The sequence below is a fragment of the Centrocercus urophasianus genome, unplaced genomic scaffold (assembly GCF_019232065.1).
Source record: "Centrocercus urophasianus isolate 14NV4802_14NV808 unplaced genomic scaffold, USGS_Curo_1.0 seq_13, whole genome shotgun sequence".
NCBI classification, from domain to species: domain Eukaryota; kingdom Metazoa; phylum Chordata; class Aves; order Galliformes; family Phasianidae; genus Centrocercus; species Centrocercus urophasianus.
The window spans coordinates 40,779,167-40,851,255 of record NW_024884475.1 but is presented as its reverse complement, the minus strand read 5'-3'; the positions used below and the strand labels follow the sequence as shown (position 1 = coordinate 40,851,255).

Below are 72,089 nucleotides of genomic sequence, written 5' to 3'. Positions count from 1 at the left end.
TTTCAATTCCTATTGAAGTCTCCTTGAAAAATGAGAACTCGGAAAAGATTTCTCATTTTGGTGCCGTATAGTGGTTTGGATTGAATGTGAACTGTTGTTTTGTTTGTTTGTTTGCTTGTTTTCCATTCTTTTAACCAGCAAAGGGAAAGCAGTTTGCTCCAAAACCTTTAGGGAATGCATGGTGAGTGATTCTAATCAACCACTGAATTGGAGAAGTGATGCAACATAGGCTCAGTTTTCCTGTGAAACTTCTCATGAATTTGAACTGAAATTCAGTGGATTAACTAGATCACACAGACACATACTGGTAGGAATAGTTAGGTTATAGGGAACAGATAGGAATCACGAAGTCATGACATATCCTGAGTCAGAGGGGGACCCATAAGGATCATCAAATCCAACTCCTAAAATTGGTGGATTGCTCAGTAGTATTTTTTGCTGAGGGAGTCATGCAATGGTCTTTGACTGCTTTTCGCCCATCTCTCATGCACACAGATTATAAAGAATAAGTTACCATACAGTATGATGGCTGTAGGCCAAAGTTCCTCAAAGTCTGTAGGAACCTGCTTGTCTGAAAGAGGGCCAAGGTTCCTGAAATGCCAGTTTCACAAGCGGGTCTGTTACCTGCCTTTGAGGCAGAGTAGGATTGCCTGAAGTGTGAGATGCTTGCAGAGTGCCAAGATCATGGCACTTGGGTGCAGGCAAGTGAGATGGAGATGGCATTAACATGAGAGATGGGGCCCTAGAGACAGAGAGGTGCAGGGCATATTGTAGGCAGCAACATCTCTGTTTCTTTGGTTCAACATGACTTCTAATTATGAGACCTGTTAGAGTCTAACTCAAAGAACTGTGGTGTTCGGGTTGTGATCTGGCGTCATCCATGACTGACTGTGAGGATAATGACCAAGCCCCTTTAAGAAAAAAAAGGGAAGGGGCAGTCTGGCTTGGAAAGTCACAGTCTAAAGTAATAATTGCATGAAGAAGGACAAAATAATGTTTTCCAAAGTTGTTATCAACAAAAGTTAATAGAGTTCTAATGAATATTAATTTATATCTAGATAGATTACTAACTTCAGTACTTTTGCTGATGTGGAGAGCAATTGGTATTTAAATGTCTAGCTTTTCCTTTGATTTGCCACAATTAATGTTCCATGGCATGTATGTAAGTTTATAGATTAAAAAAAAATTAATTAGAAGTTGTTGCTTTTGGTTTTTTGTTTGACTGAATGGTAAACGGAGCCATTAAGCCATGTCACGCTCAGAATCTTGATGCTCATGTAAATATGGGTAGATGATGCTAAAGACTCTGAGTTATTTCTTTTTAATCTTCTCATATTTTGGATGGAAACGTGGTTTTAAATGAAAATGCTCATTATACAAATTAGATGGATGTTATTACTAAGCACATTAATCATTTTTTCTCCAAATGTTCACTTTGCAAATGTAATTATTTTTAATCATACTGGTTCCACTAAATTAGAGATTTAGTTTTCTTTTTATACTCAAATTCAAGGCTTTTGTATTTAAAAGCACGTTATTTTTATAGATTATTTCCTGCCATTTCACTTCAAAAGCACCTAATAAAATTTCAGTAAATGTGGTTAAATAGCACAGAAAAGTTGCCATGGTATTTTTCTTCCTTTTAGCATCAAAAAAATAGTTGGTTTCTCTATTACAGGCTTGCAGTTTTGCAAAGGTGTGGGTGGATAATTAATCTGGTTCCTTATTTTGTGTATCAAAAACATACACGTATTTTCTTGCAGTTCAGTGATCGATCCTGAACTATTGAGTGCTTAGCCCTGGCAGAAGAGCAGGACAAGGCCCATGTGGCATTCAGATAACATCTGCAGCTTATCTGGAAGTCTTACAAGGTACTTGTTAGACCAAGCTGTCACCTCAAAAGCACATACGAATTGTATCCCTTGCTGAAAAAAAAAATTCCAAAACCTCACTCCCATGAGAGGCTTTGCGCTGCTTTTCCCCTGACAGTTTGCAGCAGAAAAAGCAGCACAACATGTTGTGTTACCATCTGGCAAAATTTCTTTGTCTCAGCTTTTCACCTGCTTTATGAGGAACAACTATTAACCTCCACACTGAGGGCGGTTCAGCCTCGCTACTAGATCCGGTTGTTTTCAGTACTGCCCCTCTGCTAGTGTGCATAATCAATACGGACTTTGAGACATTACGCAACAAATTCTGTAATTGAAAGATATGTCATGTGCACATTAGGAAGCAACCATCTGCTACATTCTTTGTTCACTACTGTGTTTTGTTTTAGAAAGAGAAGAAAAAACCCTAGCACGTTTGCTGTTCTGCAAAGACCAAATGTACTCCCAAGAGAGCCCAGCTTTGCCTTTGCTGGAAAGATATTGCAATTACCAAGTGTCGATTCACATTCTCATTGCACATTTTCTTCAGCAGTTTTGCAAATGTGTTAAGGAATATGTCATCTGTGAGATTCTACTTAACCAAAAGTTTAGAAGGAAAAAAATAAATCTGTGTATTGAAGGAAACACACCAATGAGATTTTAGAATCATAGAATCATAAAGGTTGGAAGGACCACTAAGATCATCCAGTCCAACCACCAACCCATCCCCACCATGACCGTGTCCCTCAGTGCCACATCTTTACAGTTCTTGAACACCTCCAGGGATTACACCACCTCCCTGGGCATCCTGTGCCAGTTTTGTAACACTGAATGAAGCAGATGTGCTGTGAATATTTGTGATAGCTAAAGAGAGTACAGCATATAAGAAAACATCCCCTCAAAACTATTCATTGAGAAAACATTGCTCATTTTATTGCATTAGCAATTTAATGCAACTTGAAATTAGTATGGAAGATTGTTCTCTTTTCATTTGCTGTAGAGAAAGCTGCTGTTTTACAGGGCATGGTATTACAGCCTTAGTGATTAGGAGACAGGAGAGTGCTCTGATTGCATCCTCTGCCTTGTTATTCTGCAGGGTCCAGTACCAGGGACAAGACAGTAATTATTTTACTGGCGTTACTGCAACTCATCAGCACACTGAAGGGCTCCATGGGCACTGGGACAAATTTCACTTGGTTTCCTATGATTTCTTACGTCAGTGCTGGTTTCTTGGAGACTTATCCCTACCTGCTCCTTTAGTGGGGGGACTGCTAGCATGCATACCTTCCAGATTTCTCAGGGTTGTAAAAATTTTTAGAAATCTACTGGCTTTTAGATGGTTTTGTTGTTGTTGTTGTTGTTGTTGTTGTTGTTGTTTGTCATATTCAACAGAAATCTTCAAATCTTCGAATTTACTGGGAAGGATGACGGCACAGATGTACTCATACATACAGCACAACTGCTTAGGCTTGGTTTCTTTAAAGGAGCTAGGTAAAAATGTCCGGAGCATCCTCAGTCCCCATCAATCTGTAGAATAGTGAAGTTGTGTGTCTTAAAAGGCATTTAATCATGACACAATTTCAAAAGGAAATGAGTGAAGAATGAGTTCTACTTAGCTTGTGGTGAATTGGCTGGGATCTTTTTCACCCCTCAGAATCCTTGACATCTAACCTTTTGCTTATATAAAACACTTCATCTGTTCATTCGTAGGTTTAACTATGCTGAAGACCATCCAGTGGAAAGAAATCTTATTATCTTCAGCTTAATGTTTCATTATCTGGCACAATACAAGGATATTAGACTTTGATTGCTGGTTTTCTTTTGAGATTGCTTCATTTAAGTACTTATTTCTATCTTCATTCTAAATTCTATCCTTTTTTAATCTTTTTTTTTTTTTTTAACTGGTTTCATTTACGTTACGTTTAAATCTTGTCTTTCAAGGTTTTGGGGTAAAAAGTTTAGGCAAGAAATGAAATATTCTATTTAAGTTTGCCTTATATTTCCCAGATGATTCTGACATTCATTGATCCATTTTATATCCCAACAGTATGTACACAAAACAGCAGGCATCGAGCAATTGTAGTGGCCATTCACAACTTACCAACATCAGGCATCTGACAGAAAAATCCCTTCAAGAACAGTGTGGTGACCTGGTGCACCTATGGATTTTATGAAACCATCAATCTGTGACAATGTCACCCAAAGTTACAGTAAATAAGTTATCAAAGTAGTTTTATGGGTGACAGTAATGTATTTGTTTGGAGTCTGCTGTGCTCCGAAAGGCATATACATTTGCTATAAATGGATCTTTAATCTCTCTGAATCATTTCATTCTTTTTTTACACACTATAAAATTGCCATTTTTATGGCCAAGCTTGATGTACGATATGGCTGACAAAATGCATGAGTTAATTAAAGAATAAAGGGCTGTCCCTCCTGCTGTATATTTTTGTTTGTGACATTAGCATCTTACAACCACTGGTTTATACTCTGCAGAGATTTGGCTGTGAATGAATCATGTGGGCCGTGGGAGCTTACCACCAGTGCAGCAGGAATTCTCACATTTTGTGGGATCCTAAGTCCAGGGGCTTTGTATCTCCTAGGCAGCATCTGCACTCCCAGGACACCTTTACATTCTTCCGAAATTGTGAGCAAGATCCCGGACCACAAAACAGGGTTGTTTCTGTAAAAGATAATCCTACCAAGAAAACTAACACAGAAAAATAGGGCAGGAAAGGATCACTTAAATTCTGTCTGCTGCTATCAAAGATGGCCATGCAGTCTCATCCCATCCAGGCATGTATCAGCCTGCATTTTAAATCTCCTTGATATTTGCCTTTTGTTGCTTTTTCATTTTTGTTTTTCTACCCCTGATCAGTAGACTGTTCCAGGAATTCATTCTCAAATAGCTAGAAATCACCCTCAGCCTTCCAGCCAAAATTTATTCATGCCAATTAATGCTCATTTGTTCTTGTGCCAACATTGTTCTTTAGCTTAAATTGCTCTTCTGGCTCCCTGATGCTTACTCTGCTGTTTTTATAGAGCCCCATCAAATCTCTCTTGGCCTCTGCTGAGCTGAATAAGACAAACACCCACCCTTAGTTCACAAATTCCTCATTCCTTTGATCATCTTGTACCCATGCTCTGCTGGATTTATATTTTTGCACAGAGCTGGCAAGAAGTATCTCCTGAACTGCAATTGAGGATTTCCTCATATTGTCCTGTGCTGGAATTAATGCTCTCCTCTCACCAAGGCGACCTTTGTTTTTTGCATAAACCTTAAGAAGCGAACGTGCATAACTGAAACACCTGCCTCTGAGCTTGGTACAAGCCATGTATTTTCAAGCCAGCATCTCTTGTTTCATATGAGAGATGAGCAAAAATGGTATAAACAGAGATCATTTTCAATTTCTTTTATTTTCCCTTCGAATACTGGCTGTTGTACATTCGATAAGATAATATATTCCTCTGTCTCATAAGCTTTTCATTACTTTTCATTAAGAGAATATTATTTAGGCAAAACAAAGGCAATTATAGCATAGGATGATCAGTGGAAAGGAAATAAACACCTCTGAATTTTAAGAAAATCTGAAATTCTATTTAGCTTGCTTATCATTATTCAGTATGATAAGATTAGATAGCAGGAAAATGTCAGGCAGGAACTGTAATTTTTTGCTTTTCCACCTTACTTAGTCATGTACAGTAATTTCAAATCCTGCATCCAATAATGTGAGCTCCCTTTAAACAGTATAGTTAATGAATCATCCTCACTCTACACAGCTTTTATTATTATCGAATACTTTCTGTCTTTACTCTTCATGTAAATGCTATTATAGACCCACATTTTTTAATATCCTGTGAGTATTTATTTTTTTCTTAATAGTATTTTGTTCTAAGGAAAGATATGTTTGTTACAGATGCAATAATGTTTCATTCTTGCTGGGCAAAAGTAGATCCTCATGTGGTCACCTCCTGATCTTACTCTTTTGTCACACACAGGCTAGAAAAACTAGAAGTGCAGTTAGAGAAATGGAGAGCAGAACAGAAAAACAATATAAGAAAGATTTCTAAAGCTGTGAAGGTTACAAGTTTAAAAACTATAAAGCTCTATCTTATTCCTTCCTTGAGCCCATCTTTGTCTTCACAAATGTGCCACCATTCTTTTCACATACTAGGCTTATCTTCTCCCTGCCCTTTACAGCCTTCCTCGTGTCTTCTCTCTTCTGTCTTCCTCGTGTCTTAGCTCTAATAAATGTTAATCCATAAGTAAAGACTCAAATGACCAAAAGCTGACCAAGCACAATTAGCTCTTCGATTTCCATCAACAAAGCTAGACCTTCAGCTGGAAGGAGTAGCACTTGAAGTGGCAGCATAGAGACCACTCAACATGCATTTCAGCACAACTTATATTGGAGTCTTTCATAACTTAAAACATTCATCCTTGTTACCATAATACCTTTTATTACTTTACCCTGAGTGCAAGCCAGCTGGCAGGACACTCTGTGTATCTCATCACACATGGACTTCAGTAAATGAGGAATGCCAGTGTTGTCTACTTGACCTGAGTGCTAAGCCTTTGGGAAGGAAGACTGTAGTTCCTAATCATTTATTTCAGCCTTGTCATTGTGTTCCTCTACTGCCATCCTTTTCGATGCTTTTGAAGGTGAGGTGCTGGAGTAGATGGGCCTTCACTGCAGTGTGGTCATGTGCATTGCTCCCCATCAACATGCCCACAGCCATGCTTGTTAGCCTTTCCCTGACACCAGCATCTTTCCATTTTAAAAAGTTTTTAAGTCATGATTTAAATTAAGCTATTTGTATCTGTGGCATAGTATGCAATTGATGGGGTTTCCTGTATCTGCTTCGATGCTGAGACATCTGTAAGTTCAAGATACTGTATAGGTATTAGGAGATCAATAGACAGAGGAATAATTTTTTAGCAGTTCTGCAAATAACTCAGATCAGTTCTCAGAAGTTTCATTCTGCAATCAAATGTTCAAAAAATGCTCTCACAATAAATGTTTGCCTATCTGTGATACTCAGTAGTGTGATGCAGGAGACAGTCCTGTAATTTCAGCATGTATGTTCTCAGTAATGTCGATGTCAGTAATCAATATTGTCACAAATTTTTCCGTGGCAGAATTCAGTTCATATTTCCTTTTGGGATCACAGAAGTTAAGTTTTATACATCCCGGTAAAAAGACTGGTCTTTCTATTCTGAATATTTTTATATTTATACTTTTACATTTATATTATTTTTATATTTATATAAAAATATATTTATATTATTTTTATATTTATATTTCAAAGCCTACATGCAAAAGCAAATGCATACACTTCTACAGTTCTTTATAATTCTTTTCAGAATCTATTTCTCCCTTTTGCTCCCTTTCCCAAGCAAAGGAAGATCTGAGACATCCTCAAAGTTTAACAAGATGCTGAAGTGTTAGAAAGAGCCTTTGAATGAGTGCTTTCTAGTCAATATATTGAGAGTGTGTTAATTCTGAGATTTTCAATGATCCTAAACATTTTTATTGAAAATACTTCATTTTTTCTTAATAACACTTGTTTTGATGTTGCAGTAAATGGTATCAACTATGCCCTAATGATACAGCATTAGAAGATGAAATAAACCTTCTGTGGTTACTTGTATTTTAAATTCAGCATTTCCATTTGATCCTATGTGCTTTTGACAACCCTGGATTGAATTAAAGCAGGATCTCAGGTACATTAGTGAGAGCAGCTAGATTCTAGGCAAGACCTGAGTCTTTTCTAACTGAGTGATAGTCAGGCAGTTTGCGGTGCCAGCAACTATGGTTAAATCAAATTGACTTTTAGTGTTTGGCCCTTGGTGCTAATAGGCTGGGCTGACTGTTTATGAATGGATATGGAAAGACAAATACATTAAAAGCAGAGGTCATTCTTATCTTTTGTTTTCGGCAGCACACATTTAACCGTGTGAAGTTTGTTTCCCCTCCAAGAAATTATTGTTTCTCCAGTTTATCTCAAATGAGTTTGGTAATGAAAATCTAGAAGGGCTTTTTTTCCACATCATCCTCCATAACTCAAGACTTATCGCCCTCATACCTCACGGTATTTGCTGCATCCCCGTGTGATCAAGTGGGGGTAGGGATTGTTTTTGTTTTTGCATACAGCATCTAATACAAGGATGTCTTGCCCTTTGCCTTTGGTGCTAGAGCAACAACTAATAAGGAGTGAGGGGTCCCAGCATAGAAAATGTGGGGAGGCCATGAACTGGCTGGGGAAAATATCTGGTTGGAAATGTGGATCGTTGCTTCTTTCAGCAGCTGACAGAAAGAGCGATAGGCACCCCAGTGAACCTTCAACAATACTGCCCTGCTGAGTGCGTGAACTTTTTGCTAGTGCTAGAAGAATGGCCTTTTTGCACAGCCGAGTACAGTGCTGGCGGAACAGTTTTAATGGTGCTTTCAGTGTTGGATGTCAGGTGCTGAGGGCTGCAGAAGTCTCAGTCCATTGATTTGTACAAGGCTTAGTAAGTGTGCCACTGTACTGGCTAGGGTTAATGACCAGAGATCTCTGAGATCTTATGTCAGGAAGATTAACAGCAATTCTGGTGGTAGTTTGCCTGGGTACAGGGTGACTAGTATCAGCATACCGCTGGCAATAACAGCACAGTAAAAATGCCAGTGTGCCAACAGCCAAGGCCAAGAAGCAGGAAAATGATTTTGTCAGTAAATAGCAAGATCCTCTGTCTATCGGTCATAGAATCATAGAACAGAATCACAGAATCATTGAGGTTAGAAAAGATCTCTAAGATCACCACGTCTGACTGCCGACCCATCCCCACCATGCCCACTGATCCTCAGTGCCGCATCTCTGGCTCTTGAACATTTTCAGGGACGATGGCCGCACCACCACACCGGATAGTCAGTGCCAGCTGAGAAGCAAAACTGCAGTGTGCATTCTTTGCTGCTACAGCCATGTCCGGGTGACTGCACTTCAGCCATATCGTACTGTCTTTGAACATGTCTTTGGAAAGCACAGAAATAAGAGGACTGAGAAGAAAAAATGTGAAGGGTCCAATGCTTGAGAGCAGGCAGGGCCAGAGCTTTGTGCTCCTTGTGCCTTCAGTTATTTGATGTGTACTTTGGAGCGGGCCAAAAGCATTTTCTGAAATTATTTTTCTTGGAAATTGCTTGTTTGTTGACATCTGAAAGTTCTGTAGGATGATAGCCAAAAGCTAAACCCAGACAGATCTCTTTGTTTTGAAGAGTTTCATTTCACCCATCAGTAGTACTGACTATTTGTGTTAGTTCAGATGATAACAGACATTTTTAAATGCAACTGCTATGCCCTGTGCTGTGAGTGAAGATGATTTCTACCATATTGCAAGGAAACATTATAACACTGTGAAAATGAAACATTTTGATATCCAGAATTAAAAATTTTTGTATGCTCATTTCATGATTTTAGTATAGATCAGACTTAAAATTCTGTTCCACAGAACTTTCTGATGTGAAATAATTTTTTTCCAATTTGATTTATGGAAGGCAGAATAATAAGCAAACTGTATATTAGGAATCTGGAGCTTTCTTGCAAGTTGAAAATTCCATGTTGTGTTTCCCTCTAATACCAAGAGAGAAGAGGTTAATCTGAAAGTGCACTGAAATTCCCATTTACCAAATCCAGTCTTCGCAAGGCCATTAAATCCTTAGTTTGTTTATTTCTCCCAGAAGAATATCAATCATTGTTGCATCCCCCAAATGTTTGTGAGTTTATCAAAAGGAGCATTTATTCAGCATTCCACTCTGTCATTAAATCCTCTGGATTATATGGCTGTTGCTGTCTTTTAAATTCCTAGTAAATATGTTGCTGACAACCAGCTGTTCTTTTCAGTGCATCATAACTAGGCATCCTAGAGCAGATCATTAGTCTGCTTGGATCCATCTATTTTATTTATGTCAGAGAGGTTACCATGGCCATCTGTGACTGCGGGCAGCTTTTGTTTTGGAAGAACACAGGGCAGCACCATCAAGGAAGGGGGATGTGAGGGAGAGGGCAGAGCATCAAGGATAGTGTATGGTTGCAGTGAAGTGGGGTTCAGTCTCTTCTCCTAGGTAACAGTGATAGGATGAGAGGTGATCGCTTTAAGTTATGTCAGGGGAGGTTCAGGTTGGATATCAGGAAGAATTTCTTCTTTGAAAGAGTGATGATGCAGTGGCACAGGCTGCCCAGGGAGGTGATGCAGTCACCATCCCTGGAGGTGTTCAGGAAACAGAGATGTGGCATTGAGGGAAGTGGCTAGTAGACACGGTGGGGATGGCCTGGCTGTTGGACATAATGTTCTCAGATGTCTTTTCCAACCTCAATGATTCCATAATATTGGCTCACCAAGGCTTGCAGGGAGCCTGGGGAAGGGACACTTTGGTCTCCAGTGACTTTGTCCACTCTTGTGGACAATACTTGCTCTGAGCCAAGCAGGCTGATAATGCTGCGAGGAAGCATTTTGGGGCACACAACCCTTCACACTGTGGTCAGAGGATTTCTGTGCTGAGGAAACCAAATACTTTCCAGTTTAGAAGATTCAGCCTAGTTGATTTCCTCTCTGTCCCTTGCATTTGTAATTTGCAGTAATTGGCAATTAAGTGATGCTTGTTTTGAGGGGAAGAAGTTCTGTGAGTAAGTAGTTCTTAAAAGGTAGATTTGGAAGGAGAGATTCCTAGTGGGAAGCATTAAGTTTTGATTCCTGGTGAAAGTATAAATATTCAACGCTTAGTGTAAAAAAAGTCGGAAAGAAGAAAAAGCAGTCATTTTGGACTGATTGAACTATTTATCTTGCGGCTCATATATGAAATGCAGGCCAGCTGATATTTGGTTATATTAATTAGAAAAAATACTAAACAAACAAACATAAAAAACCTAGCTGAAACACTTCCCTTTCAAAGAACAGATGGCCTTCGCTTTTTGTGGCTGTAGAATTTTTTGCTGCAATATAAAGGAACATACATATAAAGGAAAATACAACATCTCCTGTGGGGATGAAGAAAATTGGAATCATAGAATCATGGAAAACAAATATTGCAGGAAAATTCATTAGCAGTTCTGGGTAAGCAACAGAAATAGCAGGCAAGGTCTTTGACACTATAGACCTCAGTTGGCTTTGTTGCCTGTTGTAGGCTCATAGGGCCTGCAGCACTCTGGTTTGAAGCTGAGTGAGGGTTTGAACCCAGGGCTGCAACAGACTAGTGGCGGCTGCTTCTTCAGCTTGGAGGTTCATCTGCCTTTCCCAGGGTAACCAGCGTTTTGCCCAGCAAGGACGATAGTGGACACAGCCTGCCCAAAAGTGCCAGAAGAGCAGCCCAAAAATGCATACAGCCTGTAAGTAGAACACTGCAAATCACTGCCTGAGATCGAGACACTAGGACACACTACTTGCCCCCAGGTCCCTGTTCTTCTCCCCTGCAGGACATCACCAGCAGAAGCCCCATTTGCAGAAATTTATTGTGGCAGATGATGCTTTTGTCTGTTCTCTCCACCAGTTTGCTTGGATTAACCTTTTGACCATCCTTCAGCCTGCCTCTTAATGTCACCATTTTATCAACAATTGCAGTTGAAATTGAAGTCAGTTTAGATGGTCCTGGTTGCTGCTGCTTAAAATTTTTGAGTCATGACCTTGTTTGTGTCCTTAATTCCTGCTGGAGATGCTAATCTTGCACTGTAACCAATGAATCAATTTTATTTTCTCTGCTTAAAGGGGAGATGGGAGTTTCTCCCTCCACCCTTATCTCCGATAAGAAAACTGCAGTTTTTCTCTCTTCGTAACTGCCTCTTGATTGTGTACATCAGCTGTATGTTTGTGAGTGCTGAAGGATTTAATTTTATTTCTATTTGCTCAATGATATCCAAAAAATGACTGCTCAGAGGACTGCTGAGAAGTTGGGGTCTTGTTAACACATTTTATAGTGCATTATTCACATATAGTTACAACACAACACTGTGATTGCACAAAGAATTTCCTCTTGCTTGTTTGAATATGCCCTTTGGATATGTGCATCTGCGGTCCCGAGGCTACAGAGCAGCTCTGAGGAGCTGAGATGGATTTTGCTCCATCATTAGCAGCACAGGAGCAGAACAGTTGTGGAGAACTGTTTTCTCCTACGTATAAATGACTCATGAACTCCCAATTTCAAGGTCCTGCTCTTCGACACAGATTTGCATGGCTGCCCTCAGGGTTTGATGTTGCAGTTCATAAGGGCAAGAGATTTGGTCACCTTCTGTAGTAGAGAAGATCACTTAATTTCCATAATAAAAAATGTAGAACATAGAATTATTTGAGTTAGAAAGGACTTAGGAAGTTCATCTAGTCCAACTCACATGCAGTGAGCAGGAACACCTACAGTTGTATCAGACTGCTCACATTCCCATCCAGCCTGACTTTGAATGCATCCAGGAACAGGGCATTCACCACCTCTCTGGGCAACCTGTGCCACTGCCTCACCACCTTGATTGCAAAAAACTTCCTCCTTATATCCAATCTAAACCTCCTTTATTTTAGTTTGACAGTTAATTTCCCTTTGTCCTGTTACAATAGACTCTGCTATAGAGTCCATCCCCTTATTTTTATGGACCCTTTTAGATACTGGAAGACCTCTTTCGGGTCTCCCTAGAGCCTTCTTTTCTCTACGATAACAGTCCCAGCTCTCTCAGCCTGCCTCATAGGGGCGGTGTTCCATCCCTGGGATCAAGTCTGTGGCGCTCCTCTGGACGCACACCAATTGATCCATGTATCTCCTGTACTGAGTTCTCCGCATCCAGATGCAGTAGTACTCCAGGTGAAGTCTCACCAGTGCAGAGGAGAGGGCAGGATCCCCTCCCTTGCTCTGCTGGCCACACTTCTTTTAATGCTGCCCAGGATACGGTTGGCTCTCTGGGCTACAAGGGCACATTGCTGGCTTATGTCCTGCTTCCCATCCACTTGTCCCCCCAAGTCTTTTTCAGCATGATTGTGCTCGTTCCTTTTGTCCCTTTGTTTTTCTTGTTTTGGTTTTGTTGATTCGTCTAATGTAACTAGGCTGTAATCACCTACAGGTAGGTATTCTGCCTCCAGTGTCTTGTACTTATTGTACAGAGGCATCTGGGAATGTGGAGTGGGCAAGGAAGAAACGTTTTGCTTGCAGCCCCAAGCATGGACTTGCCTCCGTCCATTCCTTTCCTTTGTGTTCTTGTCTTCACCCTGACAGTTAAAGGATACAGGCTGCCTTGAATCTTTTGCTTTCTCTTGCGGTAGAACCCATCTCTGCAAGGGCAGAATATATTTCTTTTGCTCCTTCTTTTTGGCACTTGCGACACTTTTTAACCCGTGTATTTCATCTTGTAGCCATGCCACTACGCTGAACAGATTAAGATGAACAACTGCAAATAATAATACAGCATGCTTTTGTTTAGTCACCATTAGTAATTCTCTGTGTAACTTGTGGAACTTGGTGAGCTCAGTGTGTGAGAATTACTGGGGAAAAAATGATATTTCCCAATGAAGTGCAAGAAAGTTTGAGAGACAGTTTCCAGCAAATATTTGCATGTGATCAAAATAGATTACCTGTTTAAGTGTTCTTAAGGTACTTACATCTTCAAAAGTAATTTCAGATGTATAAGCAGGATCAGCATTGCCTTTATTAGATTGTAGTAAATTTTTATTGTACCTGCAGTATGATCTATTGGGACAGATGTCCGAAGCACTGAGAGCCTGGTGATACTGCAGCTCATAGGTCACTACAGCCCCATTTGCTTTGTCTTTGTATCCATATTATTGCAGTATCTTCCCCTCCTGCCTCCTGGGGCGCTCTACATAAGAGAACATGTCAAACATGTATGTGAGAGCACATTCCAGCTTCTATGGGAACAGATTTATGGCTTAATAGTAAGACAGTGTTTCAAACCTGCTTGGTTAAACCTGGAAGAATTGTTCTTTTGTTTTGCAGACAGAAATTCCTCAGTAACTGCAAATAAAATGTGTTAGGAGTGTCATTTGAAAGTCAGAGCTCAGGTAGTCCCAAGGATTGGAATCCACTGTTTCATGTTCTGTTCTTTGCAACTGAATTAAGATTTGACAAGCCTATAAACACAGCATGATGCTTCATGTCGCTACAGGGAGGATATCTAAAATGGCAGCAATATAATCACATTCCCACAATCAGTGTGGGACTGAAATAGGTAACAATTTTTTTGTCTTCACTGCTTTGAAATCAACAGTTGGTTTTCCTGTAACATTACTGCATATCCAAAGCTGCAATAAATTAGTAGTAAGAATGAGAACAAAATCTGTACAAGTCCAAATGCAGAGCACGTTCTGCAGAGAGATGATGCAAAACTGAGGGTGGAAGAGTACAGTGTTCATATGTGACAAATATCCTCCGTTCATTTAAGAATAGGTACTTTGTTTTTCATTAGATGCAATATTGGAGATGTGTCATCTTTAATCCATTTCTGTCAAGCTCTGTTGTCAGAAAGAGTGAAATTTCTTTCCAAAAAGACATATCTGCTAATCCATAAAAACACACTCTAGCCACATTCTGGTTCTTCCAGCTCTCTAATCAATGTTTCCCTCTGCAAGTATGCCCTTGAACCTAGGAATGACTTCATATTATGTCCTAGACAAATAAATAAATAAATACATAATTTTTTTCCCTCTTCTTCTCCTGGGGACACTTTTTAAAGAATGTGTTGTGATTCAGTTTCATGGTGTTTCACCAGTCAACTGAAAACGCATCAACTTTTCAGTATAAGAAAGAGCAAAAGAATGCTTGATGTGGTCAGTTTTCATTGGAGCCCATCCTATAGTGCTTTAAGAGTACCCATATAGTAAGAGCTTTAATTTTAAAACAGAAGCCTTCTTTACCGAATATGGCAGAGCATTCAAAACAGCAGTGTGAACCAAAGGGATCACTGGTAGACCTATATTACTTTTTCACTGTTAGGAGAAAGCTGGCTAACAATCAGAATTCTTTGACAAAAGATGTGAAATTTACTTTTTTAAATAAGGAGTTCGCTATTAATACTGAATACTTTTATCATATTTCTTTTAACTACAAATGATTTCCTGTTACTTCGTACCTCAATCTTAAAAGGCTTCAGAAGTTAGATAAAAGCAGATACATGTTAGAAGTCAAGGTATTGAGGAGGTATTAATATATGGTAAATTTTAAAACTCGAATGTGCATTCTTCAGAACCCATTAACTTGTCTTTTCAATTGACAAAGGGCATTTGGGTTTTACTTTTAAATTGCAAGGGAATTCAGTGCAGATTATTTCACTCACATGGTGACTGATGCTCCTCACCAGGGCAACTTCTTGTCTAGATGGGCAAGGAAATGTTTTCTCAGAAACACAGCACAGACAGGATGAGATCCAGTCTCTGATGTGCTTGGCAAATAAATAACCAACCTCCAGCACCTTTATCAAGGCCCAGGGCAGTTTTGCTCTTGGATCAATAAGAGCCAAAAAACTTGCATGTTTGAGACCCACAAGGCTGAACATCACGTGTGCAGAGACCATTACAATAAATCTTCCACGATGCTCAGCCTCTGTGATGTGAGAATTGCCTTTAATTGTACTACACAGCAGCCTTTACACACTCACCCATGATAAACCAGGCTTTTCATAGTAAAATATTATTCATGTTGACACTCATCTCTGTATGATGACAACGCACCACTTCATTTACATTTATCTGCAGAATGCTGAAAGTAGCATACAGTACATTTCTCTAAAAGCTTTCATGAATGCTAATGGCAGGGAATATAGCTTGGAGACAGAACTTGTGCCTGGGAAAATGCAGAGAAGGGAAGCCAATAAAGCATCATGTGGAAAATACTAGCTTGCTGAAAAACACTTTATGGTTTGAGTTAATTTTTAGTTCAGCAGCACTTGTTAAAACTATAAATAGATAAATAATCTCTTGCTTTCCTATAGCATTCTCCCTCTTATAGTGTGCTTTAGAAGTCTTCACATTCAGTGACTTTTATTTTATTATACTTAGCTATCACTGCAGGCTCTCTTTCAGAGAACTACTTTGCAATCAGACTGCTTGATCTCAGTTCCTAGTGTGATAAAAGCCAATTTAAAGTCACTTTATACAAAACAATGGAAAGCACAAGATTTTTTGATGATAATAGCATCTTTATAAAAGGATGACCATCTGCCTATTCACTTCTGCTTTCAGTGTCCTATGGAATGATGAAATCACTGAGATAATTTTCATTCCTGTGAACTGAGAAGATGTGGTAACTGCCTTATAAGACAAGCATATGGCTGGGTCTTAAGAGCTTTTTCAAATGGGGCATCCACATGCAGGCTGCCAGGCTGTGTACAAGAGCATCTGCCACATCACTTCCCCTTCACAGGGTTTCCTTGCACCACCGCAGAGCCTGAGCTGGTGCTGCTCTTTTCCACACTGGTTTTTCATACCAAAAGCGGGCCACAAAAGCATGAAAAAAAGCATGTGAAAATGAAGGCCCAACTTTAGGCTACCTCATTTGTAGTTCTTGGAATTAGACATGGGGAAAGATGAGGTTCACTGCCATGCAGTCCAACAACTTTCCAGGTGCAAAAGCTGAGGATAACGGAATCAGGGACCTACCTCAAAAAGAAAAGATTGGATTTTTGTTGCAACTAGTAAACTTCAGGGCCCCACAGAGAGGCAAGATTGCAAAATTATGATTTTCCAATGTATACCAGTGCATGCAGCGTGCTGAGATGGTGACATCCTAAGCAATGCCTGTAAAGTAACTTCATATAAAGTTGTCAAAGTGAGGGGTAACTGGGTCAATATGACGTGATGGGTCATATTGAATGCCGGCTCCTTCCCTTTGACCTTGAAAGACGATGGTGTTTTGATAGACATGTGGCCTTGCCCATGCCTATCTTTTACTGATGTAGGAGGAAATCTAACTGAGAAAGTTAGGTCTGCACTGAATAGAAAATACTGCCAAAAGTATTTGCAGTTAACCATTTATTTCCTCCCATAGTACAAGAAATATCAGCATATTTAGAGCTCGAGAAGGAATCTTTTTTTCCCCAGGTAATTAGCAGTCTAGACAAATTTTCTCAAGAAAACGTTTGTGTGGGGACAATGGTTTTGGTTCAGAAGGTGAATGATGTTTGTGGCTGAGATTACTGGTGAATGTAGAAAGATAAGTTATCTGTGATCAGAACTTTCCCTGAAAATCCCAGCAGGCAGAGTAACACAGAAAGATCCATGAATGTGCAGAAAGTTGGATTTATTGCTATTCATGAAGCAGCTTGACACAATTTAGAGTAGTTTTAGCAATTCAAGACCACATCCCAAAGTATCAGCCACGCTTTTTTTTTCAGTCTGCTATACTGTATCATCATTTGTTTATACCTAGTCTTTGCTCTTTACCTGATTTTAAAACTTCAGCCATTTGCTACAGGTGCTGACACCCATCTCTCCCATCCTCACATGCTGAATGATCATCAAATAATGCAGGGAGGTAAACAGATCCTGGAGGTGCTTATTTGGGCTAAGCTAACTGTGCTTCTTGTACCTTGAGTCATTCTGGTAGCACCTCACAAACTGTCCCCTCCCTGAGATTATGGGGCTGATCTGCCTGCCTGAAAATGAAAGAGGACCAGACTTCTTTGCAGTGATCATTTGAAACCAATTTGCATTGAACAACTTGCTCTTGGATTCAATTAAAAAAAGAAAGAAGGAAAAGCTTTGTAAAACTAAACTGTTTTAGTAGTATAGCAGTCATTCTTTGTTGTGATGCTTTAGAGGAGTTAAGGCAGAACAGGCTGTTTCTGTGCAATTTAATAGAAATGAGGCAGGGGAACAACTTCTGACGCAAAAATCAGAGAATCTGGTCAACACCTAACACCAAACCTTAAAATCACCGGAGCTGAACACATGCAGATTAAGTGTATGTATTTCATTAATATTAACAGCATCCGTGCCCATTTAAACCAGATAAATACTAGCCTAAAATCGAATATAAAAAAATTCCTCATCCTTTCCCAATTAGCTCCATGTAGAAAATCTAATTAAATATCTTTTAGCAGGAATCAAGAATTGAAGAGCGGTTTGGTTTGTTTTTGTTGGTTTTGTTTTTGTTTTTTTTCCACTTAATTAAAAGCTTTTTGATCTGTTAATTTTCTGAAAAAGATATCCAGTAGTGCTTCCTCAGACCCACTTCAGTTGGTGAATTAAACGGCTCATTTACTCTGAGTTAGCTATTGAACTGTGCACACTTAGGCTTCAGCTTTTACCAAGAGCTCAGAAGACGATAGGAATCATAGCTGCTTTTCTGCGCACTTCTGGATAAAATTTCTTCAGGTACAGCTTGTGTTTCTTTTGGGCCCAGAGAGACATCTGGATGACCATCAGGAAAGCAAAAATGCCGACTAATGAGTTAAAAGAAAAAGAAAAAAGAAAGGATCACGTGTTTTCTTTTAGTGTTTGCTTCAGTGAGTATATGAGGGTTTACAAAACAGTCTGCAGTTTCTTCTGCACTTGGCTGCTTTCTGCCCCTGCAGCCTTGCAGCATCCCTATATTTTCAGATCATTTCCATGCCTGGACCTGCAGCACAAATATTTTTATCTTTTCAAACAAAACTTCATTATATCTTGATTTTGTCAGAGTAGAATTTAATCTGTTTCTGAAATTCCTTTTTTTTTCACTTGTAAGCAAAGTGGGGCTACTTCTGCGAGTAACTTTTATTGGTTTCTATTTTGAAATGGAGAGAGAATTAAATAGTGAATGTTCTGGAAAGCTCAGTCCCAGGGACCATATTTGTATAGGTATTTAGGTCTCTAAGGATGCAGGAAAATACTGAGAAAGATTTGCAGACGCTGCTAATCAGGTTGTTGTTATGAGCTGGTTGTTTGATATGAACAAATGGGGAAATGTTGTAAGCCACTTGTGTGCATCTTTACTCATTGGAACTACTAAGTATTTCTGTTTTCCTGTCCCTATCAGAAGTATCATTTCAGGTTTAAGTGAAAAGTGTGTTCCCTATATTAAAAATGTTTGACTGTAAATGAAATTACAACTTTTTTTTTATTAAATTTCAAGGTTTTTCACTGTGAAAACTGAAGAAATAACAGTACTTCATAAAAAGCAGAGAGCAGGTTTTGATCAAGGGAGGCTGATGGGGGTGTTTCAGTAGTACTCATGCTCCCCACAGCTTTCTGAGGGGAGCACTTTGAAGGTCCATACAGTCATGCCATGAGGGAGATTTGATGGCAATATTTCACATGATGTAAGTTTGGGGCGCATTTTAGATTTACAGAAATCATCTCTGCAAAATAATTTTGAAGCTGTCTTTGTTCTGTTTCAAACCTACCTGGCAGGGTTTGTGTCATTACCGTGAAACTAATCCAAGACCCAACCTGTTGCAGAGGAAAAGGCATTGTTAATTGTATGTTTAAATAAAGCAAAAGTGAAAGCTTTTGGAAGTGACCACTTCCCTAAGAGCTTCCCCTGGAAAAAGAGCCTGACACTTGCACTCCACAGGCAAGAGGAAAAATGGCTGGAAAGGGATGGCCAGTAGGCTTGATGAGGGTAAAGGGGTGGGTGGTTAACTGTTTGATCTGTGGGGAGTCTGGAGTGGAGGTGAATATATACAAAGTCATGATAGTGGCATGAGGAAAGAGGTGTGGTGGAGAAGCCTTTGTGGGAACAAGGAGACTCTGAAACAGAGAACAGAATGGTTGGTGTACATGGAAATGGATGGAGAATGGCAGATGTGCTGAAACATGGTGTTATTCAATATAATAGCTCACCCTTTGCAAATAGGCAGGAGAAAGTTATGTACCTCATAAGTATAGTTGGGACAGGATACCAGCAAGAAGAGCCACGTGAAGGGGTTGTAGGTTGGACTTGGAAAACAGGCTTTGTTTCCTTTACAAAAGAGGGGAAAAAAAAAAAAAAAAAAAAAACATATTTTTATTACAGGGAGGAGAACATGGCCTTCTAATAATTTGCCTGTGTGACAGGCATCACTTTGGCTGGCATTTCCAAAATACAGCTATAGTCAGAAAATGGTGTGAAACATTTGAGACAGAAAAAGCTGCATTTTTCCCAGTGAGAGCACTGCTTAGTGAACCATGTGCTGGTTTTTACAGGAAAGGTTTGGCATGTCCAAAGGATAAAACCTTTATTCAGAGAAAGAGAGAAACAAGTAGTTTAACGTGGAGTACCTGGAAGGAGAGGGCTAAGGGCATTCTTCTGGGATATAAAGGACATGGCTGTGTCTTATTCAGCCTGACTCAGGAACATGAACTTGTCCCCTCTTGCATGCTCATCCTTCATCCTTGAGTAGAACAGGAAAACAACTCCAGGACTAAGAGCAAGGCTCTCTACACCAACAATAATGCTTATACATGGTGTGTTTCACTTTTGAATTCTTGCAACAGCGCTATTTTTAATGCCTTTAGACACTAATGCCTTTAGAATGCTAAAATGAAATAAAAATATTTTGCTTTTGGTTCTTTTAAAATGCTTTAGACTTGATTGCATGAAGTTGACCTATACCATGGTGAGGTATTTTCTTGAAATGAATGCTGTTATGAGTAATTACACTGTTATTATCTGAAAATATATTTTACTTTCCAGTATATGCATTATATATATCCAGTATATATGGTTTTTATTGTCAAGGTACAAAAGATCATGAAAAACCCATGCTTGTAGCAGTGTTTAAGAGCCTGCACATGCACACTTAGATGCCCACATGTGGGTTTCTTTTCATGTATTTGTACATATCTGTATGTGCATGAGATGGTTGTATCTATAGAAAGTCAGCAATATAGTTTTTAAGCTTCTGAAACTGATTTCAAATCAAAGTCTCTGTTGCCAGTTAACAGGATGCTTTAGAGAAATTCCGTGCTTAAATACATATTTAAATTGTAGGTTTTTTAACTAAGACAAATTAGCTACAAGTTTTGGAACAACAACAGTGTTGTTAATGTTTCCTTGTCACCACATTTATTTTGAACACATTGCACTGATGGCAAGGCACCTACTTAATCTTTCTTTATTCTGTGCTTGTAGATACATAAATTACTGGATATCAGTAGAAGATGGATAGGTTAAGCACACTTCAGTCTTTAATAGACAATTATAAAACAGACCTGAATGGTTTTGGTGAGCTAATGCTACGTTGATAAAGTGATTTCCAGCTTCACACATCTGTAAGACATTAAAAACATATTTTCAGTTCAGCCAAAAATGATGGCTGTGTTACAGAGCATAACCAGAATCTCCACTCCACACTTAGTCTTTGCCTCCAGAACTATAGAATCATAGAACTGTAGAATGGCCTGGGTTTGGAGGGACCTTAAAGCCCATCCAGCTCCAACCCTCTATTGTGGGCAGGTTTGCCAACCACAACATCAGGCTGCTCAGGGCTTCTTCCAACAAAGATGTGTCCTCCAGAAGGACTTCTGCACCCACCCCATGGGAAATGCATTCTATGCATTCCAGTGGTGACAGTCCATGGACCAATGCAGTTCCCATGCCCAGCACATGCAACATGCCTCAGTTTTGGGATGTCAGAAGGTCTCCCTGAAACCTAAAGAATTTTGAAGGATACTTTTCTGAAATTAATACCATCTTCAATATTTGGATGTAACCCAGCCTGCAAAGAAGTAGGACCGTTGATTTTGTAAAGACATAATGAACTCACTTTCCTCCCAGGGGTTACTGGCTCTACCCTCTTCCCACTTTTTTTTTTTTTTCATTTTTTCCCTTGCTTTATGAAGAAAATCAAAAGGCTGATTTACATTTCAGTCTTGAACTGGACATTTTTATCTAGTTATGAGTTTGAAGACTGATTTCTCCTCTCAGACTGAAAAAAAAACAGTGTCACAAAGTTGGTTTTTTTATCACTCTAAACTTTTCAAAACTAGCAAAAATCAAGAAATAAGACGAATGCTAAAACCTAGAGATATCATAAGTCTTAAAGACATAAAATTATTTCAGAAAAAAAGAAAAATATGATTGCCATTTTTAAAGCCAATACTGACAACATTAACCATAGCAAACTTCAATTAAGACTAATTAGAAGGAATATGTAATTTCATTTTGTATCGAAAGGTGCCCTTATCGGAAAGAAAATTGTAGATAGCATTGCTTAAGAAAATTCTTCCCCCTTTGGCAGAGACATTTCTGTGTTTTTTGTTTGGAAAGTTTAAACCAGTTCTTCTATTAGCAAAGTTGTTATTCTGCATGAATAAGTAGTCATGGCTCAAATCCTGCAGTCCTTTTCTGTGACATTTTTTTCATTTACAGCTAACTGGCTATCATCTGTCATAAACACCAGGTATAGAATGTTAAACTGGCAGAAAAGGAAATTCTGAGATAAGGTATTGTATCAGGAGTTATAATTCTATCCACAGCATTAGGTACTTCTGATTATGAGCTGGGAACATAATTGCTTTTGTTTGTAATTACTTCAAAGAAAAAGGTTTCAAAGTTTAAAGAATTCACGCTGACATTACAGAATCATAGAATATCCTGAGTTGGAAAGGACACAAAGGGACCATTATGTCCCACCCCTGGCTCCACACAGTACCCAAAATCAGACCCTGTGAGAGCATTGTCCAAATGCTTCTTGAGCTCTGGAAGCTCAGTGCCATGCCCACTGCCCTCTGGAGGAGAATCTTTTCCTTACACCCAACCCAATCCCCTCCCAATGCATCTCTGTGCCATTCCTTTGGGTTCTACCACTGGTTATTATAGAGCAAAACAGATTCATGCTCTACAGTTAACACTTACTAATTACATAGTCAAATAAAAGTTTAAAAAGCAAAGGGCGTTTCTGTAGGGATTCCTTTTTTCTTATCTGACTCTACAGCTGGATTCTGCTCATAAGTAGCTCTTATGTCCTTGTTGAGAAAGGTGGCTGGTAATGCTCTATATCAAGAAGAATTGGTAAATGTCAGCTAGTCCTTAGTGTCTCAGAAATGTTAAATGTGGGGCAATGGAGAACTGCTGAAAGAAGCCTTGCCATCTTTATAATGTTGAACTGTTGAAGTCTACATGCCATTTCCCATCTTTACAACCTTGTGAGATAACCATCCCAGCTTTGAGTAATTTCTCCAAATAGGAGAATCTTTCAGAAGGGCCTGCTGACACTCTTCCAATTACTCTGTACTGTTGTTTACAGCAGCTGCAGTTGTATGCACTTAAATCAGGATATGTACTAAAGACATGTATTAAAGGCCTTAAAAGAGGAAAAATAAATCTTTCAAGCATTTTATTCATAAGTATTAGAATCCTGTGAAAACAGCTTCAAATCGTTTTCTTGTGTATATTGGTGTTTTAAGCTGTTGGGGAATCTGCCAGCACAAGGTCTGAAAGGGAAAGTTTGTGTTTCCATGGCTGTGAATTTCTCAAAACAGCTGTAAGAATTCAGACAACAGACAGTTGCTGGTGCAGATCTGAAGGGAATGGCCCTACTTTATACCAAACACCCTCAACTAGGCTCTTCTCTAGGCTTGAGCATACACTTTTCCATAGAAGTTTCAATAGGAAAGAATGGCTTTTTGTGAGCAGAGATTTTGTTATAAGTTAGTTTTACTGGTAGCACTGAATAGTCAGTTTGGTTGGCTTCAAGTAATCCCTGAGCTTGGGAAGGGCATAGTCTTTAGGGCTTTGGAAACACCGCTGCCCACCACAGCCACCTGGCCCTATGGTGTGGGATTATTGCCTCAGCTGCACAGCACCAGCTGTTTGGGTGTGCAAACTCAGAGCATCTTGCACATCTTTGCTATACCTTATTTGGGCAGGAAAAGCTGAGGACTGCATAGCCAAACCCCAGATAAGTACTGCCAGAACTGTGATCTTTAAGGGTTCTGATTTAGGAAAGCATTCAAATTTTAATAAGGAGTTGTTTGAATGCATTTCTGAACAGTGTTTGCCTGAAGGAAGAAGATGCATTACTGTGTCCTCTAGCTGTTTTATTTCTGTAAATTGATCTGCAGCTGATTTTTAAAGAGGCTGAATGCTTCGGTTACCTATGCTTGCTCAGTAGTTAATACTCAGCCTATTTCCAACTCTGTGCCAGTAGAGGACAGAAGAGAATATACATGTGGGAATTTCTTACTCAGCCTGTCTCAGGACAATAGGTTCATTGAAACATCAGGTTCAGCAGGTGCTGCACTCTGAGTGATCTGTGGGTGAAGCTACGTGCATTTTATTTATATTTTATTTTATTTATATATCTTTACATGAAGAACATACTGAACTCCTCCCCCCCACCATCTAATTTACAGGCATTTAATTCTCTCAGGAGGCAGTTTCTTTCAACTTGCATTGAATGTGAGCACCTTAGAAAAGTTTTCTCATAAATGAACCAGGTGAATTATTTCTTACAAAGACCTCCAAGAAGGACATCAGTCTTCTAAAGCCACCCTGACTGCTCATGGCATCACTCTGTTTTCATGAGACCCAGATGCTCACAGCCAGCATTTTTACCTAAAATGGAAAGCTGCCCAAATACTAGAAAATACCCTCATCTGAAGGACATAGTGGGCACAGTGGTGGTGGGCTGACAGTTGGATTAGATGATGTTAGTGGCCTTATCCAATCCTACTGGTTCTATGATCTCCTTTCGATCTGCTGAAAAAGATAAATGCCACACCTGAAAAGGGGTTTATCTGATCATAGCTAATTATACACAAAGGCAAGCTTAAAACTGCTGAAAAACAAATGCTGCCAAAAAATCCTTCATCTCCTGCACTCTCCTTGGCTTCACCCATTCTGGGAGGGATGAGTAAATTTTTCAGTTATGCATTACTACTTCTAAATCTGCTTAGGATAGCTTCTTCTGTTTTAGAGCCTTCAAGTTCCAATCTGTCTAAATATTAGTGTTTTGCATGATTATGAGCAGTAATAGCACTGACGTATTTCTCATTGCTCTCACATACCGTGCATTACATTAAGGCAAATAATACTAGGAGACTTGCTGGTCCAGAAACCTTAATATCCTTAATACAACTAATTCCAGTCAAATGACACAGGACTGCAGAAGTGGACCTGTATAAATAGACATGCATAGTAGCATTACTTCATTTTGCTAAACCATGAGTTCTTCCTATTGCAGAATAATTTATAAAAGTTTTACTTTGTACTTACCAGAAAAGCAAGGGCAGCAAGAGAAACTTGTCTGTAGCCAAATGCTAGAAAATAGAATGAAATTATAAATTGAATTTTACAGTATGCACATGGTTTGCTATGGGTGAAATTAATCTAGTGCTGAGGAGCAGAAATACGTCTTTCCTGACAGAGTCTGCATAAAGAGTGGATATTATCACACAATATGAAGACAATGCAAATAGTAAAGTCACTCCAGAAATGCCAATCTCTTCACCACTGATCTCAAGGTAATTTTCACCTAACTTTTTCTAATATTTGCCAGCTTCCAACATTCAATTGCTTTGTTAAAGCAGTTGGTAGTGTTATATTCCTTGGAAAGATATGGGGAGGAAAAAAGCGAACGTCAGTGGAAGAAACAGGCTGGGCATCGCAGTTCAGTCCATATGACTTCCCATACCCAGCCTTCTATCTCCATTAGAAGTAAAGCTCAGTAGTAAGTAAGTAGTTGTACAGCTTTACTGTGTATCTGCTATCTGCTTCACAGTCTCACCATACGTATTTAGCCTTTGCAATTTTTACCTGCCCTTCACTTGCCATCTCCTTTTTTTTTTTTTTCTGATGTCCCCAGGCCACTGTAGTACTGTAGGGTGTTCAAGATTACAATTTTCCTACAAACTTTGGTCACGACTGAGGGCCACAAAACATGTGCATGTCCTTCACTCCACTGAACAAGTTTCCTCAAGCCTTTACTTTTGAGGACCCTTTTTCTCTGGCTGGTACACAACTCCTCCATGTTGTCAAGGGCATATGATAAAAATCCTCCCCAGAACAGGTAGCACATAGCAGCAGCTGAGCATGTAGCTGCTGAACAGATGTTCTTCATGGGCCCTTTGTCAGCCTGGATTAATGCACAGCTCTCCTTGCCTTTATTTACCTGTCCCCAGTATGACCATCTGTGGATATGGCTGTAGAGGTCACCATCTCCAGCATCCTAAATAATCCTTTTTTTTTTTTTTTTTTTTTTTTAATACATGCCAAAGAGGTGGTGATCCAGCATTGACCATATTTACCTATGAGTGTTGTTTTAAAGAGGTGGCAAGCAATTAGACATTAAAGATGTAAACCTGGTGTCAGGCTTCAAGCTGCATCTACTGAACTGATGGTACCAGCAGGTAAAAACAAGTCTTGGAAACATTCAGCCTTGTTTGCAGCATTACTGTTAAAACACACCAAACTCAAATATCTTCTAATGAATCACAGCAAATTAAAATTTATAGATATATATATATAATATATATATATATAAATAGAATTTATGTTCTATTTTGAAAGTATCTGGGGGCCAGAACATCTACTGATTTTGTAGGATTTGAGGTTGCCCACCAAAAACTTCTTAAAACCAAGGTCAGTTTTGTGCTCTGCTTATACATACACGGTGGCGTATATCGGGGATGGTTGATGTAATATGCAATCCAAGAAGTGAAACCCCAGTAAAAGACACAGCCCTGGAATGGACAAAAAACATTTTTTTTTTGTTAGAAAGGGTGATAAGCAAGTATGAACTGAAACTATAAATGCTACTAGGTGCAAAGCCCAGATGACTACTGAAAGGCTTTGCAGCTGCTTCTTGAGAATATACAGAATACAGATCTTCTAAGACATAACGCCACTAAAAATAAAAAATAAAAAAAAGGATGCACTGTGCAAATTTTTCAGTGCCTGCTGAATGTTTTTCATCCCTGTTGTAGGAACTGACATTTGTTTTCTTCTCCTTATTTGATTCTTGCACTGAAGGGCGTATTTCTCTGAGTAGAACTATTAAAAGCCTAGGGCTGGTTAAAAGAGTTGAGCTGTGACAATACCATAAACTCAGCGTTTCCAGGCAAGATAGATCTAGCCAAACAGAACACTAAACCAGCTGAGATAATAAAGAGCAAAATCAAATAAGCCAATTTTAACCCTGCTGAAAAAGGGCATGCAGTGCCTTTAAGCTACACGTCATTTACCAGCATGGATTAGGCTCTGCTACATCAACTTGTGAAAAAGCAGCACCCCAACTGTGGCTGGTGACCAAAGGCTTGGGAAGGCCCCAGCAGAGACAATTTGACTGTGCTCTTGTCATTTTTAAGGATCACTGCTCCAACCCTTTCTACAAGGGATTAGTCCAAACTCAGCAGCCCACTGAGACAACCATGGAGACTGAATAAAGCTTTTTCTGTGCGTCCACACTCTGTACCATCTCAGGGAGAGCAGTGAGCTGGGACTGGCTACAGCTCCATCCCAAAGGGATGCAGGACAGGCTTTCTCTTTTTAATTTTTCTATGCCTTTCATAGAAAGTATGTTAATCACAGACACGTGGGAATAAGTTACTGTAAGTCTTCAATTCCCACATGCATGAATCTCTTTAGAAGCAGCACTGGCTCCAAAGCCATGTAGGTGCTCTAGCTTATATTCCTCTTTATGTTGTGGGTTGTTTTTTTTTTTTTTTTGTATTGCACCACAGCATCCATGGTTTGGAATCTTATTAGCATCTTTCTGAGTCAAGTTGCCTTTCCTGGCCATATGTTTATATCCTTCACTGAAATGCTGTATGTGTTGCAGAACTTTTCAAGGAAGGCTCTTTCAGCATGCGGAAGTGGGGTGATGCAAAATGAGTTTTGAATAAGTGAAATAAAAGGAAGGAGAGCCTATGAGATAATGACACATGGCTGCAGTTCAGGAGACAGAAGATTTTAGGCAGCTTGATATCTTCTCTCCTGGAGCTTCCATCTATAGGATAAGGGATATATTTATAATTTATTTGTAACTTCATTTTAACTTCCTAATGCAAAGGCTGTCTCTTACTCTGTATTTATATTGCACCAAGGAAGTGGAGTGAGATACTGTCAGCATTGCTCATTGTTGCAGCACTGTATCTCATAATAAAATAGCATTCAATCTGAAAAATATCCTGACGTGACAACCAGCCCCTTGGGTGGATGAATCAAAGTGGACATTGTCATGCAGTAGCTAAAATGGACATTGATTTCAGTTCATGTTCCTGGGGACATGGCCCTGAGATTTTTTTCTATATTTATATTTTGACTAATCATTATTTATTGAGCTAGAAAATAAATTATTTTTTATTTTCCTATCTTCTTCCAAGGTTGCCTCAATGTGAGGATATTCTCTCTTACACAAAATGAGATTCACAGTCACCTTTATCATATTTTTCAGAGGAGTGTGCCCTCCAGAAAACTTGTGAACAAATAACGTTTCCAGAAGATGTCTGATGTAGTGCAAACAATGGCAGAAGCAAGCCAAGCTAGAAGAAAAAAAAAAAAAAAAGAAATAAAGGAAATGAAGGTAAATGAAAGATTGATTTTTATTATTTCACAGTTTAATGAGACAAAAAGCGTTAAGGACTAATATTCTTAAACAGTGAAATCGTGAGATTTAAGATTTTGTCTTAATTGAAGCATCTGGAATCAGAGATTAATGGAATAATTTTTCAGAGCTATACAAAGTTGCCTTCATTTTGCACGGGAACAGCTTCTTTTTACTAGCCTTGAATTAACAAGAGCTCCTCCAGCTCTCAATGTGATGCATCGCCCTGACAGGACATTAAAGCAGGACAGCTGTGTATACAAGCAGACATCTGCCATGCTTTTCCAAAAGAAGTCTCCCATGTTTTAAGGCTACCTTAATGATCCTGCAGGATGTGTCTGACATTTAAAAACATTCTGAATAGCTTCTGAATGGTTTCCTTGTCCTTTGCCAACTTGAGTAGTTGCATGGCGGTAGTTTGTATTTCATTTCCTTACGGACACAAAATGAGATTTTGTTGCAAAGTTAATCCATTCTGATGACTTTTTTGTTCCCTATTACAAAGAACTGAAGTAATCGTTGTAGAAATCATTATACTGATTCTCTTTTGAGGAAGATTATGAAGCAATATCAGGTGCTGCTGATTTGCTTCAGAGAATGAGTTGAAGCTCTTAGAGATTGAGTTTCAAAAACAAATGTCAAGAGTGATTTCTTGTGGTATTTTATCTTAGTTACATTTACCGTACTACCAGAGTCTGTCTCAGTGCAAACCAATTATAAAACATAAATGAAAAGTGGTTTTCTGCACGTGAAATCCCAAATACTTTTAATATGCATCTTGTATGGTATCCAAAGTCAAAGATTAAACAATTTCAAAGTAATTAAACCAGAGAGATTTGAGCTAAGAAAATTTCAAACGATTATCTACTTAACCAAAGGCCAGAGCAAGCTTTCAGTTTTGTTGGGAATTTTAAAATTAATTTGGCTTAAGATGTGGACCTCAAATGTGCACCCATTGAGGAGCAGTCACTTTAAGGATTCTGAATACCTCCTGCCCACTTAAAAGAAGGTTGAATTATTTATCTGTTCTGAGCTACTGAAAACTCTCTTTTCTAAGTAAATGAGCAAAAGAAGGAAGGCTTTGGTTTGGAATTCAGCTATTCTGCATTCTCATTCCCAGCTCCACTAAGTTCCTTAACTTCTCTCCAAGCCTCTGTTTCTCCATCTCTGAATGGCAGCATCACCCAAGTGTGTTTCTCTGCTGTATATCAGCTCCCTCAATCCTGCAATTACAGTATGGAAAAAGAACACTAGAGGAAAGCTGCACTATTTCTTCAGGCTTCCTGTGTGCCCCTTCTCTTCCAGTGCTCTTGGTTTTCGTTGACCACCTTCCACCCTCCCTTCCACTAATGCTCCCAGAATGAGGAGAATCAAACTCAACTGCACTCCTTAGTGTGAGAGTTCCCACTAGAGCCTTCTTGGCAGCTACCATGCTTTACTGCTTGCCACTTTCTCATCTGTAGCAGTTCTTGATCTCCCTCATCAAGCAGATCTCTTCTAGAGTTCTACAAAATGCTTGGAACTGTCTGAGATCCTCAAAGGTTATATTGGTTGACTGTCATCTCTTCATTTCTTTTCGATTCTAGCAGATTAACCAGGTCACATTTGGTAGAATCATAGAATCATTAAGATTGGAAAGACCACTAGATGATCTAGTCCAACCATCAACCCATTTCCTTGTGGCCAGCAACTACTGTATCATACCTGAGCTGTTTCGTTTCTCTTTAGCATTACAGTGATGGAGAGAAGCAAAGGTGCCAGATTTCTGCTCCTGTATTTATGTTCTTTTTCTTTTTTTTTTTTCTGTACAGCTGGATACAGTATGCAGTTTTCACGCTTCTGTAATACTGGCTGAGCTCTTACTTGTGTTTGTCACTTGAATGTTTTATTTCTTAAAACTCTCAGAACTCACAGACGTACTGTGTGACCGTGAAGAACAACTATGCTTTGAAGAGCTTAGTTACAAAAAACAGATTAATGGTTCTGAATTCCAGTGATGCTTCTCTTTAGTTTCTCAGTTCTTCATGACCTGGCTATTGGCAAGCAAACCTCTTCAAACTCCTTATTCTTACCTGGGTGAGAGCTGTGCTCTACGCTGACACTACCCAGCTTCAAGTAGGAGGGCACTGGGAAAAGACTGAGAGGTGGAACACCTGAAGTCTTGTCTTCTCTTCTCTGTCAAGTGTGGCTTTGGGTCTACTACCCTGTGATTATTATTTAACCTCCTGTTCAGGCTGTGCATCTAGAGTGCAAACACTTAGGGGCAAATACTACATCTCTCATTGCAAGCAGATGCAGTGACCATCGCAACTGTAACCCTATTTTTAGTCAGGCTTGATGAGAACGATCTGCAATTCTGAATACTACTGTGGAACCAGTCTAGCTGAGGAGTGCTGCCTCCCCCCCTGTCCTAGATAGCCAGCCACCACCCATCCCTCCAGCTCTCTGTCCCCAGGACATGATTCACATGAGTGTCACTTACTGCACCACTGGGTGGCGGAAGTTCTTCGTAGTTTCCACTCGATCATAAATAGTTGAGAGACGAATGTAAAAAAGCAGGTATATTAGTAGAGGCCCGGTGTATTCTGTTAGAAAAAACTAGGAATGAAAAATAAAAGAGCTGGATCAGAGTGGGAAATTTCACCAATAAAGACATGAGAAAAAGAAAGACCCTGTCCACAACACCCATTCATCCTTCAAATGTTATTTCAGCTTCATTTTGAGGACATAAACAACATCTAGTTTTTTTTTTTTTTTTTTTTCCTGTCTCTTTAGCAAAGGAGTAAAATCCATCTAGCAAATGAGTGAGATTTCTGTGCAGAACATGAACCCAGTCACAAAGATTTTGTGGAAGATGGTGAAAATCACGGTTATCTTTATACTTCTGGCTGTGCCATCAAATGCCTATTTTGAATGTAAATACCACTGCAAATGAAGGCTCTGAAACTGAAGGTAAGTTGTGTTTTGCTGGTGGTTTTTGTTGTTTGTTTTTTTGTTGTTGTTTTTTGGGTTTTTTGAGTTTTGGGGGGGGGGGTTTTGGTGTTTGTTTTTTTTTTTTGTAGTTAAATGATACACCAGTCTAAAGCCAACCATATATGAGAGAAGGAAATGTAGCTCTGAACCTTGGTTGCTTGCAGAGTCCTCTGGAAGTGAGAGATCATGGCTCAATTTTTGGTGGTGGGTGGAAGAGTGGGGCCAATCTGCCTGATGTATGGTGCTTGGAACCTCTGTTCAGTGATGGGGAAAAGCTCCCCTGTGCAGGCATCCACAGAAGCAACCTGCATGGATTACAAAATCCTACATCTTTACGAGGGCCAGAAAGTGACAAATCATAACTCAAGTGCATAGTATTGCTTAAGGGGTAAAGATGTTTAACTAACAGGCTAGGGGAGCTACTTGTGCTGCTGTAGAACTGTAACAGGTAAATACCCATGGCTTAAGGGAGCAACACTGAATTTAGACTAACATCAAAAATAGAATTTGGCAGGCACTCTGACCCTCAGTGCCCTGTTTCTCTTATCTCTCTTCTTAAGAGATTTGAAAGAAAATGTTCTCATCTGAAACATTCTGCAAGTAGATTTTGTTGCTTTGGGATCCCCAGCATTGTTTTATTTTCCCCTACTACAGGGGGAAGCTTTGGAAATGTTGGCCTTTAATAGCTGGACTGTCTCCAAAAGTAAGAGAGTTGAACATTGTCTAGAGGAGAAATGTCAAATTCTTTTTTCCACACATACCGTGACTTCTGTGCTACATTTAGACTGCATAATCCCAAGAGCAGTAATGCATGTGTGCCTGTGTGCATGGAAACATTTCATCAAGGCTAGAATGAGAGCCCAGATTATTGCAGAACACACCACAGCCACAGGATTATTGGATTTCTGTCTTATTAACAGTTGCACTGGTCTATTCCCAACAATTTGGGGACTCACTACACAAGACATTCTACAAATACTGTAGAAATCTGCCTCTGCTATTAAAACCTAATACCCAAAATATAGGCATTGATGGATCCAACACATTAATCGCCCAGGTGGAGACATGTGGTCTAGGATCAGCTGTGAGATTTGCAATCAAGTCTGGCCAGCAGGGCTGTATTTGTCTTCATCATGACTGCATCATATTGCTGGAATACAGCTGAGATTAGTAGCATTCACTTTTTAGAAGATGAGGTTCCACATTTCTTTTGACACGTTGGATGAGTTCCACTCTGTTTCCTGCTGCTCCATCTCCCACACTGCATCTTCTGCTCTCCTTCTCTGTCCCACTGATTTTAAATTCACCAAAATTGAAAAGTGAGTTCCAGAGAAACTCTGCTACCAATACCACAATTTCAAGCAAGTGGAAGGGAAAGTAGTCTTAAATTAACACCAAAATGCAATCAGTTCGAACCACTGACAGTCAAAGACAAGCACCATCCTTTTACTATTGATCTTCAGTGAATATTTATCTTCTGCAGAAATGCTGAAACAGCCAATATTCAAAAGAAAATTACTTTTTCTTTACCATCCTATGGGCCTGCCTAGATTATTTCGGGTGCAGCTAGACGTGGTGGTCCATAATAAACACAAAGGTCTTTTTCTGAAGGAGTGCTATATCTCTATTACAATGTTCATAGCTCAAAAGAATTCAATTCATCATTAACTCCCTGAAGAAACTGTCCCTTTTTTTCCCCCACATCTGTACGCTCTATGTTTCTTATTTCATATCATGCATGTTGTCCATTTCTCTTATCTTCCTCCTATCTTTTCAAGTGTCTGGCATTATGTCCTGTAGTTACCTCTCACAGGTAGGCTAATAGAGAAGTCTCCAATCTGCTCGTCTCCATTTCCATCACTGAAGAGATGATGGGAAAAATAATTGGGAAAATAATTGCCAAACAGTGATGGATATCATTCTGCCTGAGCAGAATGGTACCTCCTTCCCTAGAGTTTCCAAAAGCCCATCTCTTTTTTAATCTTTTGTCCAGGTTATCGTGCCCAATACCTTGCTAAACTAAGTAACGACCAGGTCAGGAGTTATAATCCCACACTTTATGAGGCAGAGGGTACATGGAGGGAGAGATGAATACGGTAGAGGTAAAAGGAGTTGTTTAAAGGGTTTTGTTCTTTGTAGTGCAGAGGGAATGAGAGTTGAATTTCCTGGCTGGTGGGCACAGCTGGCATAATGCCTGATACTGTCCCAACAGGATGACTGCAGGAGGTGGAAGGATTTCTGATGTGAGTTAATGGCATATTGTGTACGGTTTGGGAAAAGGCAGGAAAGAACAAACGGAAACTATAAATAGAGGGAATGGAGTGGAAAAAGCCTGAATAATGTGCAGGAGAGCCTTTACAAACAAACAGCCCATGGATTAGCAATGTTCAGATGAAGGCATCAGCTAATTCCTTTCTGTAATGTTTATGACTTGCCCTTTCTGTAATCCTGCACAATGTACCCAAGCTTGTATCATGTTGCCTTTTGGCATAGTCTTACATTATCTCATGTATGACAAGCTGCAGAGTGGATCTGAGAAAAGGCCATACAACCTTTGCCATGCTGTTCCATTCCCATAATTTGCTCCATATCATGTGGGGGCAGTTTCCCAGTTTATTGGTGCTGGTGGTGATAGTTTCTTGTCCCCTGCCAACATGGCAGCTTGTTTCAAGCAGAGGAAGTAATGTCTGCGGTGTGAGGGCAATCCCTGAAGCATGACAAGGACTCTGGGCCACTGCATGAAGCTCTCAGCACAGCAAGAGGTAGATGAAAAAGCTTAAGCATGTCCTGGGCAACTTGGATGGAAAAACAGCTGCAGGACATAAATTATCAAACAGATGGAGCCTAGTTTCTCAATAGGTGTGAGACAAAGGCATTGGTCACAGGTTTGAGCCTGGGTCAGACTGAGACGTTATGTGTGCATAAGGAGGAAGATCTGCTGGTACTACACAGACTGCTGCTTTGTGCATGTGTACAGAAGGCAGCTGGGATTTCTGAGAAACCAGAGAGAACCAGGCAGTCCAAAATCCCCAAGTTCCCAAATCACATTAAACTTAGCATCTAACTCCCTTAGACTCGTACAATTTCAGCATTATGTATTCTTGAGCTAATAATCATTAAGAAACTTCATTATTTCTACTTTGCATGCTGTGGTATCTCATTAAAGGTCATATAGTTACCTGGGGATGATAATGGCATCATTTTAACTTCATCTTTAAATCTTTGCCTTTTAAAATTTGTTGTATTTTCACATCTGCAAAAATCCTCAGCAGTAGTAAAATCAGGTAGTAAAATCCTTAAAGGCATCTTCAGTATTCAGTGATTTTTTGGTCCAGTTTTCATGGAAGGGCTGATCCATTCTACAAAACTTGAACAGTGCACACAGAGACACCTAAAGCTTCCCTCGTCTGGGCAGATTTCACAGTGACTTAGTATTTAAGGCTGCACTGCAATATTTATTGCAAATACCAGAGAATAGGAATGGATTTGTAGGGTTTTATAAGCAAATTGCACCTGACTCGGGAGCTGGAGAATAAACAGTGATAGATGGCTCTGCTACCTGAGCCTGTGCTTCCTCTGAGGGAAAAGGCTGAGGAAATCACTGCTTCCTCCCATCTTTTCTCCCAAGTCTGAGCAGTCTGCGCTAAAATCTGCCCTAAAATTTGTATTCATCATCTGCTATGTAGACATCTGAATGAAATGGTGCTTTTAAACACCTTGCTGTTACTAATAACTTCAACTAGCTCTTCCACAGCTCTTTTCATCCAGAAGCCTCAAAGTGCTTTGTAAAAGAGGGAAATACTGTTATTTTCTTGGCACGGAGATGGAATGTGAGATACAGAGAAATTCAGGCAAGTCATCACACAAGGTGGGCAAAGAACCTCACCCTCCCAAACCATGGGTCACTCCTCTTTGTGCTCACCCTACCCACAGTGCAGGACAAAACTTCTCCATACAAAACAACTTTAACAGACTTAGCACATTTTAGAGGGACTAAAGCTTTTCACAATTTTGCATAAAGACTGACAAATTGCAGATGTCCCTTGTTTCTCTGATTACACACAGGACAGGGACTACACTTAGACACAGAGTCGTGCTTGGCTGCTTTAGCAGCAGAATTGGTGTAAGCATCAAGCTGTGTATAACTGCAAAAAAAAACACGAGCTTGCTCTTTTTATGTTTAACGAATTCCCTCTACCTTCTCTTTGCACTTTAAGCAGTACAAACTCAAGGGTATTAGTATAAACACCTAACCATGGGTTATGCAGCCTATGCTTTGCTCAACTAAAGCATTCGCCTCTCTTACAATTAGTTTTCCTGGTAGCTTTCAACTCCCTTTGGTGGCTGAAGAACGGATGTCCTGGCATGGTTCTTCACAAGCTGGTGGCATTTGTTGCCCAGACCAGGAGACAGAATTGCAGTACTGTTTGCCTTATTAGAAACAGCATCTGAGCAATCCCAATCGACCAGTTGCACCATCTCAGCTAAGGTTTCCTTTTCCCTTATCAGTTCATTTCATGCTGCCAATGGGCAGTAACATAAAGCCACAAATATATATGGCCCAAGGAAAAGTACAAAGAAAATACATAATAAAAGGCAAGAAATGCAAATGCAAGCTGTTCTCTCTCGATAACCCTGCAGGTTAAAAGCTATTAGACTTAATTAAATGAAAAATAAAAACAATCTTGTGTGGGCAGTTTGCCTTCGTGAAAAGTTACAGTGTTGTGCAAGTTTCCAGAATTTGACTCCAAACAGCTCAAGACTTGGCCAGCTGTACCAAGGTAGAGCAATGCTCACTGTGCACAGCATCTTGTGTTCAAGCCAGGCACACACTGCTAGCTGTACCGTATTTGTATTACAAACAATTATGGTAGGAAACATAGCTGTAGAGGAAATAGTGACTTTTTTTTTTCCTGAAGATTTTCTATGATTAAATTCTCTATTGATCCAAGAGGTTAAGCAATCAGAAAAGGTTTGGGAAGTTCTTTCTCTTTGGCAATCTGTGTTGTAGCCATTCTAAAGCTGCCAACAGATTTGCATGGACCCACTTGTTCTGTTTCTTTGGCACTCACAGTTCCATGGAAGGGTTACTCAGGTGGGAGGATCCTGTCCCACAGTTGTATTTGAACTGGCCACAAGATATGCAAGGTCTATTAAATGTCTGGTGAGAAATACGTTCTCCATCTATACATCCTGTACAGCCTCAGCTGATTCTCCTAACTTGAGCTCAGATTCTTTCCTAAGCAATGATCTTTCAAGTTTTCTTTCATTTATCTTCTTTCCACTGATCCACATGTTTGCTGGGAGTCCCAGACCTCCCACTCCTCCAATTTCCCCAGACCTCTCAGGCTTAGGTGTTAGTTTCTACATTTCCAAGTTGAGATTCTTTTTTCACTGAAAAAATTATTGGAATTATTCCAGGAAAAAAATATATATATATATAATTTATTATTTATGTACATATTTATGTATATATAATCCTAAACCTCCTAAATACGGTTCCTTTTTTTTTCAGCCAGCTTTATCATAGAATCATTACAGTTGTAGAAGACCACTAAAGTCATTGAGTCCAACCATCATAACATCATTATGGTTTACACAAACAGAAGTTTATTGAAGTAGTAACTCAGAATGATTTTTTTTTCTTGATTATTTGTGTGCACCACAGAGCTGTATGGAATCAATCATATAAGGAGGGTTTATAGTATGTACACAAGAAGGGTGCTGTGCAAACATAGAGGAAAAATATGTACAAACTGAGCTACAGTCTAAGCAAATGGAGCAGTTCTGCTGCCAGCCTCAGTATTTTAAGGCTCCCAGGAGTCAAAGTATTTAAGCAATCCTTAATTTTAACTCAGTTGCAAAAAATATTTACTGAAGTACTGTGTTTCAGGGTTAATCTTTCTTACAAAATTCACAGACTTGGAGGTAAAATATATTTTTCACAGTTCTGTACTGTTTTCTCAGTTCTATTTCAATCCTTCTGGTAGCCTGCCCAGGCAGCAACTGAAAAACAGAAGCTGATAAATCAGAAACTGCAATTGCTGCTCAAATAAGGAAAGCTTTAGCACGAGCCTTAGTTTCAGCAGGAAGAATGGCTTTTTTTTCCCTTTTGACAAAGGCAGTAGCATGCATTTCTAGCAGTAAAATGTCAATAATGTTTCCAGAAGTCACATTGTATGGGAACTGTCAAGTCATGGCCTGAACCACTGTTTGATCACCTGAGGCAAGGACTGGGTCAGCCGTGGGAGCACTGGTGAAGGTAATTCAGCTGTGTGACCAGAAGGGGTAGAACCTGTCTCCACTCCTCCTAGATCCCATTTAAGGGCTGACTGCCACTAGGGAAAGGTTTTTTCTGGAGATTCCTTCTTTGTGGAGCTTTTCATCATAAGCCTAAATCTTTGAATGCAGGTGAGCATGCCTTCTGTTTGTTCCTTTTCCATCTCACTATGATACTCTTTCCAAGTGTGCATTTGTTTACTGTACACAGACGCTGCATTGCAATATAGAAAAAGAGGTCTCTGTCAAACATGCTTAGACCCCAAATAGGACAGATTAAAAACAAAAGCCCATTACTCCAGTGGTGGGAATTTCTAGCACATGTGGGAGTACAGTCTCTGCAGGAGACATACAGAAGAGTTCTGTGAGCTCAGTTCTCATTTGTGTCTCTGCAGCATCAGATAGCATATCTCAGGTATGCCCGACACGTGGAATAAGGGAATTGATAACGTACAGAAGAGAACTGTGTGCTTCAGCTAATGTTTGTCTTACAAACAAGAAAGCACGTCAGGGGGAGTTTTTTAATTGAGGGAGTGCTGAGGCTCTGGCACAGGCTGCCCGGAGAGATTATGGATCCTCCATCCTTAGCGGTGTTTGAGGCTGGATTGGATGGGGCCCTGGGCAGCCTGAGCTGGTGGGGGGCAGCCCTGTCAATAGCACAGCAGTTGAAAACAGATGATCTTTGAGGTCCCTTCCAACCCAACCATTCCCTGATTATATGACTTAGGGACTTGGTGTTCTTGATTCTCAAGCGATCACTCCATGTGTGATCCCCAGCGAGATGAGAAGCCCCAGAAGATCCATCACTGTGCTTAGTTTCCCCATAGCCAGATCCATGCCTGAGGCACTGTCCCTTGGAGCAGCAGCACATCTCTGTGTGTTTCTGTGTCTATTTTTAAACTGTGGACCTGAATGTGGCCCTTTGTACTTCAGCTATCCTTTTGCTGATGAGGAAGAAGTATTTTTATTCTATGCCTTGTTTATTTAAATGTCAGCCTTTTAAATCAAACCTGTCCCTGTGTGCATAAATCTGATGGAACAGCAAGGGGGTTTGAATGGGAGCTCTGAGCGTAGTAATAATAGCAGTAAAACTCTACATCCTGTGTACAAATACATTCTTAATTGCTACTTTTAAAATACAGTCTTTTATGAACTCTTTCTCCATTGCTGTAAACTACCTATAATATAAAATCTCTCTGCTATTTGAACTAAATGACGTGGCTAGGAAGAAGATATCTCCTGATGAATGAACACAATTTAAAATGCAGAACAGAACAGAGTAAGATGAGTATTCAAAAAGCCCCAGTCCACTTTTTGCACACGCAGATCAAATCATTAAAAAAAATGCCACTGCCTGCAGTATCAGTGCGTAGTCATAACTGCTCTATTTATAATGCACTATTAAGCTGTAGTTATGTTACAGTCTACTGCTACATAAACCATCAGGAAAGGAGAGAATAAATAAGGTTTGTGCAGATTTCTCAGTCTCACTACTCGCACTACTCACTACTAGTAGAGTAGAGTAGAGAGACCACAGTACTCACACTTCTTGCTCTGCAAGGAAATTGCGTAGTTGTTTTTCCACGAGGAGTACTTTAAAAGGCTATAGCAGAAGTGGGATGGTTTAGGGGGATACAGAATCTCAGCTAGCATTAATCAGTATGGCCCATGGAAATCAGTGGGACGAAGCCTCAGCCTTGGTAAACGCACATATCTCTACTAAAAATGAGTAGAGGTCTCAGAGTATAATCTACTCCAATTCCACTTCATAAACTGATTGTCACCACTTGGGGATTTCAGTCCTCTCTTCAAGCTGGGAAAGATAAATGCAGTCATGTTCTTATTCTTGGGGGTGAAAACCTCAGAGATTGCAGCACTGGGAGCAATGTGCTAACCTGGTGAGTGAGAAATGTGTGACCTTCAGCAGGACAGACAGATATGTGATATCACAGCGCTGATTCAGAAGCTCGCTCTTCTCAAAAGTCAGGAGCTGTTCTAGCAGTGGCATCCACCTTAAGCATTAACTGATAAGGAGCATGTCCATTTCTTGTAAGTGACTTGCAGTAATGCTTATTAAACCATAGTAAGAGGAAAAAGGAGCTATCATCTGCAAACCACTTAAAGTCGTAACACTACTGAGCATGTTCTGCCTGAGATCCTTGGACTTGCTACTCTCATAACCGTTCTTTGAGTAAGCAAAGAATAAGATGGTCCCATGCAATAATTCTCCTGCTTTAGTAAGAGGATTACCAGAAATCCGTATTTTGTTTTTTAATAACCTCCACAGGAGCCTTGAAGCAAATGAATGTATTTGGCAACAGGTCCTACACAGGCATATAAAACCTAGATAAGCTAAAAATGTTTTGTTTTTTTTTTTTTAATTGATTTCTTTCTCCCTTGGGCAATATTGGTATGTCCACTTTCTAATCTCTAATTGAATGTTACAGTTAGCATGTTGATAATTTGGTTTAATATCAATTTAATTCTATTCAGACTGTGGTAATTACACTATTTGATGTAGGGAAGGAAAGTCTGAGGAAGCTGGAGCAATTTGATTCTGCAAGACATTGTACATTAAGATGTGTCATGCTGATTTTTACAAGGACATACTTACTGTGGTCCAACCGACCTGCTGACCCAGGTCTGTAAAGTACAGTGTAATGATGGAGGACGCTGCAAGGCTTTGAATGTTAACAGAATCCTTCAAATAGGGCCCATCTGGAATGACAGAAAGGGAAGAGAAAATGGCACAAACAGCACACATCTGTTCAGTGGCTTAGCATAATGCATAGGTTGCCCTGCTAATGGTCAAATAGTTGAACCCTTTTCTTTGTGCTGCACTCTGACTATGCCTCAAATGTAAAAGGCACAGCTTGTTTTCCATTTTATTTTGGTGACTTGGTGCTTATTTTCCTGGTTAGCAGCTTATAATATTTCTATGAGAGCTTCTCTTCCGTCTTTTTAACAAAAGAATGAGGCTGACATGACGCGGGTGGCAATGCGCAGGAATTGTTTTGATGCTATCTAGACCATTAGAGAGACACAGTTTCATAGATTACTTTTAATTCTGTCTTGCAAGACTAATGGGAAAGTCAATGCTACACAGCCTCTTGGTCACTGATGACTTTTGATAGTTTTTGTCTGAGCATTCGTCTTTTTAGGGTATTTTATAAGAGGTGGCACTATCATCATGATGAATGCAAGTTCTTGGGCAAATTTGCCAAAGGCTTAGTAATATGTTAGGCATCTTTAACATGTGTGAATACTTACTGCGTTCCAGTTGCAGGCCAACACGGGAAGGGTACCACTGGGGACCTGTTCAAATCACAAAGCATGGCTCTTACTTTCATGGTGTGTGATTTAATTTTCACTCCTTGCTAGTATACTTTTTAGCAGATGGCTACAAATAAGAGGTTAAAAAAATCTTCTTTGGGTATTAACTATATAAGGAGAGCACAAGAGAGCTAAGAGAAATGCACATGTCAACCATGACAGCACAATACATACGTATAGTTTGAGCAGAAATCTGTTTTCCCCTGTCAAGTGCTGGATAGGCCAATCCTCTGTTTGCACATGAAAAATGCAGTGTGCATGCACCACTGTGGAGTAGCCTGGACCAGATGAGCATATCCAGCACGCTCTCATTTCAAAAGCACTTGAGCTAAGTTTTGTACACAAGAGCAGGTATTAGACTAAACTGTAACCAGCACTAATAGCAGGAGGTGAGACACATCATCAAGGCACAAAATTTTTTTTTCAAAAATGCAAAACAAACCATGGCTATTAAAGATAACAGAAGAAAGATAGAGAAAGAGCAGCGGTCTGACTTGTCAAGGAAGATATTATTTGCTGCAGGATAGCAGATATCAATAGTTATTTGGGATCCTGAAAGGCAGTGTACTTTTGTTAAACTGGAATCTTCCCCTCAGCACCCCCCAATTCATACTACAGTATGTTTCAATAAAAGACAATTTACCTAATCCTGTGAGAACATGCTTTTAGGTATGACCTATAATCTGCACAAGGGCAAACAAAGGTTGTGTTTAAGTATGTCATCCCACATTTCTAGTGGTTTAGCCCAAGTGCACTGTTATTTTTGAACATACTCAAAGATCAAGTCAGATGGGAGAGTGCTTTTGCTGCAGCATGTCTGAAGTGCTGTGTTATCATACTGCTGTGTCTCAGATTTCTGGGGCATCCATGGAATGCCATGTGTATTTTGCTGGAAGAACTGGAATTAATAGTGATTAAGCTAAATTCAGTGTCAGAAGTGGCTAAATTAGGTGTCTAATCAGCACACCAATTAATTCTTGCTACTGCCTGTCAGAACAGGGGCTTGATGGCTCCCTCCAATACCTGGAGCCAGCAGGAGCTGATAGATTAGCTTCACCTACCATCAGCAGGAGTTCATAAGTGCCTGTACTCCAGACAGAGTAACTAAGCATTCATTAAAGACGAAGACATAGCTGCAGCTGTGCAATGCTTGACAGCCTCTCTGAGTTTCCACATCTGGCAAAAATCCTCTTGCTTCCAGGAGCTGGAAGGTTTCTTTTTTTTCCAGGGAATTTACTTTTAGTAGTGTAGTACTTCCTATTTTATTCTTATTAAAACTTTGGTAGAATCACAGAATGGCTTGGTTTGGATGGGACCCCCATTTCCAGCCTGCTACTGTGGGGGGATCAGGCTGCCCAGGGCCCCATCAGTCTGGCATGGAGCACTCTGAATACTTTCCCTTGGTGCCTTATGTAGAGATTAATGGCAATCCAAGCACATAGGTGACTGAAGTTTATCTTGCAACTCCTACTGAGTATAAGAATAGTTGTGACTTACTATCTACTCACTACTACAGTGAGAGTACATAACAGCTGGGCATCCTCAAGAGGTCATGTTCCCTGTGTGTTCCTTGGGATCAGCAGAGCTGCTCTGTTCCTGTATGCAGAGTTCATGATTTTGGCTCAGCATATCATGCTGGGATGAAAGCTGTAATAGCAATTTAGTTTGCAGCCCGCTTGTATATTCCAAGCTGTTTTTGACTTTCAAAAAAAGGCAGGCTGACCAGAACATAAGAAGGACCATTACAGTTCAAACCATGGGTCTGATTAGCCAATATTAAATCCTTCTACACTTAGCTAGTATTGTGGTTTCTCCACTGTCCTTTCTAGATTTCTAGTATTTCTGCAGAATAACTATCATTCCATTCCTTGCAGAGTGCTTAAATAGCTATTGAAATAGCTTCCTGGTTTTCCATTCCTATTTGATTCTTTCTGTTCTCTCGACTTATTCTTAAGGATTCAGAATATGTGTTTCTGTCTTTAAAACCATCATCCCTGGATATACACACATGAGCACTCGAAGGCTTTCCCCATTCCTTATTGGAAAGAATATTCATAAACCACTTGATTATTATTTTTTTCACTGTTAGGATGCAGGCAGCGTTCCTTCTATGTGTACATGCTACCCTTATTCTGGAAATGTAAGTAATTCAAAGTGACTGTTAATCCATTTACCTTATTCTGACTTCTCTGTCATGAATCCATTCTGGCTTTGTGGAATGTTTTAGTCCAAAACAGAAAAAGCCAAATATTTGTTCTGAAAAAGTAAAAATCTTTTAATGCTATTACCTCGACACATTTTAATTTTTCCACTACAAGAGCAGAAGATATTTTCTTGGAAAGTGACAGTGAGGTAAAGAAAGTAAACACTGAGTTTGCTTTTTACGTTCTGTTTTTAAAAATGAACGCAGAGAAAACTGCTTGATTTGAGACAATACCTGCCAGTATTTAAAACTTAAATTTAAACATATGTCAGCTGACACATTAGAAGGAAGGATATGTGGAAGCTGATGGCCACCTTTAGTTTGAACAAATCCATTGAATGTAACCACCCGCTAACACTGGAGATAAAAAGATGTGCTACTGAACAACCATCCGAACACTTACTAAAATGACAGCTTCCATATCATACCCAGTTGCCACTGCTTCAGTTCATTGCCTGTTCTATAGTTAATTCCATGATTAAATGCCTATTTATCACAGACTATTTATGAAGTTGCGAAGAGAGCGAAGGTTGGAAAAATACACAATGAGGATCTCTCCTACTGGGAAATTAAGTGTGTTCTTTAGGACTCAACCCTGCAAAAGCTGTTCCTCTGGGGAATGAGGAGTCTAAGAAATGCTAACAGAAGCTGACGGACATAGTTTAGAGATAATTAGCATATTGCCGTGAACAGCTTATTTTATTATCAGTTAAATTATTTGCTTCTCACTGTTTTTCGCTACCCATGCATCTGTTATAACAAATAGGGTTAATAATTACAAGCAATACCTGCTGTGATATGAATAGGATGATGTGAACAACAAAATTACTGTAATCAATCAGCAGCAGTGTGTTGCTTAAATTTGCAGAAGTATGGGAAATTCTGGGGAACACTGCAGCACCAATAGCCCTTACATAGTCACCAAAGTCAGGCATTAGCTGAGGAATGAAACAGCCCTAACCTGTATGAACTGAGCGTGCCTGAAATATGCTCATCACCTTAACCAGACTGTCATTTTGATATGTCTTGCAGGAATAAGAGGTTGCTTAGAAATGCTTACATACTGCTATGGAGGAGAAGGTATTTTTGTATGCAATATTTGGAGGCAAATATAGAGACACATAGTTTATCTGAAAACTAACTTACTGAGGTCTTTCTTTGACAAGTAAATGCCGAACAAATATAGTCATTCTATGTCCGTGACCTTAAACAGCGCTGGTCGCAAATGTTCTTTCTCTGGGTTGGAGCAGATGTGCTTGAGCACTCTCAGGAACAGACAGTTATCACTGTATTGACAGTTGCAGCCTTGCTGGACTGAGGTTTGCCTGCCCTTGCTTCACAGAACTGACAGCAGGAGGCTGAATGCTGAAATGACTTGAAGCTGTTGTTTTCTGCTTTGCTTTGGAAGAAAAGGCTGTGGGATTTGTTGTGCTAGCATTGCATGTGAGTGATTCTTGGGCATGAAGGCAGTAAGCAAGGCACACCTAAGAAAGCACAGTAAAACTGAACTGGGCTACAAGACACAGAAAGTAAGTATCCGAAGGTATTACTGTGCTTACTTTCACTGACAGCTGCTCAGCACTGTACTGGCACAGAACTGGGCTAGTGGAGCCAGGTGGGGAAAAAAGATGCTGTTTCCACCCCTTGCAAGGTCCTGACAGCATGGGGCTGGCCCTCCAAAGGCACCTGCTGGATCCAGAGTCTTTGACAAGGCTGTGTTTTTTGTTGTAGCTGGACCTTTGATGTGCTGTATCAGAACGCCCTGAGAGGGAGCAAGATCTTGAACAAGATCTGTGTTTTTGTGAGAAGTCTGTGGAAAGAGCAGACCCAGCATGTCCCATTCAGTAAAATCTCAGCAGGTTTTAATAGCTCCATACCCAGGGATAAATCCCTTTTCTTTTTCAGCTTCCATTTCCTCTGTGGTGCTTAGGGACGTGATTTAACAGAGGGTTGTTAGAGTTAGGGTTGTATGGTTAGGTTGCGGTTGGACTTGATCTTTAAGGTAATTTCCAAACTGAGAGATTCTATGATTCTATGATTTGTTTCATTTGTAAGCTTTCCAGTCAAGATCTTTGGTCAGGTGTTTCCCAAAGGCAGCTTGACTCCTAACTGCTATGACAACAAAAATAACAACTCTTTTAAGACGATGAAAGTTGGATGAGGAGTGGTTTGATCAGGCTGGCAGGCCAAAGTGATGCCTGCAGACCTTAGCTATACCAACAGTATGCCACCCTGTGCATTTCTTTTTCCTAAAAAAGTCCTCAGACTTTAGCTATATTCCGATCAGGTAATAAGAGACAAATTTCTTAAGAGTCAGCATAGTTTGTAGTAATGAAGATCAATTGTTGTTAGTAGCAAACAGAATATTATTTGTCATTTAGAGGTTGATTTCTGTCACTAGCAGATTAAGCTTTCAATTTTCCATTTCAAACAGCTTGACACTGAGACTAACTGAAAATTTAGACAAGCAAAAAGCATCAGACACTGAAAGCAAGCAAGCATGAGAACAATACTTTTATGCATATTCAAATAATTAGGGGGAAAAAAGGAAAGAAAAACTTGCCTCATGCATTTCAGTTTTCCTTGTTGCCTTCTACAGATGTTATAATTAATTTTGATCTTTGCGTGTGGAATTGCATTTAAATTAATGTGCATGAGCAAGGGAAGGGGTGAGGCTCACCTTTTGTTTCATTAGTAACAATCACAGAGCAGAATACAGAGAAACAAGAAAACTGATAAGGGAATGCCCCTAATTCCTGTAACGAGGTGAGGAAGTGTCAGATACACAGTGCTGCAGTAGTGCATCTAAATAAAATGTTATGTCTTCCTAAAGACTTCTTAAGCCTTCTTGTAATAAGTCTTTTGAGGGGCAGCTGAGGGAGCTGTGGTTGTTCAGTCTGGAGGGGGCTCAGGGGAGACCTTTCAGCTCTCTGCAACTGCCTGAAAGGAGATTGTGGCGAGATGGGGTCAGCCTCTCTGCCCAGGTAACAGTGATAGGATGAGAGGAAATGGTCTTAAACTGTGCCAGGGGAGGTTCATGTGGGGTGTAAAGAAAAATTTCCTCTCAGAAAGAGTTGTGATACATTGGTACAGGTTGCCCATGGAGGTGGTGCAGTCACCGTCCCTGGCAGTGTACAAGAACCATGGAGATGTGGCACTGGGGGATGTGGTCAGTGGGGATGGGATGGGTTTGAACTGGATGATCTTAGTAGTCTTTGCCAGCCTTAATGATTCTGTGATTTTATATAAAACACAGTTTTGTCTGCTGACAAATTTGCTGTTGTGCAAGAAATGACCCAAACATGAGAAATTATTCATTAAGGGACATGCAATTGACAAATTGTGTTTTTCAGGGACTAGAAGGTAATATTCCTTATTTGTCTTGCCTGCTCATGTAATAAGATAAGATTTCTAAAAATGCAGCTTGATGTTTGGTGGTTTAGGCCTAAATCACCTAGATCTCCTCACTTTAGGAAGTAGTCGGTGGTCCAACAAGCTCAGCTTGTGCAGCAAAGATAGCTCAAAACTCATCTGTACCTCCACCTCAGATGTAACAGGCGGAGGAGAGTCCTACCCCAAGCCCTAGCTGTGCTTCTTTAAAAGCAGTTCTTAGCCAATTAGCTAATAAAATATGCTAATGAATTATCATTTTCTTTCAGTATGTGACTGTACAGCTCTCCCCCCAGCCTCTAATCTAATTAGAATGCATTCCCTCACTAACCCTAATAGCAGCATTTTATTTTTCAACTAATGGCTGCGCCAATGCCATCAACAATCAAGTGAACAGCATTTGAGTTGCCACGATTTCTTCCTTAGTGCAAATTCAATTCTCGTAAATTCATTCTTAGATTCACCACACTGAAAATGAATCCCCACTAATAAGAGGACTAAATTGTAGCTTCTCCAGAAGCCATGAGGAAGAAGCAGCACAGAGCTGCCCTGCTTAGCAGATCAGATAGATGAGTCAGCAGCTCTATGATGCCCCTCATGCTCTCCCTGGGAGAAGTTTATTTTGGCTGATTTAATTCTCCCATCCCAACACTTTAATTACATTAAGTGGAGGCTTTCTGAAGCGCAGCTATGAGGCTTGGGAAACTGCTCTTACCCTCTCTGCATACTGGCGATAACTAAATGCAAGAGCAGGAAACGGTTGGATGTGCAGAGAGGAGTTAGAAGTAGGCACCTAACTAACACTGTAACTGGGAGTCAGGCAGAGAGAGAGGCCAGCCTGCATTTTACATCAGCACAGCCAGCAAATGAGCAGCAAACCCAGAATAACTTGCACGTTGATTATTTCAATGGTGATTATTTCTAGCAGCAAATAGATTCAGGATCATTGAGGTTTGGGGACAATTTAGAAAGAGGCAGAACTCCCCACTACATTACTTATATTGTAAATCATTTTTTCAGCTCCTTGTCTTTGATTACCTGCATTCATTAACTTGAAATAATGGTGAATATCAAGTTTTATTTGGAAGATTTCTTATTTTGATTGTCCTTAGACATTCTCCTCCTGCTCAAATAGCACAAAAAAAAAAAAAAGAAAAGAAAAAAAAAAAAAAGGCAGGGTATGAACAGAAGAGAGCAAACAAATGCAAACACATCGCTGTTACAGGGTGACATGTTCCACATCAGAGGTCTAGGCAGGGTCCCCTGCTCTTGTTCTGCTCACCTGAGATTCCTCTTATTCTAGCATGAGTTCTTTCCTGTTCTGTTATCTCAGCATGTTGGCTGACTTCTGTAAGAAGTCTTGGCACTTTTTGTGCAAACATATGCAGCTCCTCCTAAGAGAAACTGCTGCATCTTTTTTGCAGAGCCATCTGCCCAACTCTGGTGTCCAAAGGCATGGGAACCCTTTTGAGAAAAACCCTGATGTAGACACAGAACACATTTAAAGCCCTGAAGTGATCTTGACCCTGCCATCATCATCAGGCATCTCATTAACGGCCATGAGATTCTTTTCACAGTCATGAAGAACCACTGGGGGTTTTCTCATCTTGAATTCCTTAAATCAATGTTTAGCCCATGTGAATGTGGTGGTGAACAGCAGGTTGAAGTTGGAAGTCAGATGAGATCATAATACCAGAATTTAAATTGAGGTAGGAGCTCTTTAAAAACAAAAGTAACTTTGGCATCTTCAATTTACAGTTCAGTAGGCTATAATCCTTCATTTTATCTGTGACTTGCACATTCTCTAGGGCCTGGGTTACTTCTGTGGGGCCTTGTAGTGTCCTTTTCTCAGTTGAGCCACAGGCACTGTAATAAGGCATTTTGTAAGTAACAACAGGCAATTCTGATAAACAATTTTAGTTGTTTCTCATCTAGATCTGTCAATTGCATCTCCTGCAAAGGAAAGGAAAGCGAAGAATCTAGCTATGAAATTTCCTTTTCTTAATGAGGCATTTAAATAGCATCTCACATTTGTTCTCCAGTTGTTTACATAGGATGTCATTTGTGATGCATTGTTAGAGCCCTGTTAATCTCAGCTGGGAACAATATCCCAGAGAGCAGAGAAGACCAGTTCTGCTTCAAGCTACATCTCTATAGATTCATTGCCTTTTCTTTCGTTATATTATTCATCTGAAATTATAACTGTAATCCAGCTAAAAAAATGCAGTAGCATAGCATCAGATAAAGCATCTGCCAAAAAGAGAAAAAAAATGTGAGTTTCCATTAAAGACTTTGAGATGATCTTCTCTTTTCTATTTCTGGTTTGAAATATCCCTCTTTTTTTTCCTGAAGATCAGCTTATTTCATAAGCCTTTAATGAATAGCCTAGCTTTTGTGTTCTAGACAACCTGCTGCTTCCAGTTCAATAGGTCATTAGGCATATATTTAAGCCATTAATTGTCCCAAACAGTTCTTAGGGAATCACAGCCAAAACAGACAAAAGAGTGCAAGGTAGATAAAAGGTGGGTTAATCATTCCTATTTTATAGATGAGAAAATGAAGCTTGAAAGGGATAAAGTGTCTAGTACAAAATTCACCCAGGTCAATAACATGACTCCCATTGGTTTCAAACTAAACATTAAAGATCTGTGTCCCAAATACCAAATTCATTTCAGTGTAAATTAGGAAACTTTAAACACCCCAGCCACCCCACTGACATTTATTGTTGTCTTTAAAGACCAAAATACTTGAAATATTTGTCCTAGAAGTGCTGCTTGAGGTCATATGTGGCTAAATGCATTGCATAATGACCCTGCATGTGGCAGGGGGGTTGGAGATTCATGATCCTTGAGGTCCCCTCCAACCCTGGCCATTTTGTGATTCTTTGGCACCAACTGCATAAGCCAAAATTCAACCATAGTATTAGTTACTGAATTGGTTTCTTAGTACAGTACGAACTGAAATTATTCTTTATAACCACATTTATATTTCAGAAAGCAAAATTCAGGGGATGTCTGATCAAATACTTCTCAGACTGATTTACTATTTGCTATATAACTAACAAGATTCAAGCACTCAATAAAAGTGAACTGCAGCTGCCTGGTTTTCTCTCCTTTTCTGGAAGGCTACCAGGTAACTGCAACATTATGACTGCAGTTGAAGCACACTTTATCTTTCCTTTCCCTTTGGAAAACTGGCCAGAATTGTTGTTTTTTTGGTTTTTTTTTTATAATTCCCTCTGATTGAAAGGGAGAAAGCATCTAGCACAAAATTCACCAAGTGACTCCCATGCTATTGTGTAGGGAGATTGCAATTTCAGGTTTAAGTATGAGTTCTAAGTTCTTAGTCCCTTTGAAGATGAAAATAACTAAGTTAACTCAGTTTGGCTTCTGCTTTCTTTTAACTATGTTATGTCAGTGATGCCACTCTCATTTTCTGGCTAGCTATTAGAAAAGAAGTGAAACCATTCCCAGCTCTTAGAGATAGGCTGCAATTGCCTTGATAGATAAGCCATAAATTAAAGCCACAAATCTATGCCAACAGATCGGCACTTGCATTTTATGTAGAGAAATTTGCACAGATGATGTGGCACAATTAAGCTGATTCGGAGGTCATTCTCCTGTAACTTCTTGCTGGAGAGATCAGATCTGAAGCTGACTGTTCAGGCTGGCCTCCTGGCTACATCAGCAAGCCAAGGCAAGAATTCAGGCTTCTGTTCTGACATGCATGCTCTACACTGACAGGTTGCAATTTACTCGTGGATCAGATCGGACTGGGAGCTGGGGAGGAAGATGGCAGAGATTTTCCATGGGAAGATCTGTTGCTCACTTTGTGCTTAGCTTTGCAAAAGAAATAAAGAGTTCAAATATGTATGGAGCTCACTGTGCCAGTAGCAGTAAATTCAAGGAGCTTGTAGTCAGGTGAATGGTGTCAACAGGCACAGAGAATTAAGACGACCTTAGATGATGTCATTTGAGGGATACTTACATTCAGTGTAACCTAGTCTCCCATTAGTATCTGCTGTGTGGCTAAGACAGGAGACAAATCAATTAGAAAATGAGATCTCATCATGTTTTCTCCTCCTAATCTAGTCATTTTCATTTTGGAGTTCAGTGCAGATGAATGAGTAATTTACCCAGATGAAATCACTGTACTTCATACTGCCCATTTGCAATAACTTCCCCTCCCTGGTGTTTCACCTTCAGTGTTAATTTCTAGTTGAGTTATAAATGCCGAGAGAGGAAAAATTATTGAAAACAATCAGTGAATGTGACTGCCAACCCTGTGCATCCTGTGAATCTGTGCTGGGGATGCAGATGGGCCTGTGAACTTTGCAGCAAGACAACCTGCACAGGAGGATATTGAGAATTCATTCATCTATGGATTCGAGCTGTGTTTCTGGGGTAGTATGAACTGTGTAGGATAAAAATGGGGAGGAATGACATTGAGATTTGTTAAAAAACTCTATTTTGCAGCTCCCTTCCTGCCCAGAGAGTGCTGCTGGCCCAAGGCAACTCAGGCCAGTACCAGATCATGGCCCTGTTTCCAGTACATTGGCTTTTTCAAAGCCTGAAGTCCTAGTACAAATCAGGAGAAGGATCCCTCTTGAGGGTGCTGTGTCCTAGATATGATTTATTCGGGTCTCTTCAGTTGGTGAGATACATGAAGGGCTCATGGTTGATTGACAGGCCAGGAGTAGGAAGTCAGCTTGGGAGAGCCATAAATAGTGTAACTCAGCTTCTCCAAGTCCCCAGCATGTGTATTCACTGGGCACGTGAGTCTCTCCAGGCATTAAAATTGACAGATTTCATTAACTTGCTTCAACCTGAGAATCCAGCTGTAACAAACAGTGTGGAGAAATCAGAGGAACTGCAGGTTCTCAGCAAGACTGTTATCAAGCAGTCCTGACTGTACAGAGCCTGTAGGCAATGCAGTGGCTTAGCAGTCACCGTTCTTGCTGATACTGCTCTTAATGACTAATCCCCACAGCATCCTTCCCCACCTCTTTGAGCCCTGCAGTTTAACGCTGCGGACAGCCTCTAGGGGGAAATTATGTGATGCAGAAAGAACAGCCATCCTTTCCAGCAGCAGTACTGCATCCAGCTCTTGCATTTTTGCACAGCTCACACAAAATGGAGAATTTTTCCTTAAGCCTTTTCACTTGAAATCATGCTACGAGTTCTTGGATATCATTAAAAATATAGAAGACATAGAGAGTTCAGGAAATATTTGGACAAGGCTCTTAGTTAAATGGTCTGATTTTGGGGTGGTCCTGTGAGAAGACAGGTCTTGGGTTCAATGTTCCTTACAGGTCCTTTTCACAGAATCACAGAATGGCCAGGGTTGGAAGGGGCCTCAAGGATCATGAATCTCCAACCCCCCTGCCACAGGCAGGGCCACCAACCTCCCCATTTAATACCAGACCAGGCTGCCCAGGGCCTTGAACACCTCCAGGGATGGGACATCCACAACCTCTCTGGGCAGCCTGTTCCAGTACCTCACCACTCTCTCTGTGAAGAATTTCCTCCTGACATCCAACACATGATGTGAGTCTATGATACTTTGCAGGACACTGTGCAGGATGAGAGCAGTAGTTGAAATCTGGCAGATGCATAGCAATGTGTTAGGATGCATTCAGCTCACATGGAGGAGACTAAAGGGGAGAGGTAGGCTCCCAGCATGAAGTAGGAATTGCGTTGTTTCTCTCCTTGTCCTCTCTCCAAAGGAAAGCAACAAAAAATATTTTGGTGGTTTTCTAGGGGACGTAGCTCTCAGGATTTCTATAGAAACATCTGCTAAGAAGCAGTCATAAGATTGTACAGCACACCACTGAAGTTTCATAATGTCCAGAAATTATGCTGTTTATTCTTGAGTGCCACCTACTGACAATTTCTTTTGTACTGATTTACTTTCGCTAATGCTCCTTATTTAACATACCTTATGTAAAAAGTTTTGCTAGCTTAGAAAGGGTGGCCTGCAGAGTTGGATCTCAGTGATTAGAAGTTAGCATCTTATTGGGACAGCTAGCAGCTTACAGTGTTCCTTATTTCTTGAATACTTCCAACTCTGCAGGCTGGGATATTCTCCATGTGATGTTTTCAACCCTTGCTTCTGCTTTTCTTTTTCCTTCTGTCCATCGCCAGGCTTCTTGCCATCTGCCCTACCTCACTTGCCTGCTGCTTCTGCCTGGAGGGCAGTTTCTGATCTCCCTAAGCTCATTCTGCTGACTTCAAAGTTTAGTTACATTTGTGCTACCTCCCTGTGCAGAACAATGCGTCCAAGATTTTGTGATGGTGTTGCAGTGATCTTATTTCCCCCCCTCCTTTCTGTTCTTCCTCCACTTTCAAGAACCTTACCAGAAACTTCTGTGCAGTAACCCTGAAAATACTGAATGATCACTGATTCCATTATACTACTTGTTCTAGACGTATTTTATTTTAGTTACTCGACACTTGGATTAGCGTTATTATTACTACAGTTCTCCATTTTCTATCCATAAGATATCCTCCCCCACTGGTCCAATACTTTTTGAAAAGACAAAAATAAACTGAAGGTGAAGATTTATTGCCAAGGACAAAAGCTTGCAAAGTTTAGTCTGCAAGAATGGCAGTCTGGATCTGCCACCTGCTGCAGAAACTGATGGCTGGAAAGCTGCAGCAGGACACTGTTGTTCTGTGCTGACCACAGTGCTGTGCATCTCTGCTATGGTGGCTACAGTGTCCAGGGGCTGATCCGAAATTGCACTCTTCAGTCTGAAGAAAGCCTTTGAATTCCCATGGGAAGGGCCGTGTGTCTTAGATAGTTACCTCCACTAAATGCTTATAGATCCCTGAATCTCCAGTGATATAACTGGGATTGCCCTGCTGAACTCAGTGCCACAGAAAACAGTGTTAGCTTTGGCTGGGATTGTTGGAGTTTTATTGAAATGAGACCTGAGGAATAATAACGTTCCTGGATTTGAGTATTTTTTCATATAAATACAGATGCAAACTAATATTTGACTGACTTAGAAACTACTAAGCAGCAGCATGTTATGTGTCACTTGCATTCCGTTTCTTTTATTTAATGATTAACAGTCCCCTGCTGCAATTCGTAATTCAGTCTTTCTCCTCTGTTCTTCACTCAGGCAGCAAAACCTGATCAGTGACAGAGACGATGCTTGTGAAATTACTGCACAGGGGTTCCTCTCTCTCACTGAAGGGCTGACAAGACACCAGCTGAGGAGAAAGCTTAATTGCATGGGTGATCAAAGGATAGTGCACAAGGACAGGGAGACTGTAAGGGTGTCCGTGTAGGAGTGTTTTAGCAAAGATTATAGGGAAGATGTGAGTCTGGCACACATGAAATGACAGAAATGAATGCATGAGCTAGTACAAATAGACACTAACCAAAGGCATCCACAGATCAGCTTCAGCTGCTTCGTGGCTCTTGCCTAAAAGAACTGTATTCTGTAAGCTGTCATCCCCCAAACTACACAGAGGAAAAAAGGGAAGGTTTGTCCTTTGCCAGTGGAAGAGGAGAAGGGGGTAACCTCACAGAATCACAGAATCACCCGGGTTGGAAGGGACCTCAAGGATCATGTAGTTCCAACCCCCCTCCTTAGCAGGGCCACCAAACACACACATTTAGATCAGGTTGCCCAGGACCCCGTCCAACCTGGCCTTGAACACGTCCAAGGACGGGGCATCCACAACCTCCCTGGGCAGCCCGTTCCAGGGCCTAACCACTCTCCTTGTATAGAACTTCCCCCTAACATCCAACCTAAATCTTCCCTCCTTCAACTTGGATCCATTTCCCCTAGTCCTGCTGTTGTCAGCCCTTTTGAAGAGTTTATTCCCCTCCTGGGTGTAGGTTCCCTTCAGGTATTGATAGGCTGCAATGAGGTCACCCCGCAGCCTTCTCTTCTCCAGGCTGAACAAGCGCAACTCCCTCAGCCTGTCCTCATAGGGGAGGTGCTCCAGCCCCCTGATCATCTTAGTCGCCCTCCTCTGGACCCTTTCCAAAATCTCAATGTCTTTCTTGTATTGAGGGCTCCACACCTGGACACAGTACTCCAGATGGGGCCTCACAAGAGCCGAGTAGAGAGGGACAATCACCTCCCTGTCCCTGCTGACCACCCCTCTCCTGATGGAGCCCAGGATCCCATTTGCCTTCCGAGCTGCAAGAGACCCTCATGAAACCTGTAGTTTCATGAGAGACCTCATGAAACAATAACACCCAGGCTGAGCTGGAAAAGAGAGATCAAAGCAGTGAGCTGGAATGGGAAGAAACGACACAGGACACTGTGACACAGTGTACTGTGAGAACAGTGGGAATTGAACTTAGAAATTGAGGACTGAAAAAGCATTGAAGGTACTTGTCAGCCCTTCCCTGTGCTGTAAAGGGCCATGCTGATAGAGATTCAGTTCATGGTTTGTACTATTCCTTGTTGTACTGTTTCTTGCTTTCCTTATATACAGCTCCACTTACATCACTGGAAGCATTTGAGAGGTAAGGTACCTCTGTGTATGAAAACAGGTGCCATTAGGATGGCTTATATGCAAACTTGTACCATTTTACCCCAAATTAATTAAAAACTTCATTATAGTTAAACTGGGATAAGTCTCTGTGCCAGTGATCAGCTGATTTAAGCTGAATCAATATAAACCCAGTTTCAATTGATTTAAGAGAGCATCAGCAGAAAAGCACGCCATTTCACAAAGTGAGGGGAGAACATATTTTTATTGAAACATTAAATCTTATGCACTCCTTTGGTGCTTCATTTCTAGCCTGTGTTTGTTTGCCCTTTATTTCCAACCCTCAATTCTTTTGCATCTTTTTCTTATCAATTTAATAGCCTAGTTCAAGTTAGCAGGCATTGTACAGACCTGCTTATCCCATGTGAGTGACATTCAAGGCTATGAATCCTCATCGCAAGGAGCATGCTACTTTCCACAGGCAGAGAAGGAGAAATGTGCTCCTGTTCTAGGAGCAAGACATCAAAATTGAGCTCTCTACAAACACATACAGTATGCAGAATTCAAGGCCCACCATACATACATTTACACCTGGTAGCTTTCAGGTATATTTGGCCTCTCTAAAATACTAACCCAGCAATTCATAAAGAATAAAGGGAAATGCCATCAAACTTTGGCACCCTGCTTTGCTGTTTCTCTCACCTTTCCTTCCATTGCCTCTACTGTGAGCTGGATATATATGACTGGAAGGTGGTAGAAAGAAAGCATCCAAAAAAAACTGTTCCCTGAAAGCAAGAAAAGGGCATCTTTGAATGTAGTTGCTCATTTCATCTCATGAACAAGGTCCATATCTACAGTCTGTATGTGCCAAAATTATACATTCCTGTGCTATTTTTTTCTTCACCCACGGACACAAAAACAAGAAAGTGAGGCTAGAAAAATGGGAGTTTGCCCAGACCATTAAGGAACTGGACAGCATTGAGTTAATTGAGAACTTTGCCACCTTGCCTCCATGATCCCAGAAAAGTCATTCAATCACACTGTGCTTCTGCTCCCTGCTACAGTAGCTGTTCGGTCCACGTGGTCTATTTACAACCAGCTTGAAGCAGTCTAATGTCATCTAAGCTTATCAAATACAACCCTGGGAGAGCAAATGCAGCTGAGATCTTGAATTGGCACTGTAATGTTAGAAATGGGATAGAAAAATATTGTCCCCCTTGAGCTAGTGGTGTTAAATAATGTAGTCCTCTCCTTCCAGCCTTTCATGGCTGTGATAGCTACAGTAGAACCTCCAGATGCTGCTCTAATTTAGCACTGGAGCTGTCAAGCCAGCCTCAGCTTTTGTGTGAGATTTCATGAAAAATAAATTTGACTGCTTCTCCAAACTTAAAGGCCTCTAACCATACCTCCAGCCTGCTGGCCACAGTACTTACAGGCTTTGTGAAATTTGTGTTTCACATCTAGGAGGGTAGATGATGGAGGTATCTAAAAAAGAAAACAAAATGCAGGCAGGTTAATTTTTCCATCTTTTTCAATCTGAGATGCCTTTCCCCCTCCCCATAGACGTAGAGACAATTCAATTTGTCTGTAAGTTCTTCAGGCAACAATAAAGCAAATCATTAAATTCCCATCTCACATTTTATTTGCATCTTACCCAGGCCACTTTTGCAAGGACAGCTGAACGCTAAAATTCCAAGGTCAAGAGGGAAAGCTGCTGGCCCTGCAGAGGCAGCAACTGTCCCTAGGATCAAACTAATGGGACATCTTTGTTAGCTTTAAGCTTAGGTTCAAGTGTGTTAGGACTTGGCTCTTAGACATGAAGACATTTTCCTCTGGATCCAGTAGTACAGGGGGGAATCTCTGTCCTTTCTGTGTGAAATCAGTTTCTTTCTGCAAGCTGTCTTTTGTGTGCAACAAAGCAATTCAGGTGTCACAGTGTTAGGTAGCAGTCTGGAGGCCATTTAGGCTCTATTTTATTATGTTTATTGATTTCTTAACACACTTTGTACAAAGTGTCTGAGAAACACAGCAGGAATTTATTAGACTGAAAGGCTTAGAAGTAAGTAGCCTGAATTTACAAGCAAAAGGAATGGAACACTTCAGAAAGAAATATGTTAAGCTTGAGATTGAGGTGGCAGTGGCAAGGGTCTGGTCTTAACAAGACCATCCCTTTGCAGTTGATGCTGATTTAGTATTCTGTGTTGATGATTTAATCTCAGAGACTAAGTAAATTAAAGTGTATCTTATCTCTGGGGACCCGCTTTGTCTCTAGTGAAAGACCTTATGGTTACAGCCAGACAGCAGAATGCAGAAAGCTTCCTTCCCCAAGGACTTCAGGTACCTGTGCTATGTAAAATTCTGTCTCAAAAGCTACCAATCATTACAAATAAATAAACTTACATCATTTGACACCCAATATGAATATCCAATATACTTGTCATTAGCGCATAGGAGTGAGCCAGTATTTTTCTAGTGAGAATATGAAGAGGCAGAAAAAAGTGTGTAAAATTAAGATTTTTGCTAGCTCTGTCTTTGGGTTTAGATGAGAATACTTTCTTTTCCACAGTTAGAAAGAGATTTTCTAGGCACTGGTAAAGTCCTGATTTGCTGTCATTCCATGCAACTTCCAGTAGAACGGCGCATCCTCACGTGCCTTCCTTTTGTAATGTGTACAGCTACTTTGGACTTGAACAGGAGAGGTTGGTTTTAGTTTTGTTCTTTGTTTGTTTAATTATTGTTTTCAGAGACTCTAAAAATACCTGAAATTGCCTTCTTTCACCTCGTAATTTCACATCTATGAAGTCTGGATCCTAGACATGGATGCAAGTGGTGTTATGTGGCAACAACCATAAAGTACCCAGGACCTTTCAGGTGTCCTAGAGCAGGGAAGGTTTGGAGGTTTTCCAAGCTCAAAGAAAGGAAGCCAAAAACCTTGCTCAGGACTGATAAAAATCAAGGTATTGCCAAGACAGATAATGACCACATTAGCTTCTCAAACTGGGTGCTGAAAGAACTAGTACTAAATACTGATTGCTGAATACTATGAGTCAGTCACCTTACCTCATAACACTGTTAACCTGAGCACACTCATAGCATAGAGCAGCCCAAGAGCCTCTTGATCACCCCTTGAGTAGGAATGCCCTTCATGGTTGCATCTCCGTAGAGATCCCTTACACCTTGATGACAAGATACCTTGCTGATAGAGATCCTTGGTAAGTGATGAATAGTTTTAAGCTTTGTTAGTTTTACTATATTATATCTTAGATTGATTGTGCTTATATAAACTCTCAGACATAAATCACTGACCAAATCCAGGAGTGGATTCCATGATTCTGTGGTTCAAGGAGTTTAGAAAGCAACGGGGTCCACCCTGAACCTCAGGACTCAATGAGAGAGTCTCCTGAATGAGTGTGTTTAACCCTATCCTCTGTGCAGTAAATAATCAAGTCTACCCCACCATCTCAAACCTTGCTAAGCTTCTATCTTATTTATGTTAATCTTTGCGAAGTAACTATGATATCAATACATTCCTGCTTCCTTCTTATGAGTGAGGTGTTTGAGTTTCTAGTTGCAACACGTTCACAACCAGATCTGGTGTTTGAACCACATAGCTGGACTGTGCTCCCTTGCAACCTTTATGAGTGATGCAGAGCTCATTAGCAAGGGCACTGCTGGGTGTGAGTACGTCTAAGCTGCTTGAGGCTAGAGCTGCTTTTAATCATGCCAGCTCAGGATGGATGGTTGGTTGGTTGGCTAGTCATGATCTGGCAGCTCTGTGTGGCACCACACTGTGTGGGCTGCATGTGCCCAGGGAAGGCCTGAAGCACGTGTTCTCGGCCAAGAGGGCAGGAAAACATTTGTTTTGTGGGCCAGCTGGCTTGGAGAAGGGCTGTTCTCTTCTCTTGAGGCAAACTGCACAGACCACAAGTTGAAAAATAACACAAATGCCTTCCTATTGAGAATGGGCTGTGACACTGAGGAATCACAGTGTCCTTTCTCAGGCAGAATAACGAGGCTATAGTCACAAAAGAATGAAATACATTTTTTTATGATCTTGATAATTCTGTGTTCTTTTTCTTAAAGGCATCATAAAACAACCAGTGAGGCTATAGATTCTAATATTGATCAATGTGAAGATGGATGCTGAGACATCAGCTTGCCACTAAGAGTGTTCTCTTCATAAACCATTAATTATCTTTTGTTCTTTTCATCCTACATCAATACAAGCTAAAGAATTGTAAGGACTGGAACATCATCTCGTCTTATTACCCATTGTGCTAGCTGAATAAAAACCTGAAACATTTCAGTGTAATTATTAGTTCTATTCTTCTTTTATTCTTTTAAATTATTTATGAAAGGACTGTAACCTTTCTTTTCCTCTAATTCAGCACTTTTCAAATATGCAAATGGAAAACAGAAAGACCACCCTTGGTTTATTTAAAAGATCTATTTCATTTAAAAGAATAATTTCATTCTCAAAGCACCTTAGTTGGCACGTATCTTCTGCATCTGATGGTCAAGCAGTGAACTCCAACTTTTTACCCTGTGTAGTCTAACACTAGGTTTCAAATATAGCTGACTTTCTAAGAAGTTGTCATCGTAATTAAGGTTCAAAACTACTTTTTCTTCACACACACACACACAAAAAGTATAAAAATTGCAGATTTTACAGGTATAGATGGCATTCATTACATTTTTTCAGAAAATAATGAGTTAAAAAGCTCAGATCCTGTTTTCCTTATATCTTCATAGCAAAAATATTTCAACGTAGCTGTTCAGGGCAACTTTTAGTTTTTCAGAAATTAAAGAATGAAAGGATCATCTGTTCCATTTCTGTCCTTCATTTATGCAGCACTGCACAAAGCATTACATTTCTTCTAAGATTTAAAATACAGCATTAGTAACTTGGGCTATGACTCAAGGAAAAGCCATGAGTGGAAGATATTATGAGAATTTGAAGCTGTCTTTTGTAAGTGCAGGCTAATCAGATAGTTTTCCATTTTCATACCTCTTTCACAACTGTAAGTCAAAAAAGAACTAATGTTGTTATCTGTATGTAACTGCATCACACAGTCCTTATACCGAGGAATGAATTCAGCGGTTCCAGGTTAGAAGGATGGCTGCAGGAATTTGAATAAGCATAAAAGTGGTCATTCGTTCAACATTTTCCTTTCGCTATTTTTTCCCTCTCTGGCATGTTGGCACTGCTGGGTCACTTCCTTTCCAACGGGCAGTCATTTTCCACGGCTGCAGAAATTCAGGTATTCTGCAGCTGCTTGTTAACTGCGGACAGCCTCATTCTTTATCCAGGTACATTTGTTCAAAAGGGTGACATCAGCTGATTGTAACTGAAGCACTGATCCCAAAACAGAAAATGAGGCCAGTGGAAGAGCCGGGTAATTTTCAAATTCAGCACGCAACAAATACTTCATAATTACTGCTTTGACACCATGTCCTTGCTTGGGGAACATGCTGTATTATTATAAATCAGCAGCAATCCACAGCAAGTGAATCAGGGAAACACCCATTCTGATTGATGTCCGCATTTTGTGAATTTGGCATCTACATCCAATTTCTTTTTCTTATTGTTAATCTTCAAGGACAGCGTTAAGAATGGGTGCCATGAAAACCTCCCTCAGTATGTCCCACAATGGTCTCTTTGTTAGCCTGGTGTGCTAGTCATGCCCAAAGAGATATAAATATCTTCCACATGTAGACAAGTAACTCCATTTAGACAAGTGTTGTCAGCAACTACACAAAGGGTTTATATGAAATGCAGCATTTTACTCAGTAGATCGCAGCACAAACTCTATACTAAAAAGAAGTAGTTCTGGTCTCATGCCAATCTTTCCAGAAACCAAGGAGATTCAGTACTGTTTTTCTGTCTCAATTACAGCCACATTGCTTAGTCTCCTAGAGGTTATTTATGTGGTCACCTGAACTCTGGCATATGAGATAATCCAACTGACTAACATTCCTAGTAATGATAGGTCAAAATATCTATGAATGCACAAAATTGCATGCTTACTGGGTGACTGGGTGTGGGCATGTCAATTTAAACTGGCCATGCTTGTCTCTGAAGATGTTACATTGTTTTTGTACTACAAGCTGCGTGCTTATAATAAATATTCTCCCTTAACAGAAAAATGGGGGGGGAACCAACCTGAAAAAGAACTGGAAAAGAACTTTCAGACACTGGAAAGAGCTTTTTCTCCCCCTGCTAAAAATGATTGTGGAAGTAAACAGAAAGTGATCTATTAGCTGATAGAAGGCTTGCAGGACATCCCTCAATTTGCAGAGTTCACCATGTCACCAGCACTGGCATCTCTCCATGCCTTCTAACCTTTAGCTGAAGAGAAATGAGTAAGGTTTCTGTGCTCACCTTGAGAGCAGGGAAAGTTCTGTCACATCCCTTTTTTAATAGGAAAATGAAATGGTTCTGGAAAAACTTTGGGTGTATAAATTCATGTTGACTTTGAATTTTAAAAATGAAATAGAAAGTGTTTGTGGTGGTTGTATTTGTTGTTTTGTTTTTGTTTTTGTTTTTTTTTTTAACTTGGTTTCATGAAATGCTGAAAATTCATTTTGCTGTGTTATTTTCATTTCCTTTATTTCTCATCCTTACAGAACTTTCATTATTTTCACATTATTTTCTGACACATCAATCATGATAGTGTAAAATAATATAACACCCTTTCCAGCAATGAAAAATCACCTGATAGGAAATAACATTCAAATAAATGAATGCACTATTACATTGTAAAACAAATTGCACCTGAAATATTTATTGTGTCATGAGATTGAAATGTTCCAAAATTTATTTGTAATATTGTCTTTCTCTCCCAAATTTCCATGTCATTGAAAGGCCAAGATTCATTTGATTTCACCATAATTTGAAGAGAAAACAACATTTCGGGGGGGAAAAAAAAAAACTAATTTTGTCCAATTCTTCTAAGGAAAAAAAGTGGAGTTTGTATTATTTTATTTTGATTGCCATATTAAATATGTGGCTCTCTAATCTTTTCTACCAAATGGCTGTAGATGTTTGTGCTGCTTTGTTTGGTTTTTTTTATTACCTATGCATGTTGCTAATGTTTATAATAATAAAATTTAAAATCAGTACACCCAAGAAACTCAACCAGTATGTATCTGGGGGACTGTATGGAAAAGGAAAAAGAAATAACAACATTAACCAGCTCAAAGGAAAATTCACAGGAAAACATATCAACAAGATAAGTGGTTCTATGTGTAGCAGGGCTAGTGAAGCCTTACTTTCTACTAACTGATTAGAAAGGATCCTCAAATCTATTCCAATGGCTCTCTGCCCCTTCCTTGTCTCCTATAATGTTGCCAGTAGGCAAGGTGGTTGGTGAGGGTTGGATTCTGCCTGCTCTGCGCGCTCTGAAGCACTAAGCTACTATGCCAGCAGCTTTCATTAGACAAGCAGAAGCTAACTGACCTTTTGAACTCTTTTCTTCTCTTACAGGTGTATTTATGTTTGGCCAATAGGTCCAAAATTATGTTGGTGAGATCAGACAGAAAGATGGAGAGGCAGCCAGCCTCCTGTGGCCCATGAGGTTAAGGATGGAGCTGGTAACAGAAAGGAACGGGAAATGGAGGTGATGTATGAGAGCAATTAGATATCATCTCGGCAATCAGAAATCTAAATGCTTTTCACAGTGCCAAGTGCTATGAGGAGATCTTTGCTGTACCTCTGGCACAGATTTTCTGCCACAGCTTGTTCTCCTGTTTCAAAGGAAAGCTTGCATTTTAAGAACTTCTAAAAATCCAGAATTGTTTAAACATAGACAGGTATATCATAATTAAAGCAGCAGTATATACAGCTAGGTATTTATAGCTCTATTGCAGCTTAACCTGGCAGGCAGCTAACACCACACAGTTATTTGCTCACTCCTCCTGTAATGATAATTTTATACAGACATATATGTATATAGAAAACAAGTGATGCATAACATAATTGCTCACCACCCAACAACTAGCACCAGGCAGTCCCCTCCAGCCAATTCCAATCAGTTTTACAGTTTTTACATGATGTCTTACAGAATATCCCTGTGGCCAGCTTACATCAGCTGTCCTAGTTCTGTCCCCTCCCAGCTCCTGGTGCCCCCCAAATCCTCTAGCTGGCAGGGCAATAGGAGAAGCTAAGAAAGGGAAATGTCCTTGGCTCTGTACAGCACTGCTCAACAACAACTGGAAACATCAGTGTGTTATCAACATTGTTTTTTCTCCAAAGGCAAAACTTAGCATTGTACCACACACTATGGAGAAAAAATGTCCAAACTAAAACCAGGACAAAGATCCACTACTACATGGCTCAGGTATTTTGTGAAGAATCACAGGACTAAGATTTCAGAAAGAACCTGAAGCATACCCTAATGGGCCAATAAATCCTGAGCAGGAGTATTTTAATGCTACAATAATGCCTATATGAAATGCCATTATAACCTAAGTTTCCATCATGGGTTGTGCTGATTAACTATTAGACTAATAAAACACCTACAGCTCCCTATGGTCTTATATTGCTCCAGTACATTTGTAATTTGCAATTATCTGTGAATTACCTTTGATGCAATAAGGCAAATGTGCAGCTGGGGTAAAATGTCATCACTTTGTGGGGAATTAGAACATTTTCACAGCGGTTGAGGATCTGTCTCTACAGATATACTTTTGGCACTATTCACTGCTCTTGTAGCATAGCTGGCCTTTACGACTGGCAAGAATCATAGAATCATAGTATGGGTTGGGTTGGAAGGGACCTTAAAGATCATCAAGCTCCAACCCCTGCTGTGGGCAGGTAAATGAAGACCTGGAGCACCACTGGTGCCTCATGAATTACATCTCTTGTTTTCACTGAGCTTGGAATTAAGCTTTTTTTCTTTTTTCTTTTTTATTTCACTCTGTCTTCCCCCCTGCTGAAGCTTAGACCTTTATAGCTATGATAAGAGCTGCATAAAAAACAGTCATTTAAAGGCATTTTAAGCTTTGAAAATTAGTACCAGCTGAAGCATCAGTCTGGTAGTGGCTTCTTTCCTTCTTTGAACTATCCCTTTACAAAGGCTAAATGCCCTTAAGTTACCAGCTTCTCCCTTCCTCAGTCTCTCTTCTAGATAAACCAAAGCCATTCCTCCAGGTTTTTCATCCAAAAACCTGTACTAAGAACGGTAGCTGCAGAGAGCAGAGATTAATGTCCAGTTGCTTGCTAGCTTTAGCTATACTGACATTAAAATAATGTGAATTTCTGGTACAGCAAGAAGAATTGAATTGAAGTGGATTGCTTCAATAGAATTTGAATATGTTTACCTACTTTGAGAAGTGTAACTAATAACTGAGGAGGAAAATACTTCTGATATCACCTCCAGCACTAGCAGTAGGCATAAGATTCACTTCTTATGGGCAAGAAAATGCATAGACATTATAACAGTTGTAAATGTAATGTATTTTCTTGCAGTGTCTTCCAGCAGGGATCAGCTCCCTGCTGAGCTGCATGTGGGGAAAACATGCAGTAAAAGACAATGACACTGCAAAATCCTCCTTTCAAAAGGAAGTAAAACAGAGAATTTGCACAGCAGTGAGTTCAGCTGGTTCCATCTGTATTGCTAGTCCTTCACCTGTATTGCTGTGGGACTCACTGTCAACAAGTGGTCTTCTCAAGGAAACCTCCTCCTTTGACTAGCTGGTTATTGAGTTCCTTGGGGTATTCTTGGCACCAAAGAGACAGATGTCCTTAAAAAGAGACTGCTTGAATGAGGAAGATGATGATCTCAAAAATCCTATACATAAAAAGAAGCAGCTGTAGACATGCACAGGTTCTGCTCATTCCCCACAAGGAAGAACAGAGTCCTGTGAAGTTAAACATTAAAACTGCAAGATTAAGAAAAAAAAAAAAAAAAAAAAAGATTATACAAGGCAATTAAATATCTCTTTTCAGGAAAATGACTTCAATATTATGCTGACTTGCATACTAAAGAAGCAAGAAAGGAAAACCTGATATAAAAGGCACTGCATAAGGTTTCTTGGCTGAGTCCATTGCCTATTTCAGTAATTGCCTTTGCTCACCTAAAATGAAAGTGGTATTTACAGAATAGCCTCCAAGTTGTGATGTGAGAAGTTATTTTTATTTGCTAGATAAAACCATGGAAAAGAGAGCTGGGGACAACGGCTCTTTTTGGCTGCCCACTTTTTGTGACAGAGCTACAACCCACAGGCAAGAAAAAGATTTATGATACTGCACCTGCATGCATCTGCTTTTGTTGTCATGTCAGTGTAAATCAGAAGCAACTCCGTTTATTGTTAAACCACAGTGCAGATACTCAGGCACTACTCTTTTAGGTGCTTTAGAGAGAAAAATGATTGCAAACTCCTTCAGACACAAACAAGGCTATCCTTTCAAATAAATCAAAAGGAGTCCTATTTTATCTTTGTGTTAAGTGCTCCTACGGTACATACTGTTAACCACAACCATTTAATTACTAGTAAGTTAGCCTTTTAAGTACTCTTTTGTAGGCCTTAAGTTGTTTGTTTTCTTTTTTTTTTTGAAAGAGGTGCTGCTGTGCAGCAGACAAAACCTGAGTTTGCGCCTCTGCTTACAGCTTAGCTAGCAAAATCATGAAGCACAAAATACTGAGCTTCACGACTTCTGATGGGGAAAAAAGCTTTCTCTGCTGGTTTCCCCAGGGGTGATTTATTCTGTAAAACAACACTGTGCAACACTTTATGCCTTCAAAGCAACTCGTGCAAAATTAATTACATTGCACTACATTTGTAGGAAAATACATTTTACTACAAGTTAATTTGAAGAATAAGATAATATACAGTGAGTGCTGTAACAGAAACAGTTATGAGTTGCCTTAACAGCATTTATAAATCAAATTACTGCACATTGATAACCTTAAAACTAACCTACTTCAGGCTTTTGCAATAATGTAGAAGTAAAGCAGTTTTTGAGCAACTGTTTATCTTCCATAAGTTGTGGCTGGAGATGGAAAACGTAGATTATTTATTTAAAATATTTTCTTTCATGAATTTTGCACCTTCTGTTGTTTTTTTGGAAGTAAACAGACGAGCCAAAATCCTTACACATTTGAGACTGTTTTTCAATGAAAATATTTAAAACAAAAATCTTAATCAGTGCTAATTACATGCCCTCTGTTCTTTATAGGCAGTTGGGAGTTCCAGCAATAGAAAGCCTCCAACCGAGCAGCAGGAAGGAAAGGAAGAGCTGGGGCTCAGTCACTCAAACAGACCCACGTGCCCAGGTTGTTTCTCTCAAAACCTCACTGCCTGTTATGCCACTGCTGAGGTCATGTAAGTCCACGTACCTTTGCCCACCTCAGAATTCATTTTTCTACCAAGAGCAAACCTGGGGAAAAATATCTTGCGTTGTTTTTGTTGATCTTTTAAATCATTTAGTTGCCAGAAAAGCTCACCTGCACCAAACTAATTGCATAATATCACATCCATAGCAGAGAAAGTCCCCACAGCAGGTTGACATCATTAAAGTAATGATACTTTCATAACAAGTACACATGTGCAGAAAGAACAGTCAGTGCTGCTGACTTGGGAATTTACTTCAAGTCTGGCAAAGTGAAGTCTTGTTCTTAAAGCCCCAGCTCCTAGATGGCATCACTGTGATCCAACACCTGAGGTTTTCCTCTTCTGCTGCTTTCTTTCAGTATTTTTTCTGGCTTTCCTGACTCTGGAAAAGCCTGCAGTATGAAGTGAATGTATCTTGCAGACTTAAACACCAGGCAAATATGTATTTATTCTGTGCCTTTAAGCCTATCTTACAGACGATCAAGACCTTAGACTAACCACTCAGCTCACTAATATTGAGTGACTAATCCTCCCCCAAAGTGTAAGATGGGTAAGAAAGCCAAGAGAGTGTTATTTTTAATTTTACAGCTAGAGAATTAGTTCAGTTACTTATCCAGAGCCTACCAATGTCAGTTGATTGCTTGAGGTCACAGAGCTAAGCACACCTTTTCTAAATCCCTGATGCTGCTTTGAGCACAAGACATCTTTTCTTACTAAATACCAAAACTATGTAGATATCACTATGCAGAATTTACAGAATTTCTACTAATCTGAACAGGACTCACATACATATGCAAGCGTGTCATAGAAGCTAACTCTGTAGAAGCATTGCCTGGTATTTAACCAGTTCTTTAATCATCTAATCTCTCTGCAGGAGTTTTATTAGGTGGAGAAAGAAAGGGGTTTTCTCTCTGCTGTTATAAGTGGTTCCCTTCAGATTTATTGAATCATTAATGTTGGGAAAGTCTTCTAAGATCATTCAGTCCAACCCCTAACTCATCCCTCTCATGCCCACTAACCATATCCCTCCGTCACACCTCCACAGTTCTTGAACATCTCCAGGGACAGTGACACCACCATCTCCCTGGGCAGCCTGTTCCAAAGCACTACTACTCTTTCTGGGAGAAAATGTTTCCTAGTATCCAACCTGAATTTCCCCTGGTGCAACTTAAAGCCATTAAGCCACAGAAGCATCATGAATCTGAGAATACTACACATATACTTGCTAAATCATAATACTTGAAACTACTAAGAAAATGCAGTAAGAATGTAAATACATACATTTCTAAATATATGGTTCCTGTTCTTTCATATTATAAATCCTGAGAATAATTAATTACATGCAACCTCAAGACATGAAGCTAATAATTATCTTACAAACAGAATCTAGGTGTAAGCATCGTGTTAAGTCTGTATCAATGTTATATTTAATTAAGCAGATTATGCATCATACAGTATAATGGTCTCTTAATTGCTCTGATAACCAGCTGAAATGAGGTTCACCAATACTAACAAGTATTCACTGAAATAAGGAACTCAACTTCTGTGCTTTCAAGGTTGCCTCAGGAAGGATTTATTATAGTGAATTAAGGGACTTAGACACACAGGTGAATCAGTGTTTGAAATGCAAATTCTTTAGGCAGTCTTGGAAATCTCTGTCTTGCAGTGTATTTGTACCAACTCCCTGGTGCTGTGCCTAAGTAAATACATAAGGTCCATGCCCAGAAGAATGGCCACAGCCATGTAAATTGAACGTAACTTTCTGAGCGTATGCTTTCAGCTAATGGTTGCTGTTGCTCTTCAGCAAGCATTTTACCTCTACAAAGAGAGCAATTCACAATCACCACTCGTAACTCTTTTGCCACTGCTATAGAAACTAAGTCTGTGATCTGAAGAAAGTCCAAATAAAAATTAAAACATAAGTCTGTGTATTGTCTCAGAAGACTGCAGTTCTTCTGTGCATCATGGAAGGATTCCAGAAATGTCACTCTTGTTTCTGTTAATATATTTCTTTTAATAAGCCTGTAGGAAAGCTTAAGATAAGACATATGCTCAGTCTTTTGTTGGATTGAAGCCTTATTCAGTACAGTGTGCAGATAGCTCTTTTTAATAACTGCTTAATATTGCTCAGTAAATTAAATAATACAAACCTACCACTAGAAATTCTATCAATAGTCATCACATCTGTATGATCATTTTGTACATGTTTCCCCTTTGGCGAGATTCAGAAAGTCTCAAAAAACACTTGGCCTTTTAAGAATGAGCAAAGGAGAGATTTAAGGAGGCACACATTGCAAAAACACCCCTTAAATGATCAGGAACACTAGAAATGTGGTAGTATTCCAGCCTGCATGTTTCAAAGCCCTTCAACTGAACATTAGAAGCAAACTTATCCACCAGTTCCAGCTGTTGCCAGTGAGGATATGGGATTTATTTTTTTCTTTTAGCAAAACAGTGAGTCTCAAAACTCTACTGTGTTACTGAGGTTCCTACAATCTGAATAGCTTAGAATTCCCAATTTCACAGCACGAGAGGCCAGCTCATATGTTAAGCACAATGAATCATGAAAACTGTGGTGTAAATATGAGATGTTCTCAGTCGCTGCTTACTGCAATGTAAGGTTACTTCCAACCCAGTTCTCTCATTCTACTTACACAACGTGACTGTTGTTTATATCTTTTGACTCGCATCATTAATAAAACACATCTCTGCCTCTCTTAGATAAGTACTTTTGTTTGCAAACAAAAAAATTAAAAAGCGCCAGGCTCCTGTCCAGTTCACTGTATAGGGTACAGCTGAGTATGTTTAGATACCAACAAGAATCAGGGCACTGCAGAGATGCTTAGCTTTGAAAATGTATTAAAGCTGAATATCTATTCTGAAGCAGAGGTATCATGCTCTGAAATCATCACCATAACCTAAATATCTAAAGACAAGAAAAGGACCTATTTTGAGTCCAAAGTGCAGTCAGGAGGTCTAAAAGAAATCTGTGTTGGTTCATTTGTAAAGATCTTGGAAGAAAGCAGGTGATGATTGTGAATGAGCAGAAGCTGTGAGTATCTCTCCGAGAGACGAATAAAAGTTATTGTATTACAGAAGATCACAGCAGAGTCTAAACAGAAACCTGGCAGTGCCACCATGTGTACTACGCAGATCCCCAACATACTGGAATAATACACTCACCTTGTCCACAATGCAGATCTGCTTCTTGCTTTGCACATCAAGGATCTCCACTTCAAAGTAAGTGATTTTTGAATGTTTGAGCACTGGTGGTGGTTTGAGGTGGCCAGCAGAAAGCACCAGCTGAGAGAAGGTGAAAAAAGAGCGCGTGTTTTGTGACATGGACAGAGCTCCTCCATGAGCTGAAAGATCCTTCTTGGGTTCCGAGGCACTGGTCTTCCTTCTCCTGAGCATTGTATGACCCAGCAACAGCTACCGTCATGTCAATGGGAGACACTTTCAGGGGGAAACCTTCCTTCCCCGCATCAGTTAAATACAATCACGGACTGATGAGACATGAAAGGTCAAGTGGTGTTCCATTTTAAGAGTACTGTCATATTTAGCAGGAGTGAAAACAATGGCTCCATAATCCGAGTCTATATTTAACCAGCTATTGTGATGTGCCGTATGTCTGGCTTTTTTTCTCCCTTTTAATTTAAACCAGCGTTGGAAACAACACACTGTACTTTTTCCCTAACACGTTAAGTCAGATCCCAAAATTCCAAAGCCCCGGAGAAATCAGAAATGAATGCACTGAATTCCATTGTTATCTACTGAGACAAATGTTTTAAAGTGCCTACAGATGTGCATATGTATAGATACGTGCATGTCTGTGTATATATAGTGTTTGTGTGCATGTGCCCTTAACATTTAGCTATAAAATGATATCAGAAATCATTTATTCTAAAAATATTGACTGTTGCTCTTGGAGGCCTGAAGCACTTGAAATAACAAAACACTAGGAGTTAATCAGCAAAATGTAGGGGTTGCCTGCAAATGCCAAGGATTACAGTGTTAGAAGGGCACCATAGATTTCTGCAGACAGACGTAGAGTAAGTTCTGAGTATATTTGTACATGGCAAAACCTCAGGGAAATTACAGTTGCTGTTATAAAAATCATGACATTCAGGAATTTTAATTAAGTAAAAAACCCCTTCAATAAGATAAAAGGGACAACACAGCTGTACCCACCCCCCCTGCCCACCCCAGGAGGTGACAGTGGAGATAGAACAGGTCTCTTATCTTTGATTCCACTGTTGCAGAAAATTTAGTGCTTGCCACATCTAGCTCCTCATGTCAAGGAGCTCTGTGAAACAACTGAAAAACTAATTGGTAAGTTTTTGCAGGAATTAAAAATGAGAGTGACAGGATCCTCCCCAGGGAAGGCTATCTTCAAACTGAGTCTCCTCTCCTGGCAATATTGTCACATATGCTCATTTTCTCACATACGAGTGTAGGTGTTACTGGTGCAGTAATCGAATTGTAAGTGTGCTTAAGTTCTGGAGGATCAAGACCGCATACGTGAAACTTCTGTGCTTCTTATAGACAAACAGAAAGGAAATATGAGGATGAAACAGCGAATTAGTGAGGACGGAACTCTTGAGCAGGTTTGAGTGTAATGATAACAAGGACTGGGCATTTGCAGTAACAAAATACTTGTAACAGGAAACAGCAGTCTAATTTATTTCATAAACCAGGCATATGGGCTGCACAGATACCAAATGATGGTGGTGAAGCCATGATGTATATTATGTGAACATACTGGTCCATATCTCCTTTAATAAGGGGATCTTACTGCTTTTTTCTGACACAGTTGAGTGCTTGTTCACAGGAACTCCTTCCCCAGCAAAATGAATGGCAAAATCCCCAGAATAAGGAGCTGAATAGAGTATGCATGACCTTAGGAATACACTTTGCTTTAGGACATATGCACCTATAGAGTCACAGAATGGCTTGAGTTGGAAAGAACCTTTAAAGCCCACCCACTTCAAACCCATGCTGTGGGCTGGCTGCCAGCCACTCACTAGCTCAGGCTGCCCAGGGCCCCATCCAACCTGGTCTTGGGCACCTCCAGGGACAGGGCACCCACAGCCTCTCTGGGACGCCAAAAGAAAAAAATCATTAGACTTAAACCATATTACATCATGATCAAAGAAGTACACTTGTAGCTGAGTCTAAATGAAAAGTTTGAAAGGAACCACCACCTTGGTGGAGACAATATAGAATGCAGTACAAATTTGAAGAAACTGTGATACAAAATGATCAGAACAGGGAGAGTGACAAATCATAGGCCTTAATTTTATTAAGGGCCTTAATAAAAACAGACGAGTAAAGGCCATGCCACACATAGGTCCTCAATACCAAGCATACGATACACTCATTTGGACAAATTACTATAAGGAAACTGTATAAATTGCTAAAACGAGTGATTAGACAAACTGATTAATACCTCCTCTTAACCTTAAAATCTATGAATCAGCAGTAAGAGTACACATTAGTATATTTCTTAATTTATTTCAACTCAAAAGCAATGGAGGAATTCAGTGCCATCCTTTGCTCCACACACACTTCTTTGTCAGACGCCATTCTGTCAGACTGCCCCTCTGCTGCCATCTGTCACACAGCAACAGCATGCAATGGAATATTAGTGGGAAGGTTTGACCTCTGCTGCTGTACCTCCAGCATCCACCTCTGACATTGTGAGCCAACATTATAAAATAGGAGGCATTGCTTTCAGAGCACCCCTCCTGTTTCTTTTAATTATTATTATTATTTACCAAAGCTAAT

The 72,089-nt window shown here is 40.0% G+C and overlaps 1 protein-coding gene across 1 annotated transcript; it reads right to left on the bottom strand.

Moving 5' to 3' along the window:
• Nucleotides 1-18,141: 18,141 nt before the first annotated feature.
• TECRL (trans-2,3-enoyl-CoA reductase like) lies at nucleotides 18,142-69,716 on the bottom strand. Its single transcript, XM_042812523.1, has 12 exons — nucleotides 69,486-69,716; nucleotides 56,402-56,453; nucleotides 40,857-40,901; nucleotides 40,201-40,304; nucleotides 30,817-30,932; nucleotides 28,167-28,272; nucleotides 26,400-26,472; nucleotides 25,007-25,050; nucleotides 21,001-21,058; nucleotides 19,683-19,768; nucleotides 19,212-19,257; nucleotides 18,142-18,269 (listed from the first exon to the last, which is right to left on the bottom strand). Exons 1-12 carry the CDS (start codon nucleotides 69,714-69,716, stop codon nucleotides 18,142-18,144), a joined length of 1,089 nt encoding a protein of 362 aa, XP_042668457.1.
• Nucleotides 69,717-72,089: the final 2,373 nt, after the last annotated feature.

Coding starts and splice junctions, on each gene's coding strand:
- TECRL (XM_042812523.1), bottom strand. CDS start 69,716: ATGCTCAGGAGAAGGAAGACCAGTGCCTCGGAACCCAAGAAGGATCTT. Junction 40,305..40,856: donor TGGCCTGCAACTGGAACGCA/GTAAGTATTCAC, acceptor CTGTCATTCCAG/ATGGGCCCTATTTGAAGGAT. Junction 30,933..40,200: donor AGCAGGTCGGTTGGACCACA/GTAAGTATGTCC, acceptor TTTCATTCCTAG/TTTTTTCTAACAGAATACAC.